This window comes from Triticum aestivum, chromosome 2A (genome assembly GCF_018294505.1).
Source record: "Triticum aestivum cultivar Chinese Spring chromosome 2A, IWGSC CS RefSeq v2.1, whole genome shotgun sequence".
In the NCBI taxonomy this organism is placed as follows: domain Eukaryota; kingdom Viridiplantae; phylum Streptophyta; class Magnoliopsida; order Poales; family Poaceae; genus Triticum; species Triticum aestivum.
The window spans coordinates 19,703,170-19,775,064 of record NC_057797.1 but is presented as its reverse complement, the minus strand read 5'-3'; the positions used below and the strand labels follow the sequence as shown (position 1 = coordinate 19,775,064).

The window sequence follows — 71,895 nt, the reverse complement described above, 5'->3', positions numbered from 1 at the left end:
ATGAAGTTTGACTTTAGTCAAATTTAATATGCATAGTAAATAAAAACGCCGGGAGTATCATCTTGTCAAGAAGTTGTACGTACCTGCGTGTGGGACAGCCGTGGTGGAGGTGGATACGATGGTTCACCACCGGTGGTGGAGTCGTCGTCTGGAACGAGGACGTTGTAGATCCTTTCAAGGCGGCGAGTGATGCCGATGTGGCTGATCACGGGGAAGAGGATGAGGTAGGAGTCGATCCTGCCCTGCACCTCCCTGAACCCGTCGGCCGTCCTGCCGGCCATGACGAACTGGTAGGCGGCACTCCTGCCCTGGCAGGACACGACGAGCTCGTGGGCGTCCCGGAGCGCGTCGCCCAGCCCGGCCAGCGGCCACGCCGCCGCCTCCGGGTCGTCGGCCAGCTGCACGTGCGGGAGCAGCTGCGCGATCATGAGGACCCGGCGCGCCAGCTGCTCGCACTCCGCCCTGTTCTGCCGAGCCGTCAGCGCGGCCTGCATGGTCATGGAGATGAGCCCGCCCACGTCCGCACCCACCAGCTGCGCCACCGTCGCCGCCTGGCCCAGCCCGTACAGTGCCATGGCGGGGCGGACGCCTCTAGCTGGCTGCTGCACGCAAGGTCGAGAGGCTTGGACTGATTGCGCGTAGGTTGCCTTCGATTTGCACTAAGATTCCTCCAGAATTCAGATAGTTGATTTCCACGGCGGGCGCGGGCCAAGCCGCAGAGGCCGCTTTCTGGTCATGGTTTGCGGCCGAGGCGACGACGGTGGCTTCCGCGAAATTCCCCGGAAGGCGAAGGGTTTATCGTCGTACGCGCATGAATTGGACAACCACAACGATGTTAGTGCGGCATCTCCACCAACATCTCTTTGAGAGGCCACGCGCGTCGCCGCCGTTTGCAAGCGTTGAGTGGTGCACTACTAGAAAAAGGGTTATAGATGGGATTGACACTCTGATACGCCATTAGTATATAGACAAGCGGTGCGCTATTAATATATACTAATGGCGCACCACCCTCTGATACGCCATTAAAGTTTTTTTTTGTTTTTTTTTTGCGAATAAGGAGGATTGTATTAATCAAAGGAGATCATTACAATCCTGTTGGCACAGTGCGCCAATTGCATCAGGTCCATGGCGTATCCAAACTGCAGTACGTGGTTCAGAACGCCCCATTTGGGCTAAAGCATGAGCAACTTTATTTTTACTCCTACAAACATGCGTTACCACATGTTGACGACCAAGTGCAAGGAGCCGCTTGATCTCTCCAACGATGGCAGCAACTGGAGACCTGTTTTGTTCAGTTTCTTTGATCATATTAGCAGCGACTAAGCTGTCCGTTTCCAGAGAGAAAGGCAGGGAGCTCCATTCGAGTGTTAAGGCCACCCCTTCCATGCATGCGGCGACCTCCGCCTCAAGAGCGCTCGCGCAGCTAGTCAGCAACCTACAGGAAGCAAATATTATGGCGCCGTTGTGGTCACGTAGGACCATGCCAGCACCACCAGTTCCATCCTCTTCCCTCCAAGCACCATCAACGTTTAGCTTTGCCCAACCAGCAGCAGGTTTAGCCCAATGTTCTGGCGGTCTTGGGCAGGCACTCGGGTTTATTGGCTTCTTCTTTTTGCTCCTGTCGTGGCCGTTCACAGTCATCATCTTGCCTTTAACTACATCTTCAGTAGGGTGCTGCTGGATACAACGAAGACTCTTGATGTAGCTGCACAAAAATCTGCGAGATGCTTCAATGGTCGGGGCAGGTTTATGATGAACCACTTCATTGCGGACGTGCCAGTTACGCCATAACGTCATGATCACTGGAAGCCGCTGCTCTTCAGTGCATTGATTCAGGAAGTGAAGAGCCCATTCCGTTCCAGAATTGGTGACGTTCTCGAGTCTCGGCATGCATTCAGATTTCTCCATTGCTTCCCAAAGCATTCTGGCCAGAGGGCACCTACACATCGCGTGGTATGTATCCTCGGATTCCATTCCACAGAGCAAACAAATATTAGTGGTTTCTAGATTTCTCTTAGCTTTATTCTCCATAGTCGCTAGGGAATTGGTTATTAGGCGCCACGCAAAGGCGCGTACCTTCGGGGGAGCAGGGCACCCCCACACTGTCTTCCAGACGGCACGAGTGCCGTCCGGTGCCCTGCTCGCTGCACCCATGTTGGTGCTTGAAGAGAAGTTGACGCCGAGGTGATACGCGCTGCGCACGGAGAAAATGCCACGGGGGTCCGGCGCCCATGCCAGAATGTCTTCCTGGTGTGTCGGTGAAGCCTTGATCTGCATGATACATGTAGCATCGATTGGGTGGAAGTGTCGCTGCACTAGTTCATGGATCCAGCGCCCATTCCCATCCAGCAGCTCGCTCACTCGATGAAGGCGGCATGCAGCACGCACCGTTATTGGGCGATAGGCTGGTGGCCTGGGCAACCAGGGGTCACGCCATATGCGCACCTGCTCGCCATTGCCAACTCGCCAGATGAGCCCCCTTTTCAACAGCTCGAGTCCATGTTGGATTGCATGCCAAGTAGGTGAAGCATTGCCTGAAAAAACAGTGTCCACTAGGGAACCATTAGGATAGTATCTCGCTTTTAAAACGAGGGCACAAAGGGAGTTCGGTTTTGTGAGTAGTCGCCAAGCCTGACGAGCGAGCAAGGCTTGGTTAAAAATACGGAAGTCCCGGAAACCGAGTCCTCCCCTTCCCTTTGGCTCAATCATTTTTTCCCATGCCTTCCAATGGGTTTTCCGCTGCCCATTCTTTGACCCCCACCAGAAATTTCTAACCAATCTTGTGAGGTCCTGACATACAGAGACTGGTAATTTGAACACTCCCATGATGTATGTGGGGATAGCTTGCAGGACTGCTTTGATTAAAGTTTCTTTTGCACCCTGTGACATGGTGTCTCCCCACGCCATAATCCTTTTTGTGAGACTAGCTTGCAGCATCTGAAACTTGCCTTTATGCATTCTCCCATCTGGGGTTGGAAGGCCAAGGTATTTCCCTTCAAATTCAGACTGCACCACCTCAAGTTCTTGCTTGATAATTTGCTGCACCGTGGCTGGACATGCGTCACCAAATTGGATGGAGCACTTCTGTGGGTTGATGAGTTGCCCTGTAGCCTGTGCATAGCTATTAATCACACCTTTTATGTACCGAGCCTGCTCCTGGTTTGCCTTGAAAAATAACAATGTATCATCCGCGAAAAGCAAGTGTGAGATAGCCGGAGCCCTTGGGCAAACTTTTAGAGCTTGGAAGTTACGGTTATCTATTCCTTGTCTCAACAAAGCAGAAAGTCCATCAGCGACAAATAGAAATAAAAAAGGGGATAATGGGTCACCTTGCCGTAGCCCACGTGACGGTGCAAATGAATCTAAGATGGCTCCATTAAATTTTACGGAGTATCTCATCGAGGCCACACATGTCATGATCCACTGAACCCACCGGTGAGCGAAGCCTAACTTTAGCATCGCTTGCTCCAAGAAGACCCAATCCACTCTGTCATATGCTTTGGACAAATCCAGTTTGTACGCGTAGTAGCTGTTCTCCACTTTCTTTTCATGCTGCATAAAATGAAGGCACTCAAAGGCCAGGAGGGCGTTGTCTGTTATCATCCTTCCTGGGACAAAGGCGCTTTGTTGCGGGGAGATTATGTCATCGAGAATGGGACGCAACCTATTCACCAAACATTTAGCCACAATTTTATAGATGACATTGCAGAGACTAATTGGCCGGAAATCGGTCACCCTCATTGGATCATCCACTTTTGGGATGAGCACTATAACCGTGTCATTCACCCCCTCCGGCATCACTCCCGTACGAAAAAATTCCTTGACTGCATGTATAACTTCATCTTTGACTGTCAGCCAGTTTCTCTGAAAAAACCGTGCCGGGAAGCCATCAATACCTGGTGCCTTCAAGGGCCCGATCTGGAACAAGCTATCAGCTATCTCCTTATCACTAAACTCTGCACATAGCATGTCATTCATTTCTTGTGAGACCGTCCGTTCAAAGAGCTGCACAAGGGGTTGCTGCACAAGGCTTTTATCACATGTGAACAGAGACTGAAAAAAAGAGTCAAACAAACTGCCCATCTCCTCATGTTTCTCATGCCTATTACCTGCGTCGTCAAGGAGGAATTTTACCTTGTTCTTTTTTGCTCTCCACACAGCCCTTTGATGGAAGAATTTCGTATTACGATCCCCATCTCGTAACCAATCCACACGAGACCTTTGTAGCCACATTAATTCTTCTCTGTAGAGCAACTCGTTCATATGATCCTGTACGTCCCTTATTTCATTGCGGTCAGCATTCATCCTCATAAGCTCCTCAAGCCTTGTCCGGGATTGCTCCAAGTCCCTAATCACGCTCCCGAATTTTGCTTTGCTCCATAGGTGCAGTGCAGCCATTAATTCATGCAGCCCTCGGCGGACGTCTCCCAGGTGAACTTTCTTGCCCGCCTTTGCCCACACATTCTGAATTCTTTCCGGCAAGCTCAAGTCTCTTTCCCACATAATTTCATAGCGTCTCTGCCATACCCTTGGTTTTGGATCATTTTCTTTATCGCACTGGAGAACAATTGGGCAGTGGTCCGAGCAAGGGCTAACTCGATGTACCACCCGAGCCTCTGAAAAAATGTCACGCCAACTATTGTCAGCCACTGCACGATCAAGGCGGACTCGCACATTGCGTCGGCCAGCTTGCTTATTGTCGTAAGTGAACGGTAGGCCGGCGAACCCTAAGTCTGACAAGCCACATATCTCCAAAGTATCCCTGAAAGCAAGCATCTGCCTTTCTGCTCTTGGAGAGACAGAAAAATGCTCGAACGACCACATAGCCTCGTTAAAGTCACCTATCACACACCATGGCAACTGTGAGCGAGCTTTCAGCATTTGCATTTTCTCCCACATCAAGGGTCGGTTCTCCACCCGCGGTTCCCCATACACACATGTCAAACGCCAAAGCGGGTCAGTTGTGGACACACGAACATAAGCGTCAATGTATCTTTCGTTAATTTCCTGAACATCCACGAAAATTTGATCACACCAAAAAAGAGCCAAACCACCACTAAGACCATTACTGTCACAACCTGCGAAACCCCTTAGACCCAGTCTACCTCTCAACCGACGGACTTTTTCAGCTTTAACTCTAGTTTCACTAAGAAATACCAATTTAGCTTTGACGGTCCTCGCAAGGCCCACCAAATCATGAACTGTCGGTTTGTTGGCCGCTCCCCGACAGTTCCAGCTGAGGCAATTCATTGCTCCTGACGGGGCGCCACACTCGGCCCCGTCAGGTCACCGGCAGCCCCAGGGCCGGTCGCTTCCCACTGTGTGTGCTGGTCCACCGTCTCGACGTCCATATGCATGTCCATCTCCACCTTTCCTCTCTTTTGGCTGCCTCTTGCAGCCTCATTTGCAAAGAGTACCATCGCATTGTGCTGCTCTCCTTGGTACACTATCTGCTCCTTATCCTCTTCCATGTGTTTCCCAAGTACGAATTCCGCAGCCGTCATGCCCGTATCAAGGCTAGCAAAACAGGCAACCACGTTGCTCAAGTCCCTCAGCACCGGAATCATATCCATTGCTAATTTCAGGTGTATGGTTTTGACATGCTCAGATAGAGAGTGGTCAACTTCAGTTACCGATTCAGCCACATAATCCTCTTCCACAATCCATTGTTCCATCCTACCCCGATACTGATCCCCACAAACCATAGTCTGACCATATGTGATAATTCCCTGGGCACTGACGTCCTGCTCATCTGCTGTTCCCTGTACTTTGCTGCATACAAGTTGTTCCTGAACGATCTCCAAAGCGTGCAGGTCCAGGTTCGTTGCTCGCTTATCCAGGGGTTCCTCCGTAGCTGGCTTCGGGCGGGTAACTCCCTCATCGGGTGCCCCGTTCTCGCCCCCACCAGCTGCCAAGTTCACCACATGAATCAGCGAAAGCGACGCTGGAGGTGTTGCCGGCTTGGACCACGTCGAGTAACCCAACAGCAGGTCGCCCTTGGAGATGCGCATTGTGTCAGGGTCAGGCGGCTCCCTCGCCCTCAGATCGATCTGTCCCAGTATGGGAGCCCTATACTTCTTTATGTATGTCGACGTTGAGCCGACGCCCATACCAAGTACAGGATCCGCGGCGGCGGACTTGGAGTCCAGAGGCAGCACGCCGTCGAGCTTCTCAGATTGAAACGACATAGAATTGATCACAACCTTCTCGCGAGTTCCGCTTCCACGTCCCTCCGAGTCACAGGCGGACGAAGCCGCAACAGGGCCACAATGCAACGCCTCGCATGTGGCAGCGATGTCGACCTGCCTGACGGCCGGCCCGACGGGTGATGGCGGCGGCGGCTGGGCAATCGCCCAGGGGTCGCCTAACCCTAACGAAGCGGTACGCTCCATCCCTGTATTTCGAAAATGTTGATAACGGAGATGGACTTTTTGGTGGAACATGAGGTCGATACGCCATTAGAGTTGAAACTACTAATGACGCACCTGGCCCAGGGTGCGTCATTAGTATCAATTTTTTTGAACTAGTGCGCCTGCCCAAAAAAACTAATGGCGCATCTAGACACAGTGCGCCATTACTAGTTGTAACTAGTAATGGCGCACCTGTAGGAGAGTGTGTCACTAATGTTGTTTTTTTATTATATTTTTTATTTCTTTTTTTGCAAAACTACTAATGATGCACTGTTCCACCGTGCGTCATTACTAGTTTCCACAGTGCGCCATTAGTATGTTTTTTTTTGCAAAACTACTAATGGCGCACCACCAGAAGGTGTGCCATTAGTAACCTGGATTACTAATGGCGCATTTAGAGCTGGTGCGCCATTAGTAAGTGGGCAGCAACAAGATATTTTGGACAGCCTCTCCTACCCACACTCACTTTCTCCCAACTTCATTCTCTCCACCTCCTCCTTGTCTCGGGTGCCTCCTCTTTTTCACCTCATTTCCACCATAGATTCATTCAAATTAAGTGGTTAAATTACCTTGTTTTGATAGGTAAGTAAGGGGGAAGCTATATTTATGTTGTTCTCTCTACAACAATGTGCACATGCACTTTTTATGGCCTAGCTAGATCTATGTATGTTCGTGGTGTTGCATATGTTTGTGGTGTTGCATATGTGTTTGTGTTTGGAGGTGTACCGGTATTTGAAATGCGATAGTTTCCAATATTTTGCCGGAATGTTGATTCATTTCCGTTTCAGCGAGAATTTTGGCATTAATCATTCTTTTTCGTCCTATTTTTAGGGAAAGTCATGCCAAATTTTTTCTTGGTTCTAAAATATCGTTTTGCTCTACCCCGCAGGCGACCATGGTCCGCACGATGACCGAAGGCATCGTGAATAGGTTTTTGAGGTCCGCGAAGGCCGAGATGCTTCAAAAGAACGAGACGGAGATAAAATGTCCGTGTCGAAGATGCAAGCTGAAGAGCCTTATTGCGGACCCGGATTCCGGGCAGGTGCGGGACCACCTGCTCTTGCGTGGTTTCATGGATGGCTATCAATGGCAAGGTGATGAAGATGACTACGAAGTCGTCCATGGGGGCCGGGCAAGAAATGAGGAAGGGCAGCAAGACAACCACCGCGGATCGGGCTGGCGAGAAGACGAAGAATCCCCAGGAGATGATCACGACAGTGATGCTGTACACAGTCATCATGTAGAAGATGCAGGACATGATGATGAGGAAGATGCCGGAGCAGACGACGGGCATGATCATGAAGATGATGATGCCGACGGAGCAGACGACGGTGGACCATCGATGGGCTGGGTGCAGGACCCTCATATTCAAGAGCTGCTTCTCAAGCAGACGGATAACGCAAGAGCTGCCGCCCGAGAGAAAGCCAAGATGGATCAACTTGAGTTAGACGCGGTTACTCCATTGTATGAAGGATGCAGGCCCGAGGATACCGGCCTGAAAGTAACGCTCATGGCTCTGGAGATGAAGGTAAAACACAAAATGAGCGACGCATGCTTCGACGAGAACATGTCATTCTGGCACGAACGTCTTCCCAAGGGGAACAAGTGCCCGACCAGTTTGGAGGAGGCGAAGAAAATCGTGTGTCCTCTGGATTTACCGCACGTGAAATACCATGTGTGCATGAACAATTGCATCATTTATCGGGACGAGCACACGGAGTCTACCATATGTCCGGTGTGCGGCGTCACTCGATACAAGAAGAGGAAGAAAGCTCCTCCAAAAGTGGTGTGGTACTTTCCGATCACTCCTCGTCTGCAGCGGTATTTCACGGACCCTAAGGTAGCAAAGCTCCTGCGTTGGCACGCGGATAGGGAGGAGAAGAAGCGAGAAGATGACGCAAATGATCCGGAGATAGATAAAAAAGACAAGATGCTGAGTCGCCCTAAGGATGCGAACCAGTGGCAAGCGTTGAACTTCGAATACCCAGAATTTGAAAGGATCCAAGGAACATCGTGCTGGGTGCGAGCACCCATGGAGTCAATCCGTTTGGCAGCCAGAGAAGCACACATAGCACCTGGCCTGTGTTTGTGTGGAAGTACAACCTTCCCCCCTGGTTGTGCATGAAGAGGAAGTACATTCACATGAGTATGCTAATTGAAGGGCCGAAACAACCAGGGAACGGCATCAATCTGTATCTGGGGCTGCTGAAGGAGGAGCTAGACACACTGTGGAAAACGCCAGCCAATACGTGGGACGCCGCAGAGAAAGAATATTTCCCTATGAGAGCCGCACTGCTCACAATGGTGCACGACTATCTCGGTTACGGATATCTCGCGGGGCAGGTAGTCCACGGATTTTCTGGATGCGTAAGGTGCATGGATGACACAACGTATAGCCAGCTAGATAGAGATCCCAGGTCTTCGAAAACCGTGTTCATGGGACATCGAAGGTGGCTTCGCGACGATGACCCGTGGAGGAAACGCAAGGATCTGTTCGATGGTGAAACCGAACCCCGAAAACGCCCGTGTACGAGGAGCGGCGAGGAAATAGACAAGCTGTTGAAAAATTGGAAAGACTGCCCACTGCCGGGAAAGAAGCAAAAGGCGCCAGAGCCGGGAAAGAAGCGAAAGGCGCCAGAGCCGCTGCTGAAGGTATGGAAAACGAGGTCTGTTTTCTGGGACTTGTCGTACTGGAAGATCCACCGTGTGCCTCACAGCCTTGATGTCATGCATATCACGAAGAACGTGTGCGAGAGTCTGCTTGGTACCCTGCTCAATATGCCAGAGAGGACCAAAGATGGGCCGAAAGCAAGGGCAGACTTGAAATCAATGGGCATCAGGCAGGAGTTTCACGCTATATATGATGATGATGATGATGAGGCGAAGCAGGACACAGAAAGTCGTCGCAAAGGCAAAAAGGCCAAGAAGACCGGAAATGACTACCCTCCCGCGTGCTTCACTCTAAGTCAGGAGGAGATCGAGCAGTATTTCACCTGCCTCCTAGGAGTAAAACTTCCTTACGGTTACGCGGGGAAGATAAGCAGATACCTAGACCCAGCGAAGCAGAAGTTCAGCGGGATGAAGTCTCACGACTGTCACGTGCTGATGACGCAGATACTTTCAGTTGCAATCCGTGGGATCATGGACGCGCACGTCCGTGAAACGCTATTTGGCCTATGCAACTTTTTCGATGTCATCTCTCGGAAGTCGATTGGCGTGAGGCAACTCAGAAGGCTACAGGAAGAGATCGTGGTGATACTATGCGAGCTTGAGATGTACTTCCCACCCGCATACTTCGACGTTATGGTGCATCTGCTGCTCCATATAGTGGAGGATATCATCCAACTCAGGTCGACGTTCCTGCACAGCATGATGTCGTTCGAAAGGATGAATGGTGTCATCAAAGGATACGTTCGCAACATGTCACGTCCAGAGGGAATCATAGCCAGGGGCTTTCTGATCGAAGAGTGCATCTCCTACTACACGAATTATCTAGGCATCGAGAACCCCGTTGGTCTGCCCGTCAACAGGCACCTCGGCAGGCTCGCTGGATGGGGTCACCGTGAGGGTCGCCGCGAAATGCATGTCGACTTCGAGGGTCGACTCGCCGACTTTGAAAGAGCAAACCTAGTCGCGCTACAACACATAGACGTGGTCGATCCTTGGGTGGTAGAGCACAAAACCTTGATTAAGAAGACGTACAATGACCGAGGCCAACAGAGGACGGACGGAGATATACTCAAAGAGCACAACTCATGTTTCAGGCATTGGTTCAAGCACAAGCTTCTGTCGTACCCTTTACATGAGGATTCTTCTGCGGAAGATCAACTCATATTCGCCTTGTCACAGGGCGCCGAGCACAACCTGATGACCTATGAGGCGTACGATATCTACGGCTACACATTCTACACCGAGGCCAAGGACATGAAGAGCGATGGTTATCAGAACTCCGGGGTAACGATGGAATCCTACACCGGTAACCACAAGGACAGATACTACGGAAGGATCGAGGAGATCTGGGAGCTGAGCTACGCTGGAGAGAAGGTCTCGATGTTCCGTGTCAGATGGGCCAAGAGCGTCCTAAAAGAAGACCGGTATTTCACCACCATGGTTATACCCGAAGCCAAATCGAAGACCGCGGGCACAAACGTCACCGTGAAAAATGAGCCATGGGTACTGGCTTCCCAAGTGGACCAATGCTTCTTCATTACCGACCCGTCAAAGCCCAGTCATGTTGTCGTGGGGAGAGGCAAAAGGAAGATCATCGGAATGGATGGAGTAGCCAATGAGCAAGACTTCGACAAGTAAGGCGACCCGAGGATCGAACATGACGACGATGATGAAGTAGCAGCATACACCACAAGAAGAAGCAGGACCACCCTACCTAAAGGACGTCCGTTCCCCAGAAGAACTCCATTTGCGAAAAAGAAGGGCAAGAAGACTGTGAACAGATAGCTAGCTAAGATCGATTGTATTTAAATCGTAGCCTTCATTTCTCGATTGTATTTCATGGGCACTTTTTGAACTATCATGAATATTTTTAAATTTCATGGACACTCGATCTCGATCCCCCTCCATCTCGATTGCTATCCCACCTCGCCAGATCTGGTCCCCCTCGCAGCCGAGCACCCCCGGTCCACCGGCCGTCGCCGCCGACCCCCCGCACCCTCGATTCCCCTACTCAACCGCCGCCGCCGACCCCCCGCACCCCTCCCCTACTCAACCGCCGCCGCCGACCCCCCGCACCCCCCGCACCCTCCCCCGCTCCACCGGCATTACTGTTTGATGATAATTTTAAAAAAATATTACCGTCTTATAAAAAAATATTACTGTTATGATTTAAACAAGTTTGAACATATTTAAACACAAATAAGTATCAAACAGCATTATAAATGCATAAAAAAAATTTGTGGAGCCTGGGAATCAAACCCAGGACCTCCTGGTGTGAGAACTGGCTGCTGACCAGTCGAGCTAGTAGAGGGGACTTGATGTGGATCAGGTCAGGTGGTAGATAACCTGTTGGCTCGAGCAAAAATAAAAAAATACTAATGGCGCACCAGGGTGAGGTGCGCCATTAGTATGGATGTACTTATGGTGCACCGAGGGGTGGTGCGCCATTAGTATTGTGCCGCCCCCATCCATACTTCCTCCCAGGCCCAAACCTATTCCCTCTCTCTCCCTCGCCCTCTCCCTCGATCCCCTTCCCCTCTCCTCTCCCGACGCCGCTGCCCCGCCGCCTCGACGCCGCCCCGACGCCGCGACGCCGCCCCGTCGTCCTCGTGTCCTCCCAAACGCGATCTGGATCGGGGCGCCTTGCCCCTGCGCCCATCGCCGGCGCCCCGTCGTCCTCGTGTCCTCCCAAACGCGATCTGGATCGGGGCGCCTTGCCCCTGCGCCCATCGCCGGCGCCCCGTCGTCCCTGTTGCCCGTATCCAACCACCGCCGCCTGAGGCCCCGACGTCGGCGCTGCTCTCCCCGTCGCCCCACCTCGTTGGACGCCATCGCCCCGCCGCCCTCGTCGCCGGCGGCCCGGACGCCGCCCCGTCCACACCACCGTCGCCGGAGCACCACCACCACCCGGACCTCGTCGCCTCCTCCCCTGCGTCGTCTTCGTCCCCGACATCCTCCCCGCGCCACACTGCCCTATCCCTACGGCCCCCGTGAGCTCCCCCTCTCCCCCTCTCAACCAACATCAGCCAACATTCATGTATGCCATTTAAACATGATTCAGAGCATAAGTATACATGATTCAGAGTAGTTATTAGTAGAATACTTGAGATGAGCATGCTACTATTATGAAGAGAGAACTGCAAACCATACCGAAGATTAACAACAGCCACTTGTAACTGATTTTTATGGGGTACTATTTTGGACTTGTTGATGGCCACAATATGTTTATCAATCGGAGGATTCAGTTTTGATCCAGTTTGTTGCTTGCTTGTTCTCATTCCTGTGAGCTGAAAATCTTAGTTCTTTCTGCAGTATCTTTTTTTGAAGCGATTAACTGCTATGAAAGTAATTCATGCTTTACCAGTATGTATCAGATTTTTTGTCTGTTGTATTTTTAATGGCCTATTGGCTGATACATTTAGTTCTAGGGACAAGTGATCTCAAAACTGAACAATACAGTTGTGCATTTTCTATATACGGCCTACCATCTAGTCCAAATGCTATGGCTGGTTAAAACCAAGCCTCATGTTTTCATCAATCAAGGGCTTACAGGTTTCTAAATCTATGTTGTTATATCATGATCTATGCTAGCAAATGGTTGGAATATTTACCTCTGTTTTAGTGTGGTTTCCAATCTGCCTAGACTGATCTCAAGTGTTAGCTTCGTTGTTCAGGATCATTTACCTCTGAATGGGTTATTCTGTCATCTTCCTTTAGTACTGGACCATGGGGGAATACCAGAAGAAGCAAACAAACATTATGTATCCTCCTTAGTAAGAAGGAAGCAATGGCCACTTTCACTTGAACAACAATTGAAGGCAGTCTGATATGTTGGACTTGCCATGTGCTGTGTAGTTTAGCTCCATTATTGTTCTCATATGTTGCCACCTTTTTTTTGGGGTAGTTTTTGTTTGGAGATTGCAATTGGAATTGTTGTATTTGGTGCATCTGTCAGTCAACTACTGCGGACCAGTTGATCGTTGTAACTTAAATCATCAACCAACTATGCAAGGGAATTAACCAGATTTGACAATGTTTAATCACAACTGTTTTAAAGCTTTTTCAGTACAACATGGGTCCACAATTGGCACAGATTCTGTTATTGAAGTTTCATGCTCCCAACTAACACTCATAATGCACCCATGGTATTATTTTCCAGCTTCTTACCTAGGTGCTTCTGTATTGTAATTATTTTGTTTCGAGGGACTATAAAAATGCTTCCATTTATCAACAGAATTCCGGTTCTGTTTTGAAAGTTGGCGACACAGAAGATGCATCAACGTCTTGCTGCCATGCTTAGTTTTTTTTATCCATTCTCAGTTTTCTATCTGTCATATCAATATCTATCTGCCATGCTTAGCCTGCTTGGAGATGCATATATTGCTTCACCTCTTCACATGCCAATGTATTTTCCATGTTGTGATGGAGGCCTTTTTTGCCTTGTCCACCCGAGAGGCCCTTGAGTTTGCTGGAATGTCGATTAACTTCCGTTCCGACAAATTCGGGTACTCCATATGTCCTATTTTCAGCAAAGGTCATGCTGAAATTTTCCGTGAATTTTAGCATGACTTTGCTAAAAATAGGACATATGGGGTACTTGTGACTAATGCATGGGCCGGGGTATCTTAGTAGTTAATTAAGTAGGATCAAGTGCCCCTTTATTCTAGCTGCATTAAACCATAGGCGGCAATAGAGCCAAGTGATTAGGCCCAACTTAGAATTCTCCTTCCCAGCTTAGCTTTTAGGATGCCTCGGTGTCGACAAACCATTAATTATACAACCTTGGCTTTTAGGGTGCCTCGGTGTCGATAAAAACCGAAATGATGAAAGCTTAGGCTTTTAGGGTGCCTCGGCGTCGAAAAACCCTCAATGATGAGACCATGATCTTGTTCCTTGACAATAACCAACTTTTTGACCAAACTTTTTTCCTATTTAGAGCAAAACATGGCCCACAACGATGAGGCCGGGGGTTCGGGTGGCAAGCCATTCTGGGAGCTGTCCCAGGAGATGGAGGAACAACCTCACTTGTATGAGGACGCCGCCTTCCCCACCGATCCTGAGACCACTGATGGTGCCGCCGAGGATGACCCCACTGATGCCACCACTGATGGTGCCGCCGAGGATGCCACGACTGACGATGGCGGCGCACGCGCAGATGGCAGCCAACCGAAGAGGCAACGGAAGGACCGGCGCCCGACCGTGCTCCGCACCCTCAAGGAGGAAGTTACTGAAGTGGACTCCGACGGGAATCCAACGGCGCCCGAACGAATAGTCAAGGGGTACTCGCTTCAGCTCGGGTGCATTCTCCGGAGCACCGTCTCGATCAACACCGAGAACCCGAGGCATCCTGACCAAGGGAATTTGAGCAACCTCCTCTTCACGAAGCTGCACGAACGATACAAGTTCCCCGCTGAATTTGAAAACACAAGCCTCAAAGGGAATAAAGTGAACAATGCTGCCCTCACGAAGATGAGCAAGGCCCTGTCTACTTGGAAAAGCAATGTGAAGAGAATGATCGAGAAAGGTGAGAGTTATGAGAAGATCAAGGAGAAAAATCCTTCGATCACCGGAGATGACTACAACGACTTCAAGATCAATTGCTCGAGCACCGCAAACTCTGAATCAAGTCAGTGGGGGAAAGAAATGCGGGAGCTGAACTTAGGGGAACACACACTCGGTCCCGGCGGTTACAGAGTGGCGGAGCCTATATGGGACAAGGAGGAGGCGGACCGTGCCGAGCAAGGCCTACCGCCCCTCTTTGATAAATACGGTGACAAGCAGACCAGGAACTTTGTCAGGGCCCGGTACAAGAAGGACCCAAAAACAAAGGAGCTTACCACGGATCCGAAGACCAGGGCGCTTGAGCTTGTTCTGGTAAGGAATACACCCCCGCGTAATTAGCTCCATATGGTTGCATTCTAATTAATGAAGCCAAATTTCTAAATGGTTCACATTCCTTCCGCAGGCGACTGAAAGCAGTAGCGCGGGGTCGACTAAGAGCAACCCTTGGGACACCACTCTAAATAGGGCGTTGAATATAATGAAGAACAAGGATAAGCCCAGTAAGCCGACGTCAGCTGGTCGTGTGGCCGGCAAAGGCTTGTCGACAAAATGATCGTCATACTATAACACTGGTGGGCGAAAGGAGAAAAAGACCAGCTCGGAAAGCCAGGCGCGCGAGGTTCAAGAACTCAAGGCACAGGTGGCGCGGATTCCGGAGATTGTCCAAGAGCAAGTGCAACAACAACTCGGAGCGACGATCACCGCCATTGTGCCTACCTTGATCTCGGGGTTGAGTGCGTGGATTGCGGGCGGCCAACAGGGGCCGCCCCCGATTCCTAGCTTCACGGCCAGCAACTCGCAGAACGCGATGCCCGGGCCATTGGTGTCTCCGGCGGAGGCGGCATTGGTGTCTCCGACGCCGGCACGGGAGCTTAATGCACCCGGGTGTACGCCGGCCAGCACCTCTGCAGCAAGCGGCCCCTCCGTCAACTGCACACCCGCCGTTGGCGGTGCCTCGACATTAGCCAAGCTCGACGCCATCATCACGGTAACTAATTAAGCCTCTCTCGGCCGAGGACTTCATCTCCTTGCCTTTGACTGGGCATCCCTGACGCCCTACATGTTTTCGCAGGGCACCGCCGACGTTCCGTGCACTCTCCTACACTTCGTGAACAACGAGTTGGTCGATGTCGCCAAGGGCAAAATCGTTCAACCGGGCAACCCCTTGTTCCACGGTACCCAGATGCCACCCAACTTGTTTAGGGTTCAACTGGTTCGGGTGCTGCCAGGCTGCGACGAGTTGTTACCTCCGATTCGACCAGTCGGGGCCGACGATGATGACGTGATGACCCTCAGCGCCTGCCTGAGCTGGCCCCTGCTTTGGCCGAAGAGCCAGATTCGTTTGGGGGCGGGGGACACCACCCCAAAGATAACACCGCCAGTCGTGCCGGCGCCAAGTCGGCCCCATGGCAAGACCGCCGCAACGGTGCCGGACATCCCTATGCCACTGGATCCAAACATGCATATGGCACAGGATCAGAACGACGACGACGACGATACATTTGGCAACGTCGATCAGTACTTTGCCGATCATGGGTACGGTGGCGACTTCATGGGGCCTCCTTCTCAAGAACCCAACCCAACAAAAGACGTGCGCGATCTAGCTGGTACCACGGAGAAGCCAAGTTGCAACAGGCGTCGTCTGCCGTTCAGCTCTCAGGAGACGCCTCCAGCTGCCGACTTCACCGAGCCTCAGATAGGCGAGGTGCGAAATATTATCAGCCCCAACACACTCAGGAAGGCGGTCTATGAGTAGAACTCGGTCCCATTACAGGAGAAGAAGAAGGCACACAAAAGAAAGACTAACAAGGGTGCGGGCCAGCCGACACTGAGTACGATCCGTGCTCAGTACGGGCCACCTTCACCTGAGGATTTAATGAGGAGGGTGCATGTGGCGGGTAGGTCGATGCTACTGTGAAATATGCTCGATGCTGCAACCAGTGCTATGCGGAGTCTGCATGACAGTGTTCTTTCTTTGGAGAAGCGGCGTCTCAGAGAGAAGGATGTGGCATACCCGGTTTTCGCGGCCAAGGTGCCAGAGGGCAAGGGCTTTGTGGATAACTTCATCGGGGGTACGATCGTCCTGCTGTTTGATGACATCCACGCTATGTTGAACCTTCATCCGCTGCACTACACCTTCGTTCGGCTATTTTCTGAGTATGGAGATGTGGATCATTCGCGACAAGACCCCGGCCATCGTGATAGTCGACCCCTTCTACATGCGTGCCAAGATCTTGGGCAGCGTTGGGGACCGGCAAGTCGCAAGTTCTTACCTCGAAGGCGTCATTCCGGCAAACCAAGATAAGGATAACTTCCTCGTGCCTTACTTTCCCGAGTAAGTCCTCCCCTCAACCGCCCCGTAACATATGAATTCTTAGATTTTGATCGTTTTTTCTTTTAACATTCCGTGTTTTCTGCAGTGACACACTGATACGTCCATAACGTATCTATAATTTCTGCTTGCTCCATGCCCTTTTTGTGTGATATTGCTATGATATTTATGCACTTCCATACATTTTTTATCATATTTGGACTAACCTACTAATGGTTGCAAAAGTGCACAATATTCTTGTTTTACACTTTATTGTGTAGGAATTACTTGGAAATTGACAAAAACGCAAAAGGAGTCGTATTGGAGTAGGACTCTGACTTTCCTGAAATCTGTCTGAGAACGTTTTTTAAAGATGGCCACGTTCCGGCCCGAATACGACGTCAAACGGAAAAAGTCTAGTTGCGAAAGTTGTGGGGAATTTCGAGGCGATGCTTCTGGATATAAAATTCGTCCAAATCGGAGTTCGGACGGCCGAGTAAAGCCCGTTTTACTGAGGCTCAAAATCTGATGACGGGAATCCGAGAGTCTATATAAAGAGAGGAAACCTAGGTCACCAAGGGCCACGAATTTTCCTCCTCCCAAGCCGCCGTCTTGGAGGGGAGGACCAGCACCATTGCAGCACCATCCACAAGGAAGAAGGGGGGCCAAGGAGCCGCTGCCCCCTAGGGCCCCCACCGCCCCGAGGGCCGCCGCCGCCGCCTCCGTGGCTGCCGCCGGCCGTCTCCTCCTCGCGGGGCTGCACCTCTCCATCAACACCATCATCAACCTCCTCCTCACCATGTCCATGTGTGAGTAGTCTTCTCCAGGGCCGAGGGCTCATACGTGTAGCTATGTGGTTATCTCTCTCTCCCATGATGTGATCTTCGTTGTGATATAGGCTATGTTAATCTAGGGTGATCCCATGATATTTCCCCTTCCTCTATGTATTGGATTGATGTACTCACTTGTCTTTATCTAGTATAATCCCCGAGACCAAGGTGACAGCGGTCTATTGGACATGGATTAGAAAAATATTTTCATGAGTGATTTCCTCTCTTGTGTGTTGATTGAATATTGAGAGTCTCTTGGTGCTTGTCTTTGACTATCCTTTAGATATGTTGTGCTGATTGTGGGACTCTCTTTGGATGGCCGCGGTGACATTGGGAAATCCTTAGATTGAGAACTACGAACTTTGAGGTGTGCTTTTGTAGCCCTACATAATTCTCGTCCTCTCTTAACCACGAAGGAATGACCTCCGGGTGCGTCTCCATTGCATGTTTTATGGGAAATATCATGTGATTCGATTATGTTAATGTTTTTGGGAGTTGCCACTAGTGAAAGTATGATCCCTAGGCCTTGTTTCCACCATTGCAATACCATTTGTGCTCATGTTTACCACTTGTTTGCTTGCTGTATTTTTTATTACAGATTTATATTACTTTGCTTTGCCACTCCTATCATCCATATTTTACCATCTCTTCGCCGAACTAGTGCACCTATACAACTCCTAGTTGTATTAGGTGTGTTGGGGACACAAGAGACTTCTTGTATCTTAGTTGCAGGGTTGCTTGAGAGACCATCTTCAACCTCTACTTCCCTGAGTTCGATAAACCTTAGGTCATCCACTTGAGGGAAATTGCTGCTGTCCTACAAACCTCTGCGCTTGGAGGCCCAACATAGTCTAGGATAGTAGAAGCGTGTGTAGACATCAAGCTATTTCTGGCGCCGTTGCCGGGGAGGTGAGTGCTTGAAGGTATATCTTTATATCTTGCAATTAAATCTTTTTGTTTCTTGTTTTTATTTTCACTAGTTTTGCTTAATGGAAAACAACAAAAATATGAGAGAGCTTTATAAGCTCTACCTTGAACTTGGACATGATGTGTTCGAAGAGAAAATTAAAAAACCATTGGAACTTTATTATTTGCATAACAATCATGATGGTGGTGATGTTATTAGTATGTTTTTATTTAATATCAATATTGCTAATGACATGGAAAGCTCTAAGCTTGGGGATGACACGTTTGATGAACATGATATTTTTAGTCCCCCAACTTTTGAGGAGAAAATTTACTTTGATGATACTATGCCTTCTATATATGATGATTACAATGATGAATATGATATTTTCAGTCCACCTACTATTGAGGATAAAATTTATTATGATTATGATATGCCTCCTAAATACGATGATTACCATGATGGTTATGATAGTCTTACTCTCACTATTCCTAATAAGAAAGATTTTGCTTATATGAAGAGTAATGACACTTTTATGCTTTTGGATCATGGAAATAATGCCTTATGTGATGCTTATATTGTTGAGTTTATTCGTGATCCCACTGAAAATTATTATGAGAAGGGAACCTATGCTTATAGATATTTCAATAATATTAAGTTCCCTCTCTTTATGTTGAAGGTTTTGAAGCTGCACTTGTTTTGTCTTCCTATGCTTATTGCTTTGTGCTTCAATGAATTATTCTATTGCAATATTCCTATGCATAGGAAGCATGTTAGGCTTAAATGTGTTTGGTATTTGCTTCTTGATGCTCTCTTTTGTTCTTCAACTCTTATTCCTACGAGAGCATCATTAAAGTCTTAAGCCTATCTTTATGGCTATAAAGAAAGAGCTCTAGGGAGTCAACCCTTGTTATCTCTGCTTTCAGTTTGTTCTTTCAGTTTTAGTGGTCTTGATGTTTGTTACTACTGTAGCAACATCATTGTATCTTTACTTTTCAGCTTTGTGCCAGGTGTAGCCTCTGATTGCAGGAAAGATCAAGAGTTGTGACGTGCTGTCCAGGAAACAGATTCTGTCCTCGCACAGAAAAATTCGTATAAAATCACCAGATCATCTTTTTGGTCTGAATTGTTTCCACAACGTGCTCTATACAATTTTCTTTCAAGCGTCTGTTCTGAGTTTTTTGATTGGAGTTGTAGAAGTGCTCCGAAAAAATCATTTACTTCCTGCTGGTCTGTTTTTCACAGATTCTGTCATATTTTGCCTTGCCTTCATTTTGCGAGCCTTGAGCTTGCTTTTTCTTTGCAAAAACCTTTGGGCAATCTAGAGAAACAGTATACTTTCAAGAATATCTTTATTTCTAGCAAGGAACAATTATACTATTATGGGTACTAACCTCGCTAATCAGATTATGATGAGTTATGTATGAAGGGAGTTTTCAAGTGTGCGAGGGAAGATGATAAAAAGATTCAGGAGTGTCAAACGCTCAAGCTTGGGGATGCCCCCATGCACCCCCAAGAAATATTCAAGAAGACTCAAGCGTCTAAGCTTGGGGATGCCCCCGTGCATCCCCTTCTCCATCGACATTATCAGTTCGTCTTTCGTTCCACTATATTTTTATCACTTCATGTGTTATGTGCTATGCTTGGAGCGTCTTGCTTTTAGTTTCCTTTTAGTTTCCCTTAGCTTTTCATAACGAGTCGGAACTCAGCTTTCTTTGTGTGGGAGAGAAACACGCTCCACTTCTACCTAGAACATAACATAGAATTTTCATGTCTATCTAATTTGCTGTGTGTGTTCTTTGTCTTTCAATAGCTACTATCATGCTCAGCTCTTAGTTTTCATGCTTATCTTTTTAAAGAGCTTTTGTTTAGTTGGTTACTTGAACTCTCTTTATTTATCATGATTATCTTATTAAGAGAGTTTGCTTCTGTTGCATTGGTTGATATGTCTATGATAAAGATGCTACGTGCATAATGGTGCTTGGTAATTCATGTTTTCTTATGGTTAGTCTCAAATAGCTGGGGGATTTCCAATGTGTTATTGGAGTACCAACATGATTTGTTTGCCTATGATGTGGTATGGTTTAGTGATATCTTCCTTCGAGAATTTATTTTGATTGACTTGGCGTATGCTCACGCATATTTAAGACTGTAAAGAAAGTCTGTCAAGCCTTGATGATCTTTTATTTCTGAGTAGCGATATAACTTCCATGCCTGATTCAATGTTGCTTTGTCGCTCTGCATGATTATGACCGTCATTGCTCTCTTAGTTCGTCGCTCCCAGTCTTTTGCTAACCTTCACCTGTATTAAGCGGACTGACTGCTTGTGCATCCAAAATCCTTTAAACCAGTTATGCCATATGAGTCCACCATACCTTCCTATACATGGTATTTACCTGCCATTCTTAACGAAGACTTTCATGTACCATCTCGAAATTATTCAAAAAGCATTTCTATTTTGTGCCTCTGTTTTAGCTCATGAGGAAGTAGTAGTTAATTCATAATCTTTTTAAGTTGGACAAACTTCACCCCGGGATTGCATGTCTAATGTGCAAACCATAATATGAGAAGGAACTGGCATAGAGTGCACCCGGCTCATAAAAGATAATATAACAAACAAACCCTCCTTCACGCTTTGTTCATGAGAAATCAGAAAACTTTGGCAGTGATAAACAAAGGAGATTAAGAGGATATGATCGTCCTCATTCGGGAGCCGTTCCTCGAAACTTGTCCATCTCAAGAAGTAATTGGGTTATCTACTAGCATTCGTTGACGAAACATGCATATCCAAAAAAATAATTATTACCTCTGTTTTTAAAACCAAGAGCTCTGGTACATGCTTTGTCTTTGTTTCCGACCACGGGTTTTCAACCTTGCCAACAAAAGCCACGGTTCGAGAGTCTCCACCTTCTTTAAGCACCAACTACTGAGAGCATGATTGCCATTCTGAGTGTAATGTGCATTGTCCCAAAGTAGCATTATTTTTTGCATGATTGTGATATCGTTTATTCTAAAATCATTGTATCTAGTCGTCACTTAAACCTTGGAGGTGCCCCTGCATTTATGTTTTGCTTCACTAAAGGGGGCAAGCGAGATATCACTTTATTATATTTGCACACCATGCTCATTACAAATCTATTTGATGTTTCAGTACCATGTTGTAAAACTTTCAGTTCTTTGTGATTTTCTCACAAGGGAACTTAATTACTACAGATTCATTGTCTCAGTAAGCTTTTGTCATGTGGCTGTGAAAAGTTCTTATATGGTTAATAGCATGTCACCATAGAAATTATGCTTGTTATCATTTACCTACTCGAGGACGAGCAGGAATTAAGCTTGGGGATGTTGATACGTCCAAAACGTATCTATAATTTCTGCTTGCTCCATGCCCTTTTTGTGTGATATTGCTATGATATTTATGCACTTCCATACATTTTTGATCATATTTGGACTAACTTACTAATGGTTGCAAAAGTGCACAATATTCTTGTTTTACACTTTATTGTGTAGGAATTACTTGGAAATTGACAAAAACGCAAAAGGAGTCGTATTGGAGTAGGACTCTGACTTTCCTGAAATCTGTCTGAGAACTTTTTTTAAAGATGGTCACGTTCCGGCCCGAAGACGACGTCAAACGGAAAACAGTCTAGTTGCGAAAGTTGTGGGGAATTTCGAGGCGATGCTTCTGGATATAAAATTCGTCCAAATCGGAGTCCGGACGGCCGAGTAAAGCCCGTTTTACTGAGGCCCAAAATTTGATGACGGGAATCCGAGAGTCTATATAAAGAGAGGAAACCTAGGTCACCAAGGGCCACGAATTTTCCTCCTCCCGAGCCGCCGTCTTGGAGGGGAGGACCAGCACCATTGCAGCACCATCCACAAGGAAGAAGGGGGGCCAAGGAGCCGCTGCCCCCTAGGGCCCCCGCCGCCCCGAGGGCCGCCGCCGCCGCCTCCGTGGCTGCCGCCGGCCGTCTCCTCATCGCGGGGCTGCACCTCTCCATCAACACCATCATCAACCTCCTCCTCACCATGTCCATGTGTGAGTAGTCTTCTCCGGGGCTGTCCTACAAACCTCTGCGCTTGGAGGCCCAACATAGTCTACGAGAGTAGAAGCGTGTGTAGACATCACACACATTGCACGCTCATCCTCCTAAGCCCCAAATATTCCATGGCCACGTATTTCGACCCGGACCGTCAGTCGAACGTAGACTACACAAATGTCAAGAAGGTTCTTGATGATGTTCTCCCCGGCTACGCCAAATCTGGAGGCACCTTCAACCGGCCTATTCGTAAGTACGGCAAGCACGTGTTCTCCCACAATACGACGTTCTGCTGCGTCAAGCAGCCGCCTGGCGGTCAGAAGGGTGCCTACTACGCCATCCATCACATGCGGGCGATCGTACGGGACCATCATCAACTTCTGCTACCGAGTAAACTCAAAGATTGGGCCGCGAGCGTGTCGGCAATCCAGGACGCGGACATCAGACAAGAATTCTTTCGCATCCAGTCGGAGTTTGCGAAAATCATCCATCAAGATGTCCTTCGTACCTCGGGGCAGTTCTACCTCAGAAATCAACCGTCCAACAGTGACATCGACACAATGCTACAAATGCAGGCTGACAACGCCCGTTATTTCATGACTCCCACGATAGACGGCGGCTTCATCCACGCTCCGGTCCCTTGAGTCGAGTCAAAAGCAGTGATGCTGTGTCTAGTTCTGAAACATCGATTGACTCATGTTGTAATTAAACTTTAATGAACTTGTAGTATGTCTCTTTGGTTTCGAGAGTCGTTCAACTTAGATGTAATCGATGCTATTATGTCTTGCTTTTCTCTTCCGATCGTTCTGTTGCATACTTATATATTGCTTATGTATTGTCTGTGAATTGGTACTAACGACGTTTCGTTTGGCTAGTGCATAGCGATGTCGTCGTATGTCGTGTACAAGGGTAAGGTTCCCGGAGTCTACGACGACTGGGAGGAGTGTCGGAGACAGGTTCACTGATTCAGCGGTAACAGTTACAACGGGTACACCACTAGGGCCGAGGCCGAATCTAGATACGCCCGCTATCTAGCGAGAGAGGGGAGGGAGCGTTGGAGGAACCGGATGAAGACGAGTTTCATCGTGATGATGCTCATCGTGATGACCGCAACTCTCTTCTATGTGATGGTAGTTTAGATCATCGATATCGACTTGTAATGTGAAGACAAACTCGCTAATCGCGGTCTCGAGACTTGTAATATATGTTCTATCTTTGTTCGGTCTTTTCAATTTGGAGACTAATATGATGAATTGTATTCGGAGACTAATATGACGAATTGTATTCGGAGACTAATATGATGAATTGTATTCAGAGACTAATCTTCTATTGTATTCGATGAATCTGTTGTTGATGTGTGTTGTCTATATTTTGTCCAATTATACATTTTGTAACCTGTGCAAAAAACAGAAAATAAAAATAAATAAAAAACCCTAATATTCATAGTAATGGCGCATCACATCACAGTGCGTCATTAGTATGCCAAAGATACTAATGGCGCATCATCAAACAGTGCACCATTACTATGCCGAAGTTACTAATGGCGCATCTTTTTGGTGTGCGCCATTAGTATGCCAAAACACCTGGGTATACATGGCCCCTGGGAGGCATACTAATGACGCACTGTTGTATATACTAGGTGCATCTGAGGTGCGCCATTAGTATACCAGATACTAATGGCGCACCAGTGATGCGCCATTAGTGCCACGCCATTAGTATATTTTACTAATGGCGCACCACTAATACGCCATTAATGACCAAATTAGGTGCGCCATTAGTAGGCCTTTTCCTAGTAGTGGTGAGTGCATGTAACACAAGGAGACGCAGGTGTCGAAGTAGTAGAGATGTCTCCAATTCTCATTTCTTTTCAGCTGGCGGTGACGACTGACGAGTCACTCGCTCAGCTACCTGCCCGTGTCTTGTCTTTGCTCAATCGAGCTCACCTTGCTGTAGTCTAGTGTGAAACAAGGAGGAGTTGGCAAAGATGAAGAAGAGGAAAGGCCTCGATGATGATCGATGACACATCTCTGCATGAGTGAAAGTCTCGAATGCACGGATACTTCAGCCGACCAGCGTATCAGTATCGGATACCGTATCCGATACCGATACTCCTCCGATACGCCCCCGATACGTATCCCTAGAGTATCCGAGAATAAATGATTTAAAACAATTGCGATACTCGAAGGATACTTTGCCAGTATGTTTTGGATACTTTTCCAGCCCAGGTAAGAGCCCACTCAGCCCAGCTAAGAGGCAACCAGCAACCCTAGTGCCCCGATGCCCCCATCCTTTCCCTCACAGGGTCTTTCCTCCCTCCCGTGCTCACACCAGGCGGCGGCTGTGTCGCCAGCGGCAGGTCACCCAGGTCCCAGGGCCAGCGGTGGCGGCGGCTAGCTGGCGACAAGCTGCTCCTCCTCACCAACGTCCCCTCTCACGCAGCAGCCATCCTCCTCCTCACCAACGTCCCCTCTCACGCAGTAGCCATATATGTACACTTCTCTTCATTTCTCCTGCCCAGCCAAGTTCATCTCCTCTTCTTTCTTCTATGATCTCTGAAGATCTCTTATTCTCATCTCCCCAGATTGCTTTGAGTAGCTACAACGTATCCGTATTGGCACTTTTTTGAAATGACGAATTTACGTATCCGTATTGGCCCGATACTGATACCCGTATCCGTATCGGTGCATTCGAGGTGAAAGTTGCTATCAGCAGAAGCTGAGAGGGCGTCCAAGTTTTCGCGCTTGTTCTCAACACTACTGGAAAATTAGATCGATTTGTCCGGGCACCAATGGCCAATCTACGTACGTGTTGTATGGAAGAAAAGATTTAGCGAAAGATGGAGAAAGTGACGATGCATATCCATCAATCTCTGCCAATCGAAGCTGAGAAGGCGTTGAAGATCGTGTTGTTTCGGGTTCAATTGTAAGGCTGGTCATAGTGGGAAGTATCATACACTATCGTAGTGCATAGTATCATAGACTAGTATCGTAGGTGCTTTCATTTTTCGTCCCTCAATTCTTTCAAAAATATAGATATGGTCGCTCAATTTCAAAACCGGCAAAACTTAGTCCCTCAACTTTTAAAACTGGATAAGTTTGGTCCCTCGCGCCACTTCGGGTGGTTTTCTGCGGAGATGGAGTGGTATTGCCTCGGGCTGACAAGTGTGGGCCCCACCACATCCACCCAAAATTTTCACTCTGATTTCTCCTCTTTATCTCTATCACTTACATATAGACCCCACATGTAATGAGCACATGGTGGTTCGTGTGCGGCGCCGTCCAGTGGAGAAGACGAAGCCGATGCTCGCGGACGACCAAGCCCGGCCCAGGAGGCGGCACGCGGCAACGCGCATTGCCTCCTCTGCTCTGGCCGTGTAGGCTCTACTTCTGGCTTGAGGTCATGCATGCCTTCAGCCCTCCTTGTGGCCGCACGCGCGTACCGCCGCCGCTGCTGCTATGTTCGTGAGTGTGTTTTCCTTCTCGCTGGGTGTGTGCATGCTGTGTAGCTGCAGCTGCTATGTTCATGAGTGTGGTGCGCGTCTGTGATAAGGAAGAAGAAGATTCATGAGAGATTGCCACGTGGACGCGGACCTGGTCAAAACCACCCAAAGCTATACGAGGGACAAACTTATTCGGTTTGAGAAGTTGAGGGACTAAGTTTTGCTGGTTTTACAGTTAGGGGACCATTCTTATACTTTCGAAAGAATTGGAGGACGAAAAATATACTTTCCCCTTTATTGCCATGCATGACACATAGTAGAATAATATTTATTATGATACAGTATCTACCTATGTTACTATATCAGCTCTCTTTTCTTTAATTGTCTGCCACATAAGCAGTTTGCGAGTCCCCCGCTGTAGCCAGCCTAAGGGATCCGGCTTGCCTGCTCCCTCCTTATGCTCCCATCCGTGCTCCCACCTTATCCTACGGCTGTCTTTTTTCCTTTTTTTTTCTTTCTAATCTAATCATCTCCCCCCTGATTTTAAGGGGGTGGGGCCGGGCCTTATTTTGTTCCAATCAAATCAAGTCACGTATGCGGAAGCACGGATGAGCACACGAACGGGGAGCAGACAAGTCTCGTCCCAGCCTAAGCAAATTAGCATAGAAATCCCAACAACTCGTTGGGCCCATACAAAATTCGGGCATGCTTTGAGTATCATGGCATCTATCACCGGCATGCAATGGTTAACGGCAAACTATTAAACTAAAAGGTAGTGAAGTGGCAGGGTGGACCGGGCTGGAGCAGAACCCAAGTTTCTTTACCCTCCCGGTACAATTTTATTCTGAGGCCTAGTTTTGTAGCAACGAAGCTCCGCCACTGCTGTCAGTCTCGTGGCATGCAAGAAATTACGAGTTTGTGCTATCGTGACCAAGTGACACAAGTATACAGACATAAGAGTAACGCGTACAACCGTGGAGGGGTTACCGACGACTGTTGAACAGAAAGATACCAACATGACACATACATATATTTTGAAGCACATGGTGAAGTTAAATACTGAAAAGAAAAATATTCATTGAACATTACAATATTATTTGATTTCCAGCAAAGAGTGGAGTAAAAAACAAAAGACTCGACATGATAAGGACGCACGAAAGAGTGAAGATAACCAGTTTGAAGCAAGCTAATGCCATCCCGCAAAAAAAATGAAGCAAGCTAATGCCAATTTTGTGTTCATGAAAGTGCATCTTGAAAGAAAATCCTATAGCGGAAAAAATAAAGTAATAATCAGTGACGTTGAATTTATTGGAAAATATTTTGAGCATCACTTTAAAAATATTTATCGTCAGTAGCATTAATCATCTACGAAATTGCTCCAGACAAGATGATTTGCCCGATCTCTGCACGACCTGTAAATCCAGCGGCCGGTACCCTGCTCATTTTCATGCGCATGTCCGGCTGGATGTATGTGTCATCTGTGAATCGTCTGAATTCTGTCGTCCGCATAGCACTGCTGAATCATCTAATGTCTTTGTGGAAGATAACGGGTGATGCGACCAAAATATAGATATACATGTCAATGTGACAAACGTGCTTGATACTAGAACGAGCATTTTCTTCTCCTAAGCGAGGCTATAGTTTATGTTTATGCATACAATATAGATATCCATATCGATGTGATGCAGACGTGCTTGATACTGAAACTAGCATTTTTGTTCTTCTAAGCGAGGCTATAGTTTATGTTTATGCATTCAATATAGATATCCATATCGATGTGATGTAGACGCATTTGATACTAAAACAAGCATTTTTCTTCTTCTAAGCGAGGCTATAGTTTATGTTTATGTGTCCAACGTTTATCATCCGGTAATCCATAGCACTGACCATACAAATTCCTTGTTTGTCAATAATTGTCTACTAGCATAAGTTATTGTGCAAATATAGAACACCATAATCATTTCATAAGCACATTTGGTTAAGATGGCAACATTATGCAGGGTGGAGCATGATGAGAATTAAACATTCACCAAGCTATATATAGGAAGAGTTGAGAAGCAGCTGAGAGTTGAGGCACCAAGAGGTGATGAAAAGGATATTTATGATAATATAGAGTCGAATGCGAACATAAGCTGGCCGCAGAATAGAGGATATTGTGATGACATGCTTGAAAGATGATATTTGTCTCAAGTCATAAGTCATATGCGGTGTACACGATGTTTGATCACTATTTCTATGTCTATGTTTGGTGTTCTGTGGTAGCCGAGAGAAATTGGAGAAGGGTGCATGATTTTGGTGTAGGTCCTTTTCTCATCATTCTTACAAGAGTTATCTCACCTTTAGTGTGTTTCTTGATGTTCTTGGTTAAAGCTTCAACTTCATGGAGGAGGAGAAAAAAATCATCATTTGGAGCAATTCTGGCAAGCCTATATACTCTAAAAAACCACTCCTGCAAGATGAATTCATGAGAGTTCACCACGAATTTCATGCATTGCTAGGCAAAATCATAGCATTGCATTTCCTTCAACTTATTAAACTTCCGCGTATGGAGGTGGGCACAAGCTATATGGGTTTGTTGTTGAGTTGTAAGCAATATTATGCTGTTTCGCTTTTGCTGATTACAATTGGTTAGATTTTGCAAGCCGTCACTTTCCTGTGGGTTGTGCTGCCCTTCTCCTCTTCTCTGCATTTCTATGTGAAACCATCTATCACTCAGTAATGGTTGACTTGCCTTTTGAAACATACTGCCTTGATGTATTTTCTGCTTTCAAAATTTATATCACCTCTTTGAGTACTACTTACTGACACAGAAAAGTGTTCTTGTTCACAGTTCAGTGTGTTTCAATTTTCTCTCTCTTTTACTTTGTAGGCTGATTGATACAGATGATGTATGATGTGCTTAAGGGGATTGAGTAATGCAAGGGAACCTCATGTTGTCAAAAATGGAAGGATAAAAAGTGTAGCCGAGGAAGGCGGCACACACACACATCATGACACAAAATTGCATAATTCAAGGGACATATGATGTCTTTTCATCATGACATTGACATGTTAAACTAAAGGCGCTGCAAAACTCTAAATATATGCGAGATATGAGAAATGGGAGAAAAATATTGGCACCTGTACGACACAATTAGAAACTGTAGAAAAGGTGACATTTTATTGTGTGCATTTGTAAAGTTGAATGAACCGTTTAATATAATCTCTATAGTTATTTTGTTGCGGCAATAGTACGTGTTAGTTTAACCCATCAATACGAAAAAGTTCGTCCCTGCTGCAAGGCATAGCGAAGGTGAGGTGGGCATTATCCAGTTTTAAAGGAGAGGGCTCCTACGATAAATTCCACACTACAACGGCAAATCGAGCTGGAAAGGAAGGGCCCGAAAGGAAAAGGGAAAGGTGCGTCGTTGGGTGGGGGCTTTCGGTTGGCCGTGTGTTGGAGATAACATGGAGGATAGCCTGGACAACCAAATTTGTCCCCTACATATGGTCTGGATATGATGGAGTCCGGAGTGTCTAGACGATTGAATTTTTCGGAGCCTACAGGGCGCCCTTTTGATGTCCGAGCACGCACGGACGTATATGGGAGAAAGGAGCTTCGATCTTAGAAACAATTATTATCATTTGTTTGATTCATTTAAATGCATTGTAGCCCGTAGCAACGCACGGGCGTTCTACTAGTAAAACTAGGTGGTGAAATTGATCGTGGGTCACCAATCCTTCGGATGTAAATATCTTACCTCTGCAAGCAGTGGTTTTAGTGAGATGATGCATCTTGGGAAAGGAGGGTTAGGGAATGTGTACAAAAGGGCCTGCTACGAACCTCAAAGCAAAATTTTGTCGTCAATTGAGTTTCATCGGAATCAAAGCGGGAGATGACGGAACTCGTAGATAACCATCCTATGTTATCTTCACCATCATGATCTTAATAATTTTGTTGCTCGGTTATTCTTGCCACAAGAGTGAGCTCCTTCCAGTTAACGATTACATGCCAAATGGTAGGTTTGAAAGAGTTCAACATTGTTGGGATAAGAAAATACTCCCTCTGTCATGTACTAAAGTTTAGACACTTATCTTGGGATGGAGTGGGTAGCAGACTGGTTCACATATTTAACATTATAAAATACGTTGTATTTGGTCTTTCCTAGCTCCAAAATGATTGGGACAAATTAGGCATCTATCACGATATCAAAGCAATCAACTGCTCCTTAGGCATCTCCAACGATGATTGGATGAATTAGTTAAGTATTCAGTCATAATTGAGATGTTGTAATCAACACTAATAATTAATGTTTGTTGTTTCCTTATGGCATCTTCAACATGGACGCTTATTTCGCCCTTATATGTTCGGACACTTTAAGGCCTCTAATACAATTCCTCGTTTATCTGCATACCGTATTAGACGCCCGAAATCCCCGCACTCGGCCCCTAAATCGATGGAACAATAAGGTTGTCTGGATGTCTACATGCCCCACCTCGGTCCCACCCACCAGGGTCACTTTCCCCTCCCCATTTCCCTCCTCCCATGTGCATCTACCGAGCTGGCCGCCGCCCCTACCGCCCTCCAAGCTTCACCCCTCTTCCCCACGAGTCCATGGCGGCTGGACATCGAGTGCCAACACTTGTGCATGCGTAGGCCGAGCTCTTGTCCTGAAGCGAGCCTGTTGCGCCTGTGGGCTATGTAGGCCAGGCTCGGATCCGGCCCTGACCTGACGGCACCTCTGTGCGCGGGCTATGTAGGCATGTGCGCATATTGTGCTTGTTGTCATTGCGGCTTTGTTTCGGATCGAATTGCCATGTATCGCCGGACCAGCGACGCATATGATGTGTTTGGTGGAATGCTTGAGCAATTTGGATGGACACATAGGGAACATTTGAGCGATGGTGTTCTCGGTTGACTGTCGACGGACACGTCCGGACATGTCTACGAACATTTATTAAGAAAATACATTGGGAGGTGCTCTTATATGAACATGTGAGGAAGAAGGGAGAGCAGTTTTTTATAAGAAAAAGAAAGCGGAGGGAGACAGGTGGAAAGAGATGCATGTTTTGTTTCGCTGCTCGGCCTAAGTAGTCGTCGATCCCCTTGTCCGAGAATCAAGCTTTCCGCCGCGACATGGATTCGGGCAGCTCAGTGCGAGAGGTGGAGTCCTGCCTGGTAACGCCGATCGACGAGACGCCGCGGGAAGGGCTCTGGCTCTCGGCGCTGGACATCGTGCTGGCCAACAGGGGCCACACCCCGCTCGTCCACTTCTACAGCACCGCCGGCGCCGGCAGTGACGTTGCCGACGACTTCTTTAACGTTGCCAGGCTCAAGGAGTCCATGGCGAGGGCGCTGGTGCCCTTCTACCCTCTCGCCGGCCGCCTCGGCGTCGACTCTGCCGGACGGACCGAGGTCAACTGCAACGGGGAGGGCGCGCTCTTCGTGGTGGCTCGCTCTGACCACACCCTCGAGGACTTCGTCGATCCCACGCCGTCGCCGGAGTTAAGGAGGCTGTTCGGTCCCCGCGTTCATCCGTCGTCCATTGTATTGGCCGTGCAGGTCCGGGTCCTCCTTGCTGCTTCATTCCATTTCTCGCAAAAATTAACATTCGTGCGGTGTACGTAACGTACCGGGGCGTGGATGCGTGCGTGCGTGCAGGTGACCTTCCTCAGGTGTGGCGGCGTGGTCTTAGGGACGGCGGTGCACCACGCCGTCGTGGACGGCGCCAGCACGTTCCAGTTCCTGCGGACGTGGGCAGGCTACTGCAGGGACGGCGAGAGCGCCGCGGTGGATCCCCCGTGCCACCACCGCGCCCTCCTCCGCGCGCGGTCACCCCCGGTGATCCACGCTGAGACCATCCGCATGTTCTGCAACGAGCTAATCATGCACGAGCAGGGGTCGTCGTCGTCAACAGGGACGACGACGTCGTCGACAGTCGTGACCCGGATCCTCACCGTCTCCAGGGACCAGCTACACGCCCTCAAGCGCCTCTGCGGCGGCGCCAGCACGTTCTGCGCCGTGACGGCCCTGGTGTGGCGGTGCGTCTGCGTCGCCTGGCCGGGTCTGCAACCGGACTCCACCACGCGCATCAACTTCCCGGTGGACATCAGGCGCCGCCTGACGCCGCCGCTCCCGGACGGCTACTTCGGCAACGGGGTGGTCAACGTGTTCGCCACCGCCGCGGTGAAGGACGTGGTGTCGCAGACGCTGGCCTCCGTCGCCGGCCGGGTCAAAGCCGCCGCGGACCGGGTCGACGACGAGCTGCTGAGGTCGGCGGTGGACTACTTCGAGGAGGCGGCGAAGCAGGGCGTGCGGCGGCGGGCGGAGGACAGGGGGAACCTGCCGGAGACGGAGCTGCGGATGAACAGCTGGTTCCGCATCCCCGTGCAGGACGCGGACTTCGGGTGGGGGCAGCCGCGCGCGATGACCCGGGCGGAGGCTGTGCGCGGCGGGTGGGTGTACCTGTTGGCCGCCCGCGCCGACGGCAGCGCCCGCGTGCTCATCTCCTTGGAGGCGGCGACTCACCACAAGTTCCAGCAGGCCGTCGCCGATGTATGCCAACTTCTTGCCAATGAACGTCCTAAGCTGTGACAATATATGCATCCGCTTAATGTGTGGATTAATTTCGTAGACGTATGATCTATCGGGCAATTTCAGCTTGCTTTTGTGCGTTTCGGTTGAATCCGTTTTTATATACAAGTCTTTGCTTCTCAGTCGACTGAGATTTGGATGTTATATTCGTCAGATGCTACCTCGAGATCTGTGCATTTTTTCTCTTTGAACTTTTTCCTTTCTCTCTTCGTTCGAAATTACTTGTCGGAGATAGATAGAAATGGATATATCTATTTATAATTAAAATACGTCTAAATACAATCATTTCTCCGACAAGTATTTTCGGACAAAGGAGTACTTGTTATGTCACTTGACTGAGACTTTCTTTTAGTCTACTTGACTGAGACCTGATCATAGGCAGTTTGACCCGGGTTTGTCCTCGGGCCTGGTTTGGGCTTTGTTTTATAACCCGAAAGGATATATAGGCTAGGTTTGGACTACATTTTTAACATTTTGGGCCGGGCTTACACATCTTAGAACGGAAAATAGAGTTTGGACTGGGCTCTTGCACTTGCATTCTGACTGGGCTCAGGCTGAAGAACAAGCATATCTTTGGGCTTTGGGCCGGGCTCTGGCTTGGGTTTATGGCTTGGCCTTTTTTATGCATGGCTCGAAAACTTAGGAAGTGATAGGAAATTTGGGTCCCTGCAAATTCCGGCCCTGTGCGGCAGCACGGGCTGCATGCCCTGGGGCCGGCCCTGCTCGCCAGGTATTCGTATTAGAATTTTCTAGTTCGTTAGATGTTGGTCGCCATTTGTGGCTGGGTTTACCCCATGACCAGTTTGTTATTCCTGTAAACCAAGCTGCTACTTCGCAATAAAGTTTTGGTTTACCACTAAAAAATGGTATTCGTATTAGTTTGTCTTAAAAAAATGTATTCATACTCCTGATGGAGTATTAGTGTTTCATTCCAATATTTTATGTGCATCTTTGGTTGACGGGTAACAAACACACTGATGCATTCAACATGCGGCCGGTGTGAAGAAGACGAAGAAAAGAGTTTGGCAAAGATGGAGAAAGTGACGGTGCATATCCGTTTTGGTCAACTGAAACCAAAAAGGCGTTGAAGATCACGGTGTTGGTATGCTACGATAAATTTATTTTTGCGGGATGGCATGTGCTACGACAAATTAACTCGGAAAACTGTCATCAACTTGATCGGTCACATGCATGCATAACTGAGTTGGTATGCTTTGGGAGAGGCGATGACGACGACGAACTTTCAGCTTGTTTCAGTGCTTGTAGTCGTCGCTAAATGGTCTACGAATCTGGATGTAATTTTAATTATTTTCGATGTTTGATGTACTGACATGATTGAAAAATGATTAGCTTGAAAATTTCTCGAAAAGAAAAATCTATGTGCGAAACTGTAACATGGCCTCTATAATATCACCGGCATGCAATGATTAACGGCTAATTTAAGGCAAGTGGCTCGTGGCATGCAAGAAAGTACTACGTGCGCGCGGCGGCCTCAAGGCCGGCCGGACGATACAAGGAAGATCAGTCGTGGACTATCATGCCACGAAAGCCATGTTAACAAGGAAGATCAGTTGTGGACTATCATGCCACGAAAGCCATGTTAACATGATTTTCGTCGTCAATGGAAAGCTCGGCAATGCTTTACTTTTACTTTTCATTTAGTAGCTTTGCAGGTGTATGTTTGTTTGATCTGGATAACGCCTAAATGTATATACGTGCATGTATATATGCCTGTCGATCTCAGACACATTCAGTTAGCTTGAAAGCAGATAGATAGGTGGACATGTGCAGCTAGGCTAGCAACGGCCGGGAGCAAGGAGAGGAAAGGTATAGGCTGCGATTAGCCCAACGAGAGGAAGGAATTTAATTAACCAGAGGATTCCATTCGCACCTTGCTTGATTCGTATCGTATGTATGTACTCCTTCCGTCTAGTGAAAAGAAAATTTTAGGATAAATTATGGAGTGGAGTAAAAAAATACATTAGAAAAGTGCAAACCATCATCCCGACCCTCATTAATTACTCAGCATCCAATGAGCTCGGCGCATTTATAAATTAAGGAGACCATATGTAGAATGTTTGTTGGATCTGGCTAGCCAACTACTAATTACTAATAAAAATATGTCATCAGATCGGTGAGGTAGAAAGGAAGTCTTGCTAAGTTTTTCCTGAAATTCAAAGTATGCATTTTACTGTTTATATACTACTTGCTTTGGGTCAAGATTGTCGAACAGATCAGTAGGATCAGATTGTCGAACAAAATATTAATTCATTTTGAGATAGAGGAAGTACCTTTCTAGGGGTTGTCATAATACATTTATCGAACATATCCCTCGGATCAGATAAGCATTGATTGACGAGGACTAAACTTCGTCTTGAGATATTGATCTTCTTCCCACTCTAGTCCATTGGCACTGCACTTACGCTCAGAACCAACATCTTGGTTCCTTTGATGTCTTCCTCGCTTGTGTGCAATTTTCTCAAAATGCTTACTCCGGGCAAGACTTTTGTAGACACATCTTTCTATAATTTCTTTCAATAAATTGTTTTCTTGCTCAAGTGTAACTTGACTTAGAAAATCATTAGTGGAATCGATAGAATCACTAAAAGTAACAACCTTGAATTTAGCATTGTTATTGTTACTACTACACAAGAGAAGTTGGTTGGCAATGTAAGAGGAACTATTCTTTCCAAGGTCGTCGTTGATAGCTTTCAAGAAATCTTGCTCTAAATTGAGCTTCTCGAAGCAGCTTCTCATGAGACTTCAAAAGCTCCCTATGAAGTCGGGGGGGGGGGGGGGGGGCATTGCCCCCCTGGCTGTGTAGACTTACTGCCATACAACGTTATCCTAGCCGAGAGTGGACGCGCTACTACTTATACCTTATTGATGGATGACTATAAATAGAAGAACCCTGGAACTCTCCTTACCTTGTTATATACTAGCAAAAATGCCGTGTGTTGCAATGGGAGAAGCAAACCTTCCATTTTAGTTCGTGAGTCCGTGCATTGTTATGGAAAAACACTCATGTATGTGGTGATATCCAGATTCATCTTAACAAAAACTTAATTATCTATTTGTTAAAGTTTCATACATGCATTTGTCTACATAAAGAGATACATAGCTGAATGCCCGTGCATTGCTATGGAGAAAAAAATCAACTTGTTTATTTCCCAATTAATGCAAGGCACCTTGATCACCCTGAACTCTCTTTTCACCCAAGTAACATAAATCTACACTTTAGTCGCGACTCACGAGCAACGCCGGAAAAAAGTCTCTGATGAAAAAAACTATAGACCAAAGGTACTTTGGGATGCTAGTTTGGGAACAGGGTATGTATTCCCGCCCTTGACAACCTAAATTTGTTTATAGCCTCCTAGATATTTCCGGAAACATCATACATCAATATCATGGTTAGCAATATCAAATGTGGTATTGTCTGAATCTCAATGCAAAAATTCAAAACATGCATCCTAGCTACCTACTTCTGCTTCTCAGCTTCACATATATTTAAAGTAAACACCTGAGCATTTTTGCCATGCTGAGAAATTAAATGGGGTTACATTAGCAATGCAGTAGACCAGACAAAATCTGAGTTTATACATACACTACAATCCATTCTGATCTATATGTTGGAGTTACCCAAACAAATATTAATAATATCAGTAGGCCTGATCAACATATATAATAGAAACAAACAAACAAACAAAAGTACCATAGCACCACAAATCTTCACATACAATATTACCTAACTAATATCGCAGCTCAAATTCTTATGCCGCTTTTACCATTTATTTCCTTTGTTTCCTCCTTCCCATCAGGCCAAAGGCCCATTTGGCCGACACAAAAGCCCATCCGGCTATTATGACGCACGAAGAAACGGACCGGATCCTCAAAAAAGAAAAAACAGGTGCTGCTAGTCCATATCAGTTACGTCTAGCATTTTTGGCTCAAAAAGAGTTACATCTAAGATTCACCCCTCAAAAAAAGTTATGTCTAGGATTCACCCCTCAAAAAAGAAGTTACGTATAGGATTTGTATATGCAATCGCACATCGCTGCTACCTCCTCCTCGCGATAGCCACGATCGGACGAACAGGTAATAGAGCCGTCGAAGCTGTGATTCCCGAATTTTCCTTTTCCCTCCGTCGTCTATCATGATTTTTATCTCTCTCTCGCTCATAAGAGAGGAGGACACCAAGGCCATGGGGCAACCCCTCGGAGCACCACCGACCCCTTGACCAAGGTGACCCGCACCGGCAAGCGTTCCTCACAGACCGTCTCTGCCTGGCAACCCAGTCCTCTGTGGGTCTGCTCTGTCCGCCATGGACGCAAACCTCGTCCCCATGCCTTCTCGCAAACTTTCCCAAGCCGCAGCCATGGCGCTGCCGCCCAGTGCCACGACGCCGAGCACAGAGGTCGGCTGCACTTGGACCCCTCCTCCTAGGACATCACCGGGCCACAGCCGCCTCCCCATTTTCTGCCCGAATATATATAATAGAGCACCTGCACCCAGACCCTCTTTATCTAGCCATTCATTTTCCGCATCGCGATACGTAAGTACATTTCTCTTTTTTGTTTCTCTCACACAGAATATATCTTGGAGTTCAAACCTATGCAGCGTGGTAAAGCTTTCTAACTGAATATAGGATAAATCTTTCATATTTTTTTGTCAAACATAAATATACAAAATAAGTTTTGTTTGATTAAAAAATCATATTATTACTATTAATATCGGACAAAAAATTCTGAAAGATTTATCCTAGATTTTAGTTAGAAAGCTTTGCCATGCTGCAATAGTATTTGTTTTTTCCTGAGCAAATATGTTTGTTGCTCTTTATTTAGCTTCACGGGACAATGAGGGGTGGAGGACAACGACCGCGAGCACATTGCCGCAAGCTCACGGAGGGAGGCACACATCTCATCCAGTGGATCAATCCTGCTTTTGAACCGAGCGTAGCCGTTTGTTGACATTTGACAAAAAAGGACGCGCGACGTGCAGTGGCCACATATGGAGACCATATCGAAATATTTTCCGTGGTATCTTTCGCCTCCAAATTTAGATGGGAATCAAAAATTTCTCAGCGAGAAAATCCAATGGTGACGTCACCTGGGGGCTGGGGCCCACCATGACTGGGTTAGATTAGGTTTTTCATCTTCATTTGAACTTTATAACCAGGACCAAATCCAAAATATCTTGAGAGTTTGGTCCAAGCGTGAGAGCAGGACCTCAAATTTTTTGACACAAATTTTGGGCGGGATCCGATGAATATCTACATCCGCAGACCTCGTCTCTAGCAGGAAGTACCATGCCTAGTGGTTAAAATGATATAAATATGAACTTTGTATCACATAAAATAACAATTTACATTAATGACCTACAGACGGTCAAGATTATTGCGGTTGAAATGAAGCCTATAAATCACTGGACTTTAAATATGTCAACATCAGGGGCAACAAGAGAAAAAAAATACGCCATAATATTGGATGTGTAAAATTGTTGACAAATGCTAGTTTAGGACCATATATCCACAGTTCACATCCATAATTTTTGTGGATGCATGCTCGTCGGCCAAGTTGATGACGAGCGTGTAGCTGAGCTTTACATGGTTGTGGCTAGGCAGGCCGTCCGCGACGACGACATAGATGTAAAGGGTTGGCGTTTAGTTAGTGCGCCAAATAGACGATGTATGTATATCATGAGGTGAAGATTTTGTTTTTGTTTTTTGCACCGAGGGCGCGTGGATGTACTCCCTCCATTCCTAAATATAAATCTTTGAAGAGATTTTATTGTAAACCACATACGGATGTACGTAGATACATTTTACAGTGTAGATGTACTTATTTTGCTCCGTATATGTAGTCTATAGTGAAATCTCTAGACTTACTCAGGGACGGAGGGAGTAGTAGGACCAAAACGCGCGCGGCACTCGGGGACGTTTGAGCGTCCGCATTAATCAATGGGTCTTCTCCATGTGCGCGGCGCCTAGACATGGAATCTGCCGTTTTCTTTCTACGCTTGACTTGTGGTCGATCGTCCATCTGATTTGACCCCATCCAGACCAGTTGGCGCCGCAGCCGATCGAAATTGCGCCGGCACACAAGAAATGACTTGCACGCGCGTACGTACCTTGTGAACAAATGCCTTCCTTCCTTGCCTATTACCCTACCTACTGCACGCGCGCCCTAGCTCTCTCTATATATAGACTTGGCCATGATCATCACTGTAACTAACTGCAAGAAGAAGAAGAAGAAGAAGCAGTAACGATGGCGTTCCGACGCCCTTCATGTGTACTACTAGGAGTACTTCTCGCCGTCTCCTTCCTCGCCGCCACGGCAGCCGCCGGTGACCACGGCCTGACGGTCTTCTGGGGCCGGAACAAGGACGAGGGCTCCCTCGGGGAGGCCTGCGACACCGGCATCTACAACACCGTCATCATCTCCTTCTACAGCGTCTTCGGCCACGGCAGGTACTGGGGCGACCTCTCCGGCCACCCGCTCTACGGCATCGGCGCCGACATCAAGCACTGCCGGGGCAAGGGCATCGTCGTCCTCCTCTCCATCGGCGGCGGCGGCACCCAGTACTCCCTGCCCACCTCACAGTCCGCGGCCGACGTCGCCGACAACCTGTGGAACGCGCACCTCGGCGGCGGCCGACCCGGCGTGTTCCGCCCGTTCGGCGACGCGGTGGTCGACGGCATCGACTTCTTCATCGACCAGGGCGCGCCGGACCACTACGACGAGCTGGCCAGGCGTCTCTCGGGATACAACAAGTACTACCGCGGGGCGCCCGGGGTGCGGCTGACGGCGACGCCGCGGTGCGTGTACCCGGACTGGCACGTCCAGAGGGCGCTGGACACGGGGCTGTTCGAGCGGATCCACGTCAGGTTCTACGGCGACGACCGGTGCTCCTACAACCACGTGCACAAAGACGGGGTGATGGCGCAGTGGAGCAAGTGGACGGCGAGGTACCCCCGGAGCAAGCTGTACATCGGGCTGCCGGCGGCGAACGTGCCCGGGAGGAGCGAAAAGGTCGGCCTTGGGTCCATGCAATATGACCTGATGCCCAGCGTGAAGCAGGCGGCAAATTACGGCGGGGTCATGCTCTGGGACAGGTACTACGACCAGCAGACCGGATATGGCCGCGAACTCTACAACGGCGGCATCAACTAATAATCTACACGCATGCATGCATGCATTATAGTGTGTGTGGGGCAATAATAATTTAAACACACGCATCAACTAATAATCTACTCGCATGCATGCATTATAGTGTGTGTGCGCCAATAATAATTTAAACACACCTGATGGGATTAGTGGTATTGTATTGTACGAATAAATCAGAGATCCATATAGGGACCGCTGGATGTTTCAACATTTCGTATCTGATGCACTATAGTACATGTTGCACTAGTGCATAATACCTTAATTTCTTTTCCTCTCGTGTGAGTAACAACAGGCTTTGAGAAAATAGTTATTTGTCCGTGTTTTTAATATGAAAACATCTTTATTTTTAATATGAGATGACTGTAGAAGTGCGTGCTCTAGCGGTCTAGCCAATGTAACCAAAAAACTGATTTGATGGAAGACTAAGCAATACATTTATATGTCAACACTTCCCCTCACGTGTGGCGCCAGCCGGGTCTTGAATTCAAGACCTTTTAACTCTTATACCATGTAGAAGTGCATGCTCTAGCCAATCATTTGATAAAAGAGACTAGACAATATATTTTTACGTCAACAATGACCATTTCAAAAAAAATGCAATCATTCTGTTTAAATATGAACTTCTTATGAACATTTTTATAGAAAAGTGAACATGATTTAAAAGCCAAAAAGAGGCCAACAAAACAAATTAGCCGAAAACCAGCCACCGGTGAAACGCTTACTAGGCCAGCCCATCTAGTGCATCCTATTCTCCTCCTAATTAACTAGGGGCAAATGGTAAGGGCATCTTCAAAGCTGACTCTCAAACTGCGTGTAACCATTCGGATTGCATGTTCTGGACCTGTTTTGTCATCCAAAGCAGGCGTGTATCGGTTTGTCGATCGGTCCGGATGTGAATTTTTCCACAAACCGGAAACATGCTTGGGGGGGGGGGGGCTTTGGGGAGTCCGGACCGTTGTCACGTCCGCTTCTGACTGCCCTGACCCACCCAAAAAACCTCCCGCCTCCGCACGCATTCCCACCTGAAGTGGTCAGCACCGCTCCAAAGCGTCAGTGATGTATTCATCCCCGCTCAGAGCAGACATGCTACTCACGTCACTCCGCGCATTGAACCAGCACGCCGGCTGGGAGCGTCGGTCGCATCGCTTTCCGGTGCACATGACTTCTCCGCATTCAAACGACCACATGTCTTTCCGCCTTCCTACATTAAACATGTGTGGTTGTCGAGGAACCTACTACGACGCCACACATCCGTCCCTCTGTCGGCCACCAATAATTACCCAGCCGCTTGCCCTGCCATCCGGACGCTATTTAAACTCCAGCCCCGGCCATAGCCGCATCCATCCATCTCCGCTCCCTTTCTCCTCCCCACACCACGCCCGCCATGTCCTGCTCGAGCTCCAAAGTCATTTGGGACAGCATGTCATACGAGCTGAAGATGGAGATCGCCGTCGTTGCTTCTGACTGGCAGGCCGAGAGATCGGCGTCGCGGACGTCCCAAAGGAGGACACGGTCGATGAAGAGCCGGCGCCACCCAACTCACCGATCCATCCCGACATTACTATGGTCGAGGCCCATTCTCACTACACTGAAAGGATGAGTAGAGCATTGGAGGTCGCCGGCGCTCAGGCCCCGGGAAGGCAATCGCTCTTTTGTTGCCGTTGAAGACAAACTTAGCAGGCTCATCATTGTCGGCCAATTAGCCGCTTGCAGACTGCGGAGGCGGAGCTTCATTTTTTGGGGTTCATGGACATGGGGAATGGGCGTTGGCGTCAATTTACGCTAAGTTTAGAGTCTAGTCTTGTTCAAATATGTCAAAAATCATCCGATTTTATGTAAAAATTATCCAAGTATAAATAAAAATCGTCCGGGTTGTTTAAATATGCATCAAATTTGTTCAGTTTTATTAAATTTGGACCAAAAAGCAACCAAACATATGCGGCTAGCTTTGGATGGCCGGCTCCCTTATGAGTGTTCACAAACGGATCCGGTGTCCGGTTTGCAGGTCGGCGTTGGAGATGCCCTAAGGGACTTGTTGTATGTATGGTACTGACATATCAGAGCAGAGCACAAGTGATCTTGAAAACCCCTTGACTTTATTACTAGCCTCATCACAGCTGACTGTAATGAGCGTGGAAACAGAGTTCTCGGATTCTCAAATTGTCATGTGTCTCTCTCTCTGTACTTAACAACGATGTTGAGATCCCCTCAACAAAAGATAAAAAAGAATTATGATCACCAAACAAACTGATCGATATCACTCAGTCCACTGGATACAGCGTAGCATACCTTCTACGCCTCTGCATGGGCGACGCTGGTTTCTCTTCGGGTCGCGGCAGTGGTGGATGCGGTGGAGAAGGTTCCGCATTTTTGGGTTGTTCGAAGTAGTGCGGCGACGGTGACCATGGTGCGGTCGACGGTGGAGGATACATGAACGGCGGCGGACAAGGTTCCTCCTTTTTGGGTACCGGAAGCGGGCACGGTGGAGGAAGTCCCCGTTTCTTATCATCTGGAACGCATTGGCTGATCTGAAACAGGCCAACATGTTCTGCCAAAATCCAGACGACGGTCGTGAGCTCGCCCCCTCAGCTGAGCTGCCTGGCATGGGACTCCCGGCTGCATCGGGTGCCCGCGTACAGCAGCTTGTCCACCCACACGTTGAAGACGAGCTCCAGCACCTCCGGCATCTCCGACTCATCGGCCTCTAGCAGCGCCATGGCAATGTTTGCCCCGTCGGAGACGAGACTGGTTTTATCATGATCCTAACCCCACTCGCCATCTACATCCATCTTGTCACGCAGAGTCCTTGCAAGCTTCCCCTCCCTCTCCCTGCCGGTTGTCGTCGAACGGGAACAGTTGCTGCTGACGGCCTGTTTGCGCCAAATGTCCTGCAAAGCATCGAAGGTCACTTCATACAGGCTGCGCCAAATGGTAGGTTTGAAAGAGTTCAGCATTGTTGGGATAAGAAAATACTCCCTCTGTCATGTACTAAAGTTTAGACACTTATCTTGGGATGGAGTGGGTAGCAGACTGGTTCACATATTTAACATCATAAAATACATTGTATTTGGTCTTTCTAGCTCCACAATGATTTGGAGAAAGTAGGGATCTATCACGATATCAAAGCAATCAACTGCTCCTTAGGCATCTCCAACGATGATTGGATGAATTAGTTAAGTATTCAGTAATAACTGAGGTGTTGTAACCAACGCTAATAATTAATGTTTGTTGTTTCCTTAGGGCATCTTCAACGTGGGCACTTATTTCGCCCTTATATGTTCGGACACTTTTAGGCCTCTAATACTATTACTCGTTAATCCGAATACCGTACTAGACGCCCGAAATCCCCGCACTCAGCCCCTAAATCGATGAAACAATAAGGTTGTCTGGATGTCTACATGCCCTCCCACCCACCAGGGTTACTTTCCCCTCCCCATATGCATCTACCGAGCTGGCCGCCGCCCCTACTGCCCACACCGTGCTTCACCCCTCCTCACCACGAGTCCATGGTGGCTGGACATCGAGTGCCAACACTCGTGCATGCGTAGGCCGAGCCATCGTCCTGAAGCGAGCATGTTGCATGCATGCTATGTAGGCCAGGCTCGGATCCGGCCCCGGCCTCATGGCACCTGTGTGTGTGTGGGCTATGTAGGCATCTGTGCATGTTGTGCTTGTTGTCATTGCGTCTTTGTTTCGGATCGAATTGCCATGTATCGCCGGACCAGCGACGCATATGATGTGTTTGATGGAATGCTTGAGCAATTTGGATGGACACATAGGAAACATTTAAGCGATGGTGTTCTCGGTTGACTGTCGATGGACACGTCCGAACATGTCTACGAACATTTATTAAAAAAATACCTTGGGAGATGCTCTTATCGTCGCCCCTACTGCCTTGAGAGAGGCCATGTGAGGAAGAAGGGAGAACCGTTTTTTATAAGAAAAAGAAAGTGGAGGGAGACAGGTGGAAAGAGATGTTTGTTTCTCTTATTACCCACCTGCCGCTGGCGACGCCGCATGCATCGACTTGTTTAGTTTCGCTGCTCGGCCTAAGTAGTCGTCGATCCCCTTGCCCGAGAATCAAGCTTTCCGCCGCGACATGGATTCTGGCAGCTCAGTGCGAGTGGTGGAGTCCTGCCTCGTAACGCCAAGCGACGACACGCCGCGGGAAGGGCTCTGGCTCTCCGCGCTGGACCTCGTGCTGGCCAACAGGGGCCACACCCCGCTCGTCCACTTCTACAGCACCGCCGGCGCCGGCAGTGACGTTGCCGACGACTTCTTTGACGTGGCCAGGCTCAAGGAGTCCATGGCGAGGGCGCTGGTGCCCTTCTACCCTCTCGCCGGCCGCCTCGGCGTGGACTCCGGCGGACGGACCGAGGTCAACTGCAACGGGGAGGGCGCGCTCTTCGTGGTGGCTCGCTCGGACCACACCCTGCAGGACTTCGTCGATCCCACGCCGTCGCCGGAGTTAAGGAGGCTGTTCGGTCCCCGCGTTCATCCGTCGTCCATTGTGTTGGCCGTGCAGGTGACCTTCCTCAGGTGTGGCGGCGTGGTCTTAGGGACAGCGGTGCACCACGCCGTCGTGGATGGCGCCAGCACGTTCCAGTTCCTGCGGACGTGGGCGAGCTACTCCAGGGACGGCGAGAGCGCCGCGGTGGATCCCCCGTGCCACCACCGCGCCCTCCTCCGCGCGCGGTCACCCCCCGTGATCCACCCTGAGACCATCCCCATGTTCTGCAACGAGCTAATCATGCACGAGCAGGAGCCGTCGTCGTCAACAGGGACGACGACGTCGTCGACCGTCGTGAGTCGTGACGAGGATCCTCACCGTCTCCAGGGACCAGCTACGCGCCCTGAAGCGCCTCTGCGGCGGCGCCAGCACGTTCTGCGCCGTGACGGCCCTCGTGTGGCGGTGCGTCTGCGTAGCCCGGCCAGGCCTGCACCCGGACTCCACCACGCGCATCAACTTCCCGGTGGACATCAGGCGCCGCCTGACGCCGCCGCTCCCGGACGGCTACTTCGGCAACGGGGTCGTCAACGTGTTCGCCACGGCCGCGGTGAAGGACGTGGTGTCGCAGACGCTGGCCTCCGTCGCCGGCCGGGTCAAAGCCGCCGCGGGCCGGGTCGACGACGAGCTGCTCAGGTCGGCGGTGGACTACTTCGAGGAGACGGCGAAGCAGGGCGTGCGGCGGCGGGCGGAGGACAGGGGGAACCTGCCGGAGACGGAGCTGCGGATGAACAGCTGGTTCCGCATCCCGGTGCACGACGTGGACTTCGGGTGGGGGCAGCCGCGCGCGATGAGCCGGGCGGAGGCTGTGCGCGCCGGGTGGGTGTACCTGTTCGCCGCCTCCGCCGACGGCAGCGCGCGCGTGCTCATCTCCTTGGAGGCGGCGACTCACCACAAGTTCCAGCACGCCGTCGCTGATGTATGCCAACTTCTTCTAGCCACTGAACGCCCTAAGCTGTGACCATATATCAGAATGCATCCACTTAATGTGTGGATTAATTTCGTAGACCTATGATCTATCGGGCAATTTCAGCTTGCTTTTGTGCGCTTTGGTTGAATCTGTTTTTATATACAAGTCTTTGCTTCTCAGTCGACTGAGATTTGGATGTTATATTCGGGAGATGCTACCTCGAGATCCGTGCAATTTTTCTCTTCAAACTTTTTTCTTTCTCTTCGTCTGGAATTACTTGTCGAAGATGGATAGAAATGGATGTATCTATACATAACTAAAATACATCTAGATACAACCATTTCTTCGACAAGTATTTCCGGACAAAGGGAGTACTTGTTATGTCACTTGACTCAGATCTAGCCACACTCTTTTATATAGGAGCAAACCTGATCATAGGCTGTCTGACCCGGGTTTGTCACTCGGGCCTGGTTTGGGCTTTGTTTTATAGCCCGAAAGGATATATACTTTCTCCGTCTGAAAATACTTGTCATTAAAATGGATAAAAAATGATGTATCTAAAACTAAAATACGTCTAGATACATCTCTTTTTATCCATTTTGATGACAAGTATTTCCGGACGAAGGGAGTACAGACTAGGCCTGGACTACGTTTACAACATTTTGGACCGGGCTTACACATTTTAGAGCGGAGAATAGAGTTTGGACTGGGCTCTTGCACTTGCATTCTGACCGGGCTCAGGCTGAAGAACAAGCATGAGGGCTTTGGGCCGGGCTCTGGCTTGGGTTTACGGCTTGGCCTTTTTTGTGCGTGGCTCGAAAACTTAGAGCATCTCCAACAGACGTCCAAAAAAACGACGAGCTAAAATAGTTTTACAGCATCATTTTTAGTAATTTTAGCGCACCGTGGCTGATTCAGTCCAGCAGACGCACAAAAATATAGCGCGTAGCGGACCGCTCACAACAATCCAGCAGACGCGCTAAAAAATAAAGCGCCACAAATATGTCTACAACAAACAGGTCCCTAAACATTTACAAATAAATCCATCTGATCAAAACAAAAACGCAATTAGGTCCCTAATGGTTGGAGCAAGCTAGCTTGCAAACCATCTTCTGCCGGTCAGGGCGTGCCAGCTAGCTTGCGGTGATGGTTGGAATCGCAAACACGACCTAGCTAGCTAGCTTCTCTTTAATCGTTGGAGCAAGCTAGCTTGCAATCAATTGGAATCGCAAGCTCCGCACGCACTGCTCGCCTCCGGCCACCGCACGCGCTCCTGGCTAGCGAGCTGCAAGGAGGCGGCGAGCAGAAGGGGAACGACGGCTCCCGACCGGCATGCGCTCCCAGCCGGCGAACTCGAGGCGGCGAGCTGCAGCCGGCGAGCAGAAGGGTAGCGGCGGCTCCGCCTCGTGCCGAGACGAGCAGCGGATGAGCACGCAGAGGAGTGGCGGCGGCCGGCGGCCGGCGGCGGCGAGCTGCAGGGAATGGCTGCAGCGGCGAGCTCGAGGTGGGACGAGCAGAGGGAGCGAAGCAGTTGGTCTTCGCGTGTCATTGTTCAGCGCGCTGTACGTCGCGCACCAAATATGCTGCGTGCGATGCAGAAATACCCAGCACACTGGATGGATTTTACAGCGTGCTCGCTTTTGTAGCGTCTATTGAAGTTACTACGCGCGTTAAATGAGCAGTTTTTTTAGCGCTGGCTACTTTTAGCGCCTCTGTCGAACACGCTCTTAGGAAGTGATAGGAAATTTGGGTCCCTGCAAATTCTGGCTCTGTGCGGCAGCACGTACGGGCTGCACGGTATTCGTATTAGTGTGCCTTAAAAAATGTATTCATATTAGTGTTACATTCCAATATTTTATGTGCATCTTTGGTTGACGGGTCACTAACACACTGATGCATTCAGCACGCGGCCGGTGTGAAGAAGACGAAGAGAAGAGTTTGGCAAAGATGGAGAAAGTGACGGTGCATATCCCTTTCGGTCAACTGAAACCAAAAAGGCGTTGAAGATCATGGTGTTGGTATGCTATGACAAATTTATTTTTGCGGATGGCATGTGCTATGACAAATTAACTCGTAAAACTGTCAGGTTCAAAAAAAAAACCCTGGGAAAACTGTCATCAACTTGATCAGTCCCATGCATGCATAACTGAGTTGTATGCTTTGGGAGAGGCGATGACAGCGGCGCGCCTTCGGCTCGTTTCAGTGCTTATAGTCGTTGTTAGGTGGCCCACGAATTTGGATGTAATTTTAATTATTTTTTATGTTTGATGTATTGACATGATTGAAAAATGAACTGATTGAAAATTTCTCGGAAAAAAAATCTATGTGCGAAACTGTAACATGGCCTCTATAATATCACCAGCATGCAATGATTAATGGATAATTATAAGGCAAGTGGCTCGTGGCATGCAAGAAAGTACTACGTGCGCGCGGCGGTCTCGAGGCCGGCCGGACGATACAAGGAAGATCAGTCGTGGACTATCATGCCACGAAGGCCATGTTAACAAGGAAGATCAGTCGTGGTCTCGTGGACTATCATGCCAGGAAAGCCATGTTAACAAGAATTTCGTCGTCAATGGAAAGATCGGCAATGTTTTATTTTTACTTTTGATTCAGTAGCTTTGCAGGCGAATGTTTGTTTGGATAACGCCTAAATGTATATACGTGCATGTATATATGCCCGTCGATCTCAGGTACATTCAGTTAGCTTGAAGGCAGATAGATAGGTGGGCATGTGCAGCTAGGCTACCAACGGCCACGACCAAGGAGAGGGAAGGTATAGGTTCGATTAGCACAACGGGAGGAAGGGATTTAGTTAACGAGAAGATTCCATTCGCACCTTGCTTGATCCGTATCGTATGTATGTACTCCTTCCGTCTAGTGAAAAGAAAATTTTAGGATAAATTACGGAATGAAGTAAAAAAAAATACATTAGAAAAGTGCAAACCACCATCCCTCTCCTCCTTAATTACCCAACCTTCAATGAGCTAAGCACATTTAGAAATTAAGAAGACCATGTGTAGAATGTTTGTTCGATCTGGCTAGCCAACTACTAATTACTAATAAAAATATGTCATCAGATCGGTGAGGTAGAAAGGAAGTCTTGCTAAGTTTTTCCTGAAATTCAAAGTATGCATTTTACTGTTTATATACTACTTGCTTTGGGTCAAGATTGTCGAACAGATCACTAGGATCAGATTGTCGAACAAAATATTAATTCATTTTGAGATAGAGGAAGTACCTTTCTAGGGGTTGTCATAATACATTTGTCGAACATATCCCTGGGATCAGATAAGCATTGATTAACGAGGACTAAACTTCGTCTTGCGGTATTGATCTTCTTCCCACTCTAGTCCATTGGCATTGCACTTACGCTCAGAACCAACATCTTGGTTCCTTTGATGTCTTCCTCGCTTGTGTGCAATTTTCTCAAAATGCTTACTCCGGGCAAGACTTTTGAAGACACCTCTTTCAATAATTTCTTTCAATAAATTGTTTTCTTGCTCAAGTGTAACTTGATTAAGAAAATCATTAGTGGAATCAATAGAATCACTAAAAGCAACAACTTTGAATTTAGCATTGTTATTGTTACTACTACACAAGAGAAGTTGGTTGGCAATGTAAGAGGAACTATTCTTTCCAAGGTCGTCGTTGATAGCTTTCAAGAACTCTTGCTCTAAATTGAGCTTCTCGAAGCAGCTTCTCATGAGACTTCAAAAGCTCCCTATGAAGTCGGGGGGGGGGGGGGGGGGGGGGCATTGCCCCCCTGGCTGTGTAGACTTACTGCCATACAACGTTATCCTACCCGAGAGTGGACGCGCTACTACTTATACCTTATTGATGGATGACTATAAATAGAAGAACCCTGGAACTCTTCTTACCTTGTTATATACTAGCAAAAATGCCGTGTGTTGCAATGGGAGAAGCAAACCTTCCATTTTAGTTCGTGAGTCCGTGCATTGTTATGGAAAAACACTCATGTATGTGGTGGTATCTAGATTCATCTTAACAAAAACTTAATTATCTATTTGTTAAAGTTTCATACATGCATTTGTCTACATAAAGAGATACATAGCTGAATGCCCGTGCATTGCTATGGAGAAAAAAATCAACTCATTACAACTTGTTTATTTCCCAATTAATGCAAGGCACCTTGATCACCCTGAACTCTCTTGTCACCCAAGTAACATAAATCTACACTTTAGTCATGACTCACGAGCAACGCCGGAAAAAAGTCTCTGATGAAAAAAACTATAGACCACATGTACTTTGGGATGCTAGTTTGGGAAGAGGGTATGTATTCCCGCCCTTGACAACCTAAATTTGTTTATAGCCTCCTAGATATTTCCGGAAACATCATACATCAATATCACGGTTAGCAATATCAAATGTGGTATTGTCTGAATCTCAATGCAAAAATTCAAAACATGCATCCTAGCTACCTACTTGTGCTTCTCAGCTTCACATACATTTAAAGTAAACACCTGAGCATTTTTGCCATGCTGAGAAATTAAATGGGGTTACATTAGCAATGCAGTAGACCAGACAAAATCTGAGTTTATACATACACTACAATCCATTCTGATCTATATGTTGGAGTTACCCAAACAAATATTAATAATATCAGTAGGCCTGATCAACATATATAATAGAAACAAACAAACAAACAAAAGTACCATAGCACCACAAATCTTCACATACAATATTACCTAACTAATATCGCAGCTCAAATTCTTATGCCGCTTTTACCATTTATTTCCTTTGTTTCCTCCTTCCCATCAGGCCAAAGGCCCATTTGGCCGACACAAAAGCCCACCTGGCTATTATGACGCACGAAGAAACGGACCGGATCCTCAAAAAAGAAAAAAAACAGGTGCTGCTAGTCCATATCAGTTACGTCTAGCATTTTTGGCTCAAAAAAAGTTACGTCTAAGATTCACCCCTCAAAAAAAAAGTTACGTCTAGGATTCACCCCTCAAAAAAGAAATTACGTATAGGATTTGTATATGCAATCGCACATCGCTGCTACCTCCTCCTCGCGATAGCCACGATCGGACGAACAGGTAATAGAGCCGTCGAAGCTGTGATTCCCGAATTTTTCTTTTCCCTCCGTCGTCTATCACGATTTTAATCTCTTTCTCGCTCATAAGAGAGGAGGACACCAAGGCCATGGAGCAACCCCTCGGAGCACCACCGACCCCTTGACCAAGGTGACCCACACCGACAGGCGTTCCTCACAGACCGTCTCTGCCTGGCGACCCAGTCCTCTGTGGGTCTGCTCTGTCTGCCATGGACGCAAACCTCGTCCCCATGCCTTCTCCCAAACTTTCCCAAGCCGCAGCCATGGCGCTGCCGCCCAGTGCCACGACGCCAAGCACAGAGGTCGGCTGCACTTGGACCCCTCCTCCTAGGACATCACCGGGCCACAGCTGCCTCCCCATTTTCTGCCTGAAAATATATAATAGAGCACCTGCACCCAGACCCTCTTTATCTAGCCATTCATTTTCCGCATCGCGATTCGTAAGTACATTTCTCTTTTTTTGTTTATCTCACACAGAATATATCTTGGAGTTCAAACCTATGCAGCGTGGTAAAGCTTTCTAACTAGAATATAGGATAAATCTTTCAGAATTTTTTGTCCGACATAAATACTACTAATATTATTTTTTAATCAAACAAAAATTATGTTGTATATTTATGTTTGACAAAAAAATCTGAAAGATTTATCCTAGATTCTAGTTAGAAAGCTTTGCCATGCTGCAAAGGTTTGAACTTCAATATATGTTTTATATGAGAGAAACAAAAAAATAAAAGTTTTCATATAGAAAGTTAGTTGTGTCGCACGGATTTTAAAGAAATATTGAAGAGTTAGGATAGCAGGGCCAGGGTGCAGGTGCTCTAAAAACCCACGCCCGTTTTCTGCCCTCCCTTCGGCTTTCTGCAGCGAACCGAGGCTCCATTCTCGCCTGAATTCCTTCCTGCTCCTTCCCATGGACGCGGTCAGTGACTTCTCCACGGAGAACCACCACTCCCACAAGCACCAAGCACCCCCCTGACCAGCAACAACCCTCCCTTCTCTGATTCCTTCCTCCCATGGCGCTCTCTCAAGCCCTCTCTCCACGGAGTCAGCCAACATTATGTCTCACATCTCCCGTCCGCTTGACCTCTCTTTCGCTCCCAGGGAGATTAGATTCATATCCGACCTCATCCGATCAGTTCGAGAAACAACTTCTTGATTCCCCAGACAATTTACAAAGGTATATAAATTTGTGAAAAGTGATGAAAACCAGCAAGGTGGGACCATATAATATGTAATTGAACTTGTTTCAAAAATAGAAAGAGCCCAGCTCGGTTGGCTCCAGCCTCCTTTAATGACGTGAAAGGTTGCGATGACAAACCCCCACAAAAGCAATTATTTTTCTTTTTTGAACTGAAGACTGTGCTGATCAAGCCCAACTCAGCGCGGTCAATGGGCCAACTTCGTATGGAAAACTAAGAAAAACGTATGGAGAACTATGAAATCTTCCGTCCATTAATATTAGGTAAAGATTTAGCTGCAATGGTATTTGATTTTTCCTGAACAAATATGCTTGTTGCTCTTTATTTAGCTTCACGGGACAATGAGGTGTGGAGGACGACGGCTGCGAGCACATTGCCGCAAGCTCATGGAGGGAGGCACACATCTCATCCAGTGGATCAATCCTGCTTCTGAACCGAGCGTAGCCGTTTGTTGACATTTGACGAAAAAGGACGCGCGCCGTGCAGGGGCCACATATGGAGACCACATCGAAATATTTTTCGTGGTATCTTTCGCCTCCAAATTTAGATGGGAATCAAAAATTTCTCGGCGAGAAAATCCAATTGTGACATCGCCTGGGGCCCACCATGACTGGGTTAGATTAGGTTTTTCATCTTCATTTGAACTTTATAACCGGGACCATATCCAAAATATCTTGAGAGTTTGGTCCAAGCGCGAGAGCGGGACCTCATAATTTTTGACACGAATTTTGGGCGGGATCCGATGAATATCTACATCAGCAGATGTCGTCTCTAGCAGGAAATACCATGGCTAGTGGTTAAAATGATATAAATATGAACCCCGTATCACATAAAATAACAATTTACATTAATGATCTACAGACGATCAAGATTATTGCGGTTGAAATGAAGCCTATAAATCACTGGACTTTAAATATGTCAACATCAGGGGCAACAAGAGAAAGAAAAATTACGCCATAATATTGGATGTGCACAATTCTTGACAAATGCAAGTTTAGGACTATATATCCACAGTTCACATCTATTATTTTTGGGGCTGCATGCTCATCGGCGAGGTTGATGACGAGCGTGTAGCGGAGCTTTACATGGTTGTGGCTAGGCAGGCCGTTGGCGACAACAACATAGATGTGAAGGTTTGGCGTTAGTTAGTATACACCAAACAGACGATGTATGTATATCATGAGGTGAAGATTTTGTTTTTGTTTTTTGCACCGAGGGCGCGTGGATGTACTCCCTCGGTTCCTAAATATAAAGTCTTTGTAAAGATTTCACTATGGACCAGATACGGATATATGTAGATGCATTTTAGAGTGTAGATTCGCTCATTTTTGCTCAGTATGTAGTTTATAGTGAAATCTCTAAAATACTCATATTTAATACAGTATTTAGGAACTAGCTAGCGTGACCAAAACGCGCGCGGCACTCCCGGACGTTTGAGCGTCTGATTCGTGGTCAATCAATGGGTCTTCTCCATCCATGTGCGCGGCGCCCAGAGCTAGCATCTGCCGTTTAATTTTCTGCGCTTGACTTGTGATCGATCGTCCATCTGATTTGACCCCATCCAGACCAGTTGGCGACGCAGCCAATCGAAATTGTGTAGGCCGGCACACAAGAAATGACTTGCACGCGCGTACGTACCTTGCCTTTCTTCCTTGCCTAGCGCTCTCTATATATAGACTTGGGCATGATCAGCATTCTTCACAGCAACCAAGAATCATCACTGTAACTAACCAGAAGAAGAAGAAGCAGAAGTAGAAGCGATGGCATTCCGACGCCCTTCGTGCGTAGTAGCAGGGGCTCTTCTCGCCGTCTCCTTCCTCGCCGCCACAGCAACCGCCGGTGACCACGGCCTGACGGTCTTCTGGGGCCGGAACAAGGACGAGGGCTCCCTCAGGGAGGCCTGCGACACCGGCATCTACAACACCGTCATCATCTCCTTTTACAGCGTCTTCGGCCACGGCAGGTACTGGGGCGACCTCTCCGGCCACCCGCTCTACGGCATCGGCGCCGACATCAAGCACTGCCGGGGCAAGGGCATCGTCGTCCTCCTCTCCATCGGCGGCGGCGGCACCCAGTACTCGCTGCCGTCCTCGCAGTCCGCGGCCGACGTCGCCGACAACCTGTGGAACGCGCACCTCGGTGGCGGCCGACCTGGCGTGTTCCGCCCGTTCGGCGACGCCGTGGTCGACGGCATCGACTTCTTCATCGACCAGGGCGCGCCGGACCACTACGACGAGCTGGCCAGGCGTCTGTCCGGCTACAACCGGTACTACCGCGGCGCGCCCGGGGTGCGGCTGACGGCGACGCCGCGGTGCGTGTACCCGGACTGGCACGTCCAGAGGGCGCTGGACACGGGGCTGTTCGAGCGGATCCACGTCAGGTTCTACGGCGACGACCGGTGCTCCTACAACCACGTGCACAAAGACGGGGTGATGGCGCAGTGGAGCAAGTGGACGGCGAGGTACCCCGGGAGCAAGGTGTACATCGGGCTGGCGGCGGCGAACTTGCCGGGGAGGAACGACAAGGTCGGCCTTGGGTCCATGCAATATGACCTCATGCCGAGCGTGAAGCAGGCGGCAAACTACGGCGGGGTCATGCTCTGGGACAGGTACTACGACAAGCAGACCGGATACGGCCGCGAACTCTACAACGGCGGCATCAACTAATAATCTACACGCATGCATGCATTATAGTGTGTGTGTGTGTGTAGCAATAATAATTTAAACACACCTGATGGGATTAGTGGTATTGTATTGTACGAATAAATCAGAGATCCATATAGGGACCGCTGGATGTTTCAACATTTCGTATCTGATGCACTATAGTACATGTTGCACTAGTGCATAATACCTTAATTTCTTTTCCTCTCGTGTGAGTAACAACAGGCTTTGAGAAAATAGTTATTTGTCCGTGTTTTTAATATGAAAACATCTTTATTTTTAATATGAGATGATTGTAGAAGTGCATGCTCTAGCCAATGTAACCAAAAAACTGATTTGATGGAAGACTAAGCAATACATTTATATGTCAACACTCCCCCTCACGTGTGGCGCCAGCCGGGTCTTGAATTCAAGACCTTTTAACTCTTATACCATGTAGAAGTGCATGCTCTAGCCAATCATTTGATAAAAGAGACTAGACAATATATTTTTACGTCAACAATGACCATTTTTAAAAAATGCAATCATTCTGTTTAAATATGAACTTCTTATGAACATTTTTATAGAAAAGTGAACATGATTTAAAAGCCAAAAAGAGGCCAACAAAACAAATTAGCCGAAAACCAGCCACCGGTGAAACGCTTACTAGGCCAGCCCATCTAGTGCATCCTATTCTCCTCCTAATTAACTAGGTAAGGGCATTTTCAAAGCTGATTCTCAAACTGCCTGCAACCATGCGGATTGCATGTTCTGGACCTGTTTTGTCATCCAAAGCAGGCGTGTATCGGTTTATCGATCGATCCGGACGTGATTTTTTCCACAAACCGGAAAATTGCTGGGGGGGGGGCGTCCGATTCTGACTGCCCTGAGCCACCCAAAAAACCTCCCGCCTCCGCACGCATTCCCACCCGAAGTGGTCAGCACCGCTCCAGAGCGTCAGTGCTGTATTTATCCCCGCCCAGAGCAGACATGCTATTCACGTCACTCCGCGCATTGAACCGGCACGCCGGTTGAGAGCGTCGGTCGCATCGCTTTCCGGTGCACATGACTCCTCCACATTCAAACGACCACATGTCTTTCCGCCTTCCTACATTAAACATGTGTGGTTGTCGAGGAACCTACTACGACGCCACACGTCCGTCCCTCTGTCGGCCACCATTAATTACCCAGCCGCTTGCCCTGCCATCCGGACGCTATTTAAACTCCAGCCCCGGCCATAGCCGCATCCATCCATCTCCGCTCCCTTTCTCCTCCCCACACCACGCCTGCCATGTCCTGCTCGAGCTCCAAAGTCATTTGGGACAGCATGTCATACGAGCTGAAGATGGAGATCGCCGTCGTTGCTTCTGACTGGCAGGCCGAGAGGTCGGCGCCTCGGACGTCCCAAAGGAGGATGAGGTCGATGAAGAGCCGGCGCCACCCAAGTCGCCGATCCATCCCGACATTACCATGGTCGAGGCCCATTCTCACTACATTGAAAGGATGAGTAGAGCATTGGAGGTCGCCGGCGCTCGGGCCCCGGGAAGGCAATCGCTCTTTTGTTGCCGTTGAAGCCAAACTTAGCAGGCTCATCATTGTCGGCCAATTAGCCGCTTGCAGACTGCGGAGGCGGAGCTTCATTTTTTGGGGTTCATGGACATGGGGAATGGGCGTTGGCGGTAATTTACGCTAAGTTTAGAGTCTGGTCTTGTTCAAATATGTCAAAAATCATCCAATTTTATGTAAAAATTATCCATGTATAAATAACATCGTCCGGGTTGTTTAAATATGCATCAAATTTGTTCAATTTCATTAAATTTGGACCAAAAAGCAACCAAACATATGCGGGTAGCTTTGGATGGCCGGCTCCCCTATGAGTGTTCACAAACGGATCCGGTGTCCAATTTGCATGTCGGCGTTGGAATTGCCCTAAGGGACTTGTTGTGTATGTATGGTACTGACATATCAGAGGAGAGCACAAGTGATCTTGAAAACCCCTTGACTTTATTACTAGCCTCATCACAGTTGACTGTAATGAGTGAAAACAGAGTTCTCGGATTCTCAAATTGTCATGTGTCTCTCTCTCTGTACTTAACAACGATGTTGAGATCCCCTCAACGAAAACGAAAAGAAACTGACGATCACCAAATCAACGAGCGATATCACTCAGTCCACTGGATACAGCGTAGCATACCGTCTACGCCTCTCCATGGGTGGCGCTGGTGGCGGTGGTGGCGGCAGCGGACTCTCCGGCAGTGGTGGCCACGGTGCAGTCGACGGTGGAGGATACATGAACGGCGGCGGACAAGGTTCCTCCTTTTTGGGTGGTTCGTCGTATTGCGGCGACGGTAGCCACGGTGCGGTCGACGGCGGAAGATACATCATGAACGGTGGCGGATAAGGTTCCTCCATGGCCTTGGGTATCGGAAGCGGGCACGGTGGAGGAAGATCCCGTTTCTTATCATCTGGAACGCATTGGCCGATCTGAAATGGGCCAACATGTTCTGCCAAAATCCAGACGACGGTCGTGAGCTCGCCCCCTCGGCTGAGCTGCCTGGCATGGGACTCCCGGCTGCATCGGGTGCCCGCGTACAACAGCTTGTCCACCCACACGTTGAAGACGAGCTCCAGCACCTCCGGCATCTCCGACTCATCGGCCTCCAGCAGCGCCATGGCAATATTTGCTCCGTCGGAGACGAGACGGGTTTTATCATGATCCAAACCCCACTCGCCATCTGCGTCCATCTTGTCACGGAGAGTCCTTGCAAGCTTCCCCTCCCTCGCCCTGCCGGTTGTCGTCGAACCGGAACGGCTGTTGACGGCCTGTTTGCGCCAAATGTCCTGCAAAGAATCGAAGGTTACTTCATACAGGCTGCGGAGAACGAGGGCCGGTAGCATGCGCCGGCGCACGGCGACGAGGAACATCAGGTACTCGGACAGCGCCTTGATCGCCTTGGCATGTGCCGCAGCTGCGCTCTTGCCATGCATCAGTGATTGACCGCCGCCGCACATGAGGAAAACTTGGGTGGCGATGTGCCACACAAGGATGTCCTCCTGGAACTCACGGCCAAAGGCCAGCTGGAATCTCCGCAGTTTCACCGGACGCCTCTTGACTGCCGCCTGGCCCCAAAATGTGGTGATTTCATTCATGGAGTATGCATCATCATCCCCGACCTTATCCTTCCCGTGGTCGTAGGTTGACTTGATGAGTATCTTCCGTGCACGTCCGAACACCAACATCTTGACTTCTTGCGAGAGCTTAAGGCGCTCAGAGTGGTGGTGTTCCTTCCACCCATCTTCCAATCCAAGCTTCTTGGCCGCTCTCCCGCATAGAGGCATCGTCTCACGGGTGCACTCGTGCAGCAGGCTGTACTGCCCGATGGTGCCCGACCACATTCTGTAGCGGCCTGGCGCCATGCCGAGGGCTAACCGGCCAAGATCCAGGGACACGACGGCACGACAGAGCCGGCGCCATCTCCCAGAGCACAGAGCCTCGTGGTGAAGCCATGCCCGTGGCCTAGCCTCCAAGAATGCGTGCATCCAGGTAGACCCAAGTGCGCTGAGAAGCCATCTCATGTCCAGGATCAAAGTACCTACCAGCAAGGTGTAGGTGATGACCACATCTGCTCTCCTCTGGCCGTCTTTGCCGTACAGCACAAACAGAACCAACGCCGTGAAGGTGGCGACCGGTGAGACAAGCCGGATCGAGTAGCCGACCCAGGAGTGAACCATGGCTGCCTTGGTGTAGAGGATGGCGTACATGAGAGAAAGCTCCATCTCCACCACCTTGCACATACTCTCCCACCCAAAAGAGAACATGACCTTGGTTGCTTCAAGGTCAGATGAATCCATGTTGACAGAAGAATCGGTCATTGCACGCTGGCAGAACGGGAACATGTCGTGGGCAACCATCAGGGCTTGCTCATTGTCCAGCACCGTTCCGCTTCCGGAGCCCGAGCCATCAGTGTATGTGTATCTCCTTCGTTGCCTCTTCTTCTTCTTCTTGCTTGAGCTCCGGATGTTGCCCAGGTTGCCTTGCCATAGCGCCAGTACCCTCTCCACATACTTGGCAACACCGACGGCGAGAATGGCGATGGATGATGGAAGCAAGGCCCTGTCACCGCCGCCCAGGTATATGTGCTTGTACACGACATAGATGGCACCCCCGACCTGCACCAACACGTTGAGTGCTTGCCGCCCTGACAGCACGTTGTCCTCCAGGGAGTAGGCGCTGATGTTGTCCGGGCCGCCGAGATGCTGCAGGAGGAACGGCGCCCAGAACGCCACCAGCTACGGCTTCTCCTGGGACGTGCTGCCGAAGGACAGGCTACCGAGGGCGTATTTCGCGGCCCAGTTGGCCAGCTGGTACGCCAGCCATAGAAGGAGCGTTCGCCCACCGGAGGCTTTTCGCCGACGGATCCCGGCGAGGAGGATGAGGAGAAGATGCGCAGCAAAGCTTAAAAGGACCGCTATCCGGATCATCCCAGTCTGGTTTAGCCATCCTTCCATTGGACCTGCACCGAGGTAAAAATCAGATGATCATTTCGCATATGTAAGTAATCATGTACACTAAGTGAACAGGGGATGCAATGGTACTTCTACAGACACTATGATAGGGTGCAAAGTATGTCAGTGAGCCGCCTAGCTACATCAACAATCACTAGAATCACCTTAATTTCTTCTAGAAATACTCCTTTGGAAAAATAAATCAGTAAATATTTGCCCGTTTCATCCTACCAAACCAAGATTTTTGCTTATCATCCTGGTTTTCTACAAATCGGGATCTCGGAATCCCCAAATCACATCTCATCCAAAGTCAGCAAAGTTAGGAGCTACTGCACAAAGAATGAAAAGAAGAAAGGATCCGTCTAAACATAACGCAGTCAGCCGCGAGCTTGGAAGAAGCAAGAACACAATGGTGGGCTGGTGGCAAAAAACGGCCATGAACCCATCAAGGGTTGGAAGAAAGGATTCACTGAAGAAAAACAAACTCCACAGAAACCGTAGCCTTGACTTGGAGCTTACCTCCCAGTGTTGGGCTTCTGGACCCCGGCCGGCGATCTTTCAGCCGCGTATCTCGTCGACGACGCGGGACGAAGTGGTCGAGATAGCATTGACAGAGTGATGATACCACGAAGCAGCAGTAGCACAGCAGTCCGTCACTCCCCGTGGAGCTAGATGGAGATGGTGGGGCGATGCTACATTTAGCCTTCTTTGCCTATCAATCATTGTACGGCCCAAACCCAGCACCTCACGTGCATTGCGAACCCAAATCCAGCAAGCATTTGATCGGAAAGAACTGCCCACCTAACATGTTTGGTTAAATTCGTCTCTCTTGTTGATCGATGCTCATAATGAATTTGTTTTCAAAAATTTGTGACATGACATTGGAAAAATAAATAGAGGACTAAGAGAGTAAAAGTGTTCACATCTACAAAAAAATGGTCACAAATTTGGAAAATTGTTCAAGTTTTTTAAAAACATTAAAATTTGAAGAAAAAAAGCCTAATAATATTTGTAAATTCAGAAAACGTTTGCATTTTAAAAAATTGTCAACTTTCTAAATGTGATAAGTTTTTTAGAGATCTTTTCACTACAGTGACCCCGGTTTCTACAGAGATCCCAGCAAATGTCTGGTCCCCAATTCGCTAGAATGTCCGATCCCCGATTTGCAATGGACCGGCCCACTAGGACGTCTCCCTATGTGGCAACCCTGCTATTCGGCGCGAAGAGCCCCAAATAGGAGGTCCCAGCAAAAACATACCTATGAAAAACCGTCCACCGGAAAGTGCTTAGTGGGTCAGGCAACCTACTGCATCCCGATAGGTGAGTCTAGCAATCGTGCCTGGACTCTTAAACTACACTAGCTCATCTTGTGGATCGTTGTTGTGGAGCAGGCCTGCTCAAGCATGCAAATCCTATTTGCTACATTAAGCGGCAAACTATCGAGGCTACGCACACCTCGCGTCCATAAAGAGTGATAGATGGGCCGGCCCACTAATACATGCGAGAAATCGGTTTTGGGAACCTTTTAGAATTCTTGAAATGATTTTTTACTGGTTTTTTCATTTTTCATCTTTTTATGATTCCTTTCGCTTTTCTACATATTTTAAATAGTCGCAAAATTAAAAAAATGTTCAATATATTCTAATTCTGTTTGCAATTTTGAAAAATGATAGTTTTTTAAAAGGTGTTCGTGTTATTAATTTTTTCTTGTTTTCATAAAAAAATAAATATTGTTCATCTTTCTAAAAAACTATTAGTTTTTTGGAAATGCCTCATGTTTCAAAAAATGGTTTGACTTATTCATAAAGTTCGGAATACCACAAAACATTTGTATTTTCTAAATAAATATACTAATTAGAAAAATTGTTCATGTTATTCAATAAAATATTCATAATTTTAAAACAAATCGCATTTTGAAAAAGTGTTTGCGTTTTAAAAGTGTTTCTTTTTTCAAATTATTTCATAATTTGCAAAAACTATCTGTGTTTCTAAATAAGTAAGGGTTTTACAAAAAAAAGTTACATTTTTATTTAATTTTTTTGTGTTTTTGTAAAAACAGACAAATTCGATGCGACATCAGCTGAGCCGCCACTGCGCCAATGTGCTGGCCCACTGTGGAACGCCGCGTTCGGCTCCCACTCGAATGGCAGTATTAATTGGGCCTCTGGCCTGTGGGCGCCATGGGCCAAGACCTACACGCGAGGTAATCCTTCAGCGTTTCATTGCAATCTTCATTATTCCCGCAAAAATGGCAATGTTCTTTTTGGGAAATCCTATGTGCCGCTTAATGCGGCACACAGTCGGGGCTTCGCACAGGGGACCGCCCGACTGGGCCGGCCCAGCGGTTGAATAATTCGCAAATATTTTATGAGCAGTAGCATGGGATCGAACTACAGACCTCCTGGGATGGTTGATAGCTGCTACACCAGACTATAGTCACTGACTAAAAGTGCAGCGCAAAGCTTTAAGAAGGAACGTCAACAACTTATACGACTTTTTAAAAATTTCAAACGCGGCCTTTTCTCTGCAAACGTGCATATTATTTTGGAACACGATTCTTTAAAACAATTGTGAATAGTATTTCAAAAGAGTAAATTTATTACACGTTAACCTTTGAAAAATTGTTAATAATTTTCAGATTCTCAAACAGTTTTATAAAACACAAAAGATGGTTTTGTAAAATCTAGATTATTATTGGAAACATGAACATTCTTTCAGCATTGATCAATTTCTGAGAAACGGGAACATTTTTTGAAAAGTTTGAACGACATTTGCAAAATGGAATATTTTTTTCAAACTTTGAACAAATTCAAAAGTACGAAAAAATTTAGGATCTACAAGCAAAAATTGAAATCGGGTACAATTTTTGAAATTCCAAGATAAAAAATGAAAACGTGAACATTTTTTAAAACGGGAACATTTTAAACTCCCAAACAAAATATAAAAACATGAACAGATTTTCAATAGACGAACATTTTTGAAACACCCAAACAAATTTTGAAAATGAGAACATTTTCTGGAACTCTCAAAAAAATTAAATCATGAACAATTTTGAAACCACAAACATTTATTGGAAAGGGAACATTTTCTGAAAGTCCTGAAACAAATTTAAAAACATGAACAAATTTCTGAGAACACAAACATTTTTTGAAAAAGTATGTTTTTTTGAATTTCACGAACGAATGTTTTCAAAAACATAGAATTTTTATATTCGGAACAAATTTTGAAAAAAAGAGAGATAAACTTGAAAATGAAATAACAAAAATAAAAAAGTGAACATTTTTGAAATTTACGAACATTTTCTGAAAAAAAAAGAAATAGGCTTTTGAATTACGAACATTATCTTGAAATACATGGAAAAGAAATTCAAATTTATGAACTTTTTTGAAAATCTGAAAATTTTCAAATTTATGAACCTTTTGAAAACACTAAAATTTCATTAAATTTGAGAACAGTTTTGGAAACACAAACATTTTATCAAATTTTTGAACGTTGTTTTGAAAACACAATTTTTTAAAAACTCCGAACATATTTTCAGATTGTCGAACAATTTTGAATTCTAAACGTTCTTAAAATTTGCGCCCTTTTGAAAAACGAAACTGACAAAAGGAAAGAAAAGAAAAGAATAAATAAACAATATAATAAGGAAAATGACAATAAAAAATAAACAGAAAAGAAAAATGGAAAAAAGAAAAGCTACATTAAAAGCAGCCACAAAAGAAAACAGGAAAAAAGAAATGCCGATTCCCAAAACCGGAGAAAACCATAGCTACACTGCTAACGGGCCGGCCCAGATCGCGTCGCTCGCTCCTGTGCGACCTTCGACAACTTGACACAACGTGTGTCACATAGGATTATCCCTTCTTTCTTGCGCTTCTTTTGCTGATGTGGTGACTGATAGTCTAACACATTGCGATGTCTAGAAGACCAAGTAAAGAGATTGGCCAAGATGGAAAAAAGTGACAATGCATATCAGCCTCTATCAGCTGAAACCGAAAATGGCTTTGAAGATCATGGTGTTTCGGGTCCATTTACAACCAAGTTGATGTGGAAAACTATCATCAACTTGGTCGGTCCCATGCAAAATTGTGTAGGCCTCCTACTGGGTGCCCGCATGCATCCAGTAGATATGCTTTCGCTGAAAAGGCGCGATAACAGGACGGCTCATTCATGAGTGTCGACCAAATAAAAAAATGTGACGAATGTAACGCAGGCGGGGAGTCAAACTCTTGACCTCGAGCTGGAGAACAGTGTTGCTAGCAAGTCAATCTGGTGACTAAGGTTTGCTATTAGTGAAGCACTACATTTGAAGTACTAGGTTGAGTAGCAGGTAGCCTTTTTTTCTTCAACATTTTCAACATTTCTTGGAAAATGTGAAAAAGAATTCTCTAAAAAGTAAGAATAATGTTTGAAAATCATGAAAAAAATAAGAATTCTAAAAAACTTTTAGAATGTGAGCAATGTTTTTAAAAAGTGAACAACAAATTTGAAAACATGATCAAGGTTTTGGAATTCTGAACATTTATTTAAAAACAATATGATGATTTCTTTAGAATATATATTGAACAATTTTTCAAATACAAGCTGAAAATGTTTCTTATATAGGATGAACAATTTTTAGAAACATATTGAGATTTTTTGTGATATACTATGAACCAAAATTTTAATACACATTGTACATTTTTGTCATATACGCTGAACAATTTTAAATTATACAGTGAATTTTTTTATAAAATATGTTGATGAACATTTTCCTTGAATATATGATGAACATGTTTTTATATAAAAATGCAATGAACTTTGTATAATGCACGAAAAAAGAATTACAAAGGTAAAAACGGAAAACAAAAAATAGAAACAGAAACAGCGAAAATAAAAAAAAAGAAACAGAAAATAGATGAAACAGCAAAGCGACCGAGGGCCGGCCCAATCTAGGGCGTCGGGAGCTCAAGCTTCAGCGAAGACATGTTGTTTTGACGATCGCGAGCGTCAAACAGGGATTGCCAAAACTGTGTTGGTATGCTTATGGTATGCTTTGGCATTTAGAATATCACCGATCCCTTAAAACAAAATCTATAATATCACTGGCATGCAATGATTAACAGCTAATTAATAGTCAAGTGGCTCGTCGGTCTTGGCGCTCGAGAGAGGCCCGCCGGGTGACACAAGGAAGAACCATACGCAGCCCCCATTGCCCTCTCTATCAATTTTACTAACAGTACATGATGTACGATTCTTCATCAATTCTCTAGCTCTCAATAGCGGAGCCAGGATCTAGAGTTGGTAGGGAACAAATGAACCAAACACGTGATAACAGGGGCCAAATCATGTACTTCTGAAGAAACAAAATCACTTTAAATGATTATCAAGATGATAAGTAACCACTTGGTAGATCGTAAGGGATTAGGGGGGGGGGGGGGGTGTCATGTCCCCTGCCAGTCACCGCCGTCTCCGCTACTGCTAGCTAGCTCCCTCATGCTTTGTTATGTTGATGAAATTGTCATGCTAGGGATACACAAAAGCATAAATAAACCTTAAAGGAGGTAGTACGTAGCCAACCATGTAGATATGTTCGGCGTAGATGCATTACGTGCATTGGCAAAAACACAATAATAAGTTCAGTATGCATCCGGCATTGTTGTATGCTGCTGATATTCTCCACTCAAACCCTTTCTTTTCTTCTCTTGACCCTTTAACTTTCTTGTGCGTGTCAACGAGCAACAACTAAAGGGTTGGTCTTCCCAGTTTTAACCAACAAAAAAGGTAATACTTCATATCGTTAGAAAAGAAATAATATTCTACCACATACCATGCACATATCACTGGACACTATTGCTTTCAGATTCATCCTACGTTTATTGGATTTGGCAATTTTTGTCTTATTACATGGTGTTACATTAGGTTCATTTTTTCTTTTTAAGTGTAACATAATGTTTCATTGTGTATCTTGTGTACCAGTAAATCTATTCTGAAACAAGTGCATGCTTACTTTTTGGTACAGAACAAAACATTATGATACACTTTGAAATAAAAAATCAATGAAAACTAATGCAAAACTCTGGAACAAGATGAAAAACATAGCACGAATCTCAAAGCATGCATGATAGAAAATCACTCTCATGGTTATATGTCGTTTTCGATTGAGATTAATTAAATACTTCGCCAGATCTAAAATGTGGTAGGTGCTTTAGCCATTTTCAACTTAATAGTCACCCTACAGTCCGACAATTCAAGTCTGAGCCCGGCCTCATCTACCCCCAATGAACAGTAAATTCATTAAGAAAATAGTAAAACAATTTCAAAAATTCTGAACTTTTTTGGAATTGAAGATGACCGAGCGCTCAAGGAGTCTCATTATAGGTTTTACAGTGCAATTTTAACTTAGCTACTAATTAATTTCACCAAGGATTGAGCCAATGGCTCCAATAATTATTGTACAGAGAAAAAAAATCATCAACAGTATTTATAATTATCTACCCAGCCGCCGGATCAACAACTATTTCCTTTTTGGCCTTTTAATCACATGGATTTCCATGTTAGAGCAATTTTGCAAATAGGGCTGTAAGAAAAGGCTTGTGGCTCGCGAGCCGTTCGAAATTCACTTGTCTTTTGGCTCGACTCGAAAAGAATTGAGTTGAGTATGAACGCCTTATATAGCTCAACCAAGAAATGAGTTGAGCTTGAGCCAGTACTAGCTCGCTCAATCTTAGGTTGATAGTTTGACATATATAATTATGTTGAATGTTATTATTATGAATTAAAAGGAAATAAGATAAATTATTACTGGAAGTTGTGTGAGTGGTTTTCCTTCATTTTATCTACAAACAAACATGGAATAATAAATGCGGAGCAAATTTACGCCCTAATATGGTAGTACATGGTCTGTCATGTGCTAAATATCCTGCTTTTTTGTTTTGCCAAAGTTCGATAGCAGATGCACCCTCTTATGTTCTGATGTTATTGTGGCCTATCTATTTGAAAAATGGATTTACATTATAGAATATTTTATCGCCTAATTTAGCTCGAAACTAACTCAGAGATCGATACAAGAGCCATTTCTACAACTCAACCTTGATCTTCTCTCAGATTTAGCTTGGTCGTTTTTTTAGTATGAGCTGAGCTCGGACTAGGTTGACTTGCTCGAACTCGACTCGTTTGCAGCCCCAGCACAAAATATACATGTGTTAGGAAAACGGAATGACTAAAAATTAATAGATGCATGACTCAGCCCACCAAAGCACGCTTGGCAAGATGCCAGTGCCACGTGCATGTTGTTGGGACAGGCGTCCTCCTCGCACAAAGCTATCACATCATCATCGACACATGGCACACATGAAAGAAGGGTCGAGCGCCACCTCGCACTCCACATTTTCCTCATGCTCATGTATAAGAGTGTCCATCGGCTGGCCGCCTCTCTAGAAAACACAGGTGCAGAGAAGAAAAGCATATGCAGAAATTGGTGTTCACCGCATGTGATCCATGGAGTCGCCGCTGTCCGCCGGCGTCCTGCCTCAAACGTTGTCGGTAAGATCACGGGTGTGTCTTCCGGCTCCAGCTATTTACTATCCAGTACACTTCTTTAATCTATTTGCCATGTGCATATCAAGCGGAGCTAGGCCTTACGCATCTAGCCACACGCGCGAGGCCAGGAGGCGGAGGAACTAGCCATGACGCCGAGTGGCTTGGAGGTTAGATTTGTTGTTTCCTTACTTGGATCGAGAAGTTTTCGATGTTTGCTTCTTTTAGGGCATGTACAATGGTTCTATTTTAAAAGTGCCACATAGGATAAATGATGAGGTGGAGGAGATAGAAATCATAAGAGAAGGCTTGTCTTATCTTATTTAAGAGAAGACAAGAGATGATCTCTTAGCACAATTTGTCTCACCATATTTTTAGGAACAATTAATTATTGAAGATAAGGCTAAGAGATGACCCATTGTAGACATGTTTTTCTGTCATCTCTAATTTACATGCAAAACTTAAGATAAGACTATCTTATCAACCATTGTACATGCCCTTATGAATTTTGGGGTCTTACCGGTTAGCACCACAAGTTGGTGGGTTAAACAGGCATGGTTCGAGCTTCACCAGCTCCTATTTAATTTGAGCACAGCTCTTCCTATGCTCAATTCATTTTCTTAGAAGTTGTGTATATAGCTTCGGCCTAATTCAGTGCAAGCTTATCTTCTCTAGATAAAATTCACTTATGTAGTTACATGCATGTGGTTGGTTGGAGTATTTATTTATAATGAAACGTTCGGAACAACAGAACAGACAAACTGACATCGGAAGCAGGTTATTGGAGTATTTATTTATAGAGTTTTTTATGTCTGCAGGTCTCACATACAGTTTATGTCCCTCGCCTGATGGTTACTCGAAGAAGTTACATCGCCATGCAGAAAACACATACACTTCTTCTGACTTTTGTGGGTGTTGGATAAATCTGAGGATGCATCGACACCGCGGTTCGACCAAACACCTTCAACGTGTGGTACATTGTAGTAAGGAGTTTCGAGAACGACCATATACAAGGTATATACATAAACACTAATATGGAGAGCACTACCCACAGAGCGATCTTTTCTACACACATAAGCGTGTCAGCATTGACAACATCAAGTACGATATATCAAGTTTCTACAGTAACAGCATGTCAGGCATGTACACTGTTGTGGAGAGGGTTGCTGGTGTGATATGTAAATGGAAAGGAGGTTGCATTGATTGATTCATGATTAAAAAAGTAACGATGGACCGCCACGATATAAAAGCGTGTTTTTTATAGGATAATAAATAAATAAAAGTATAACAACAATAGTAAAAGCAACCGCTAAAAATCGACATCTTGGATCCTTGTTCTGGCCCATTTTTGTGACACTCCAAAAAAAAATTTGGTTTTCAGCAAAACTTTGTTGGTTTTGAAAAGAGGCCATTTAAAATTCTTCCAAAAAACCTCTCTCTTAAAAATTTTCACCCTTGGCAAGGATTTTTATGTACATCCTCTTCAAATTTGGTGTTTAAATTATGGAAACTTTTCTTCTGATTGTTTCCCTCTCAAATGTATTTTTTTTAATTTGATCATTTTCATTTAAAAAGAAAACCCTAGGAGTTTTGGGACTTCTCTCATTTTGAAACCACTCATGATTTTTATCTTGCCTCATGTGGAAAGACCTTACCAAAACCCCTCCCATCACTTTGGAGCAATCTAAATTCTCTGTTCCAGCAAGTCCAAACCATTTTGGGATTTTAATTTATTTATTTTCCCTCCAAAAACAATTCTGTCAATTAGTTTGAGCCTAAGTGATTTTCAAAGCAAGTACCTTATTGCCTTTGAGTTTTGATCTCAAACCAACTCCTCTGAATAGTCCTTAGCACTCATAACCTAGAACCATCAAGATCCACCCTTCCTCTTTTCAAATTTTTCAAATTTCAGCCTCTGCAAGTTTGGACCAGATTTGCCAAATTTGGTGAAATTCATATCTCCTCATATCTCCTCTTCTCCAAAAATTCTACCAAAATTTAGGCAGCCTCATGGTACAATGAGAGGCCACCCCACCAAGTTTCAACTCAAGGAGAACCTCCTACATACCAGAATCATTCTGTCAAACACCTGGCCGACACTGTTACTTTGCATTTTCAGAAAAATTCAGAAAGTTCAGAGATGCAGTGTCGTTTCTCCGTCAGTGATCGGTCACCTGTCCACAGTGCGCCCTGGCGCTTTGCGCACGGCTCCTCCTCCATGTCCAGAGCGCCGCACGCGCACTTGGCTGGTTCCTAGCGTCGGTGGCGGCGAGCATCGCCGGAGCTGGCAGCTTCTGCGGTGGCCACGCCACCCGTGGCGGCCAACAGTAGGCAACGCCAGCTTGCAACGCCGTTCAGCGCCGCCCATTGTTCCTTAGCTCTACGCGTGGCTCATGCATGCCAGCGCAGCCCCGCTGCACCGTCACCGTGGCCCGGCAAGCACTGGGCGCGCTCTCTGCCGCCGACGGGCCCGCGCCGCCCCGTTCCGACAAAACCTACCCTAAGCTCCTAATCCAAGTCCGTTTAACGTCTGAGTGGAGCCAGTGGACCTCCATGTTGATGGCCAACCTCCTAAACTCCCCGACCAAGCACTGCACCGCCGTAATCCATCGCCGGAGAACTCCGTTCACGGCCACCGCCTCGGATCGCCTATAAAAGGGGACCCCGAGCTCACCCTCGAGCACGCACCACCACTGCACCTCACCAACACCCCGCCAGGCCACTAGGAGGACCTCGAGGAGGTCTCCTCCCCCAACTCCGGCCGCTTCGTTCCGCCTCGGCCTCCGACTTGATCCACTCCGGTGAGGCCATCCCCGGCGCCCAAACCTTGTCAGTAACCTCCTCGAGCACACAGAGAGCTAACCCCCACTTCAATTCGATCCTTGCAGCCCTCCTCGGCGAGATCCATCAACGCCCGAACCACCGTCCGCCGGAGCAAGGGCCGCCGTCGACGTGGTGCTCGCCGGCGTCCACCACCACCACCCACCGACGCGGAAGGACACGGTGAACACGTTGGTAACCTCCGATCCCCCTGCCTCGCCGTGGATCGCCGCCGGCGAACACCGCAGCTCTCGGGCACCGACGAGCTCTGCTCTCCTCTTTTGAAATTTCAAACCTGACGGGCGGGACCCGCCTGTCAGCCTCTCTGTTCTTTTAAAACGAACCGTTTTCTGAAGGCGCCTTCTGCCAAAATGCGTCTCCCCTCTGGGCCGGCGTATTCTCAATCGAAGCGTTTTCTGTTTTTATAAGTTAGCCCCTGAAAACTTTCTGTTTCATTACAGATGAGTCCCTGGACTACAAATTTTATAACTTTTAAACAGAAAAGTATTTTTGATTGATTCTTTTTCTGTCCTCTTTGGAATTCTGTCTAGTGTTTTATCTGATTTATTTGAAAACTATTTGGCATAATTTTTGTGCACCTCACGGTATTTACGTTAGCGCGTATGTTTCTTTATACCGTAGATACCGAAGGAGGCGACGGAACCGCGAACTTCACCGAGCTAGGCTCCGACTACTCTGAACCAGGCAAGCATGTTTGAACTTTTGATATGATGAATGTTTTGGCATGTTTGCATTAAGTAGTTTCATGACATGTTTGTGAGCATACCAATGAATGTCATGTTACATGCAACGTTGAGGCAAGTGAGTTTCGAAAATCCATAAGTGGATGGATGTGAGTATGCATGGCCATGTATTGGCATGAGAATGGGTAAGATGGCAGTGTTGTAGCATGCCAGTCTTATGCCAGACTATTTGACTTCAGTGTCAACCCGTATCGGTCCAGTTCCATCCGTTTTCTTTCCCTGTACTACCACATGTTTTCCGCGAGGAATATGGCTTAGTAAGTTGCAAACCGCTTTCCTGGTACACACCAAAAGGAGAGGCCGTGATGATGGTTCCATGGCCCTGGATTAAAGCCAGTCATCCGGTCAGGGGGCATGGGTGTTTCCGGTTGGGACCAACAGGGGGGCACCCCTTAGAGCGCGCGTATATAAATTTGATCACATGCTATTCGAGATTGTGATCTCCCCGTCTCAAAGTTTTTCTTGGACGATGTGTAGGGTGATTCCTGGCATCGTAAGGTAGGATGGGTGTGTACTAGTTGGCTGTGTTTTCTTCCGAATTACCGTAAACGGAACTAGTCCTTCGTGATTACGGAAATTCGTTGGCTGTGGGAATTTTTAGTTCTGCAGAGTCATAAATTCCTTTGAATCATCTATTCCATGTCCAAGTTCGGTATTATCTTATCTGACAAGTGTCAGTTTTGGTGACAGAAACTCCGGTGAATCATATGAGTGCTATGTCCGGTTAAATGTTTATTCATGTGGATGGACTAACCCGTTTATTATCATGAGTTGAATATTAATTATGAGTATTATATCCTTGTGAAGAAAGCCCTTTCTGCGATGTCGCTCAGACGTCCGACTGTGGCATTGTTATTATTTACTTTCAATAAAAGCCCTCTCTGCGATGTCGCTCAGACGTCCGACTGCGGCATTGTCATTATTTATTTTTACTAAAAGCCCTTTCTGTGATGTCGCTCAGACGTCCGACTGTGGCCGTACTGTTATTTACTTTAAATATAAGCCATTTCCGTGATGTCGCCCCGACGTCCGACTGTGGCACGCATGTCTTTTATTTTCAGTTTAAGCCCTTTACGTGGTGTCGCTCAGACGCCCGACTGTGGCATGATCTTTATATATTTGTTCACCCTTCGAGGCGTCGCTTCACACACCCGATCGGTTTTCAATTATTTTGTTGGGTTTTCGGACGGACTACCGTCGACTCCCTTTTTTTATTTACCTTGTTTTGCTAAACTGAATGTGCATTGGTAAATTAATCATGACGCATTCATGCATGCATTTGTTATATCTTATGTCCGAACTGTCTTGCGAGTACTTTCAAAGTACTCACCTGGCTTGTTGATTTGGCCAGATGCTGACGAAGGCGATCTCATGGATGAAGAGTTCGATAGCGAGTCCGATGCCTAGAGGAATCCCAGTCAGTCTCGTGCGACCCTGGATTTGGTCACTGTATTATATCCGCTTCCGCTACCCGAATAAATTCATCGAGCTTCACCTCGACGCTCGATGAGACCCCAGTTTAGGAGTCGTGTTATCCACTCCCCACTGTGTTATTCTACTACTACTTCTATCTCGAGTCAGTAGTATGCCACCACACCAGTGTGGCATATCCGCCATTATGTATAATTATTGGCGTGCTTGTAATAATTTGTTGAGCAGCCTTAGTTCGACCTTGTAATATATTCTATGCTACTGGCTTATTGTATCAAGAAATTGTCTACCAGTAAGGAGGATTTTTCCTCATACTGGACTCAAAAGATTGGTTTCTCAATAAACATTTTTATTGAAAAACCGGTCATGACAATTTTCCCCATCGTTGGGCCCTTTAATTGGGCCCATCCATCATACTCCCTTCGTTCCTTAATCTAGTGCGCATAGTTTGCAGCACACGTACCAATGTATGCGCTGGCGGAGGCTTTTGGACGAGAAAGCCCTCCGCTCCCACACGCTTTGTCCCGCTCCCAGCCCATGCCATATGTGCCCAAGTAGTACTACAGTACTAGTACTGGAGAAGAAAGTGGCAGCGTGCCGTCGCTGCGCCGGCGG

General features: G+C 47.0%; 4 protein-coding genes, 1 long non-coding RNA gene and 2 pseudogenes across 5 annotated transcripts in view; 5 read left to right on the top strand and 2 right to left on the bottom strand.

Moving 5' to 3' along the window:
- The window catches only part of LOC123184355 (putative serine/threonine-protein kinase-like protein CCR3), a 2,666-nt gene extending 1,660 nt beyond the window's left edge, over positions 1-1,006 (bottom strand). Inside the window, exon 1 of the mRNA XM_044596500.1 lies at positions 84-1,006. Within this exon, the coding sequence (XP_044452435.1) occupies positions 84-575 (492 nt within the window). The 5' untranslated portion in view covers positions 576-1,006. The remainder of the gene's footprint in view (positions 1-83) is intronic.
- Positions 1,007-31,276: 30,270 nt separating this feature from the next.
- LOC123191359 (putrescine hydroxycinnamoyltransferase 1) lies at positions 31,277-32,743 on the top strand. The gene is made up of 2 exons (XM_044604130.1): positions 31,277-31,711; positions 31,811-32,743. The coding sequence occupies exons 1-2, from the start codon at positions 31,286-31,288 to the stop codon at positions 32,741-32,743; spliced, it is 1,359 nt and encodes a 452-aa protein (XP_044460065.1). The 5' UTR covers positions 31,277-31,285.
- A 6,263-nt stretch (positions 32,744-39,006) lies between these two features.
- Positions 39,007-40,056, top strand: LOC123184354 (xylanase inhibitor protein 1-like). The gene has a single exon (XM_044596498.1). It carries the CDS (start codon positions 39,007-39,009, stop codon positions 39,910-39,912), a length of 906 nt encoding a protein of 301 aa, XP_044452433.1. The 3' UTR covers positions 39,913-40,056.
- Positions 40,057-43,960: 3,904 nt separating this feature from the next.
- Positions 43,961-45,374, top strand: LOC123191358 (putrescine hydroxycinnamoyltransferase 1-like; annotated as a pseudogene).
- A 7,985-nt stretch (positions 45,375-53,359) lies between these two features.
- LOC123191357 (xylanase inhibitor protein 1-like) lies at positions 53,360-54,268 on the top strand. The gene has a single exon (XM_044604129.1). The coding sequence runs from the start codon at positions 53,363-53,365 to the stop codon at positions 54,266-54,268; it is 906 nt and encodes a 301-aa protein (XP_044460064.1). The 5' UTR covers positions 53,360-53,362.
- Positions 54,269-56,269: 2,001 nt separating this feature from the next.
- Positions 56,270-59,419, bottom strand: LOC123184353 (uncharacterized; annotated as a pseudogene).
- A 6,752-nt stretch (positions 59,420-66,171) lies between these two features.
- Positions 66,172-67,504, top strand: LOC123184352 (uncharacterized). The gene is made up of 3 exons (XR_006492951.1): positions 66,172-66,271; positions 66,364-66,435; positions 67,084-67,504. It is a non-coding gene; the product is annotated as an uncharacterized lncRNA (long non-coding RNA).
- The last annotated feature ends 4,391 nt before the right edge of the window (positions 67,505-71,895 follow it).

Coding starts and splice junctions, on each gene's coding strand:
- LOC123191357 (XM_044604129.1), top strand. CDS start 53,363: ATGGCATTCCGACGCCCTTCGTGCGTAGTAGCAGGGGCTCTTCTCGCC.
- LOC123184354 (XM_044596498.1), top strand. CDS start 39,007: ATGGCGTTCCGACGCCCTTCATGTGTACTACTAGGAGTACTTCTCGCC.
- LOC123191359 (XM_044604130.1), top strand. CDS start 31,286: ATGGATTCGGGCAGCTCAGTGCGAGAGGTGGAGTCCTGCCTGGTAACG. Junction 31,712..31,810: donor CCATTGTATTGGCCGTGCAG/GTCCGGGTCCTC, acceptor GCGTGCGTGCAG/GTGACCTTCCTCAGGTGTGG.